This window comes from Apodemus sylvaticus, chromosome 7 (assembly GCF_947179515.1).
Source record: "Apodemus sylvaticus chromosome 7, mApoSyl1.1, whole genome shotgun sequence".
NCBI lineage: Eukaryota > Metazoa > Chordata > Mammalia > Rodentia > Muridae > Apodemus > Apodemus sylvaticus.
In genome coordinates, this window is record NC_067478.1 from 17,063,801 (window position 1) to 17,124,748 (window position 60,948).

Here is a 60,948-nt window from a genome sequence, read left to right on the forward strand (position 1 = left end):
GATTGTATTGGAGTTTCTTTCTCTTTAGGTCTATTGGTGTCTTGCTTTGTAAGTTATAATTATTTCTTTTTGTCTGCTTTATCCTTTTATAATCATATGGCTTCCTTCTTTGTCGTTTTGTAGTTGTTTGTTTGATATAACTACTCCTGCTCACTTTTGGTGTCTATTTGCCTAAAATAATTTTTCCTAACTCTTAACTTTTAGTCTTTACTGGGGGAGTGAGTTGCTTGTAGATACCATTTCTGGATCTTTTTTTTTTTTTTTTGACCATTTGAGTGAGGTATTTTATGTATTTACATTCAATATTATGATAAAGACATGAATGTTTTGCATATTTGTTCCTTTCCATCTTTCCTCCCCCCCCCCCACTCCTTTTTTTTGTGGTTTTGTGCTGTCTTGGTTCACATATCTTTGCTCGCTGAATTCTATTGTTGCCCCTCAGTCACTCTACTAACTGTGACTACTCACCTTTTCTGTCGAGTCCCCTAATATTCTAATCCTTATTTTTGAGAGTTGGATACCTGCTCTTTATTAATTAATATTTTGCTTAATCAACTCCCCCACCTTTGTGATCAACTATCCATCACTGTTGCTGGCCAGCCTACCCCCACACTGTGTGTGATAAAACTTTTCCTGGGAGATACAGCATACACATCTACTCGTCTCAAATAAGAAGCCCATGACAAATCAAACGACAGATACCACCAAAGTCCAACTTGATGAACCATGAGTTTTACTGGGGTTAATTAAAGAAATATGGGCAAGGGGTTACTTACAGGAACAGAGGTGACCCAACCATAGCTGCCTCACCAAAGCCCACCCCAGCATGTGTGACCGCTCACAAAGCTGGAAACCTGGAACACACTGCACAGCCTGCAGGAAGCTCAACAAGTCGGAGAGTTCCCTTTCCATGTGCCTCAGTTGGTCTAATCCTTTTTCTGGACAGCTCAACAGCTAAGTTTGTTTCTGCTTCTTCCAGGCAGTTGTTCTGGTCTTAAGAGTCTTTGCCACTCAGCTTCATTTCCTTTGAGACCAACTCTCAGCTTTTATTTGCCTTCTGTTCTGAGCAAATGTCAGGTGACCCTGGAAGTTCACAAGGAAGAAGATACTAAAGTAGAACATAAACAGCATATAATTATTACAAATTATTATGGAATGTTCCATCCAATCATCTCAGTTGCTTCCTCTGCAGATCAAGTTTGGGTAGAAAGCATGAATGGGTAAAAGGCACTAACTTCATTGGTTTTCTACAATCCTCAGCCTTTCTCACTGAGACATTATATTTATACACCCCAGAGCTCTTCTGTGTGGTAAAGTCTGAACCTACTTCAGTGTTAGAAAATCCACCAATCCCTTTTGAAACCCCACCAATCCCGGAGCTTGAAATCCCACCAATCCCTGGAAATCCCATCAATCCCTGCCCTGGAACTCTCCATCCTGAAAAACTCAGCCCACAAGAAACCCTATATAAGCCTGTCTCCTGCTCAGTTTTCTGCTGCTTCTTCCCAAGCAGAGGCACCCACCCTCTTGTGTCTTTCCTAATAAATCTCTTATTCGAGGTTTGTTGTATGGTATGATTTTGTGTTATTAATTGGCTCCCAACTGCCATGATACCTTTCCCTTCAAAGCTGCAATACTTCCACTGGGGAAACTTGTTGGGAAATCCTACTACTTAAGGTTGAAGTCTACCACATCTAGATACCTCCTCTGAGCTTGGCTCAAAGTGGAGGACTCCCTTTTTCCAGCAGGGCTTTCCATTCTCTGGCTTTGTCTAGGGAGCCGGACCCCATCCTGAGAAAGGTCTCATAGCTTTTGGTAAACCTACAAGTTCAACTTCCTCTTTCCCCAATAAGAACTTTCCCAGCAAGTACCTGAGATTCCTGGAATGCCTCTTTATACTAATGAGGTATTCACCATAAGTTAAGTTCCAACCTGTGATTTTATATTCCCCCTGAAAACTCCTTCCCACTCTCCAAGATTCACGCATAGCCTCTGTTCACCCCAAATAAAGTATATGCACACCAGTTGTTTCACTGAAGATCTTTTTTTATTGAATATATTCATTTACATTTCAAATGTCATATCCTTTCCCTGTTTCCCCCTTCTCAGAAAACCCCCAACCCATCCTCCCTCCCCCTGCCTCCATGAAGAAGCTCCTTCACCCAACCCACTCCCACCTACCCCCCCTCAATTTCCCCACGCTGGGGCATCTATTGAGCCTTCATAGGACCAAGGACCTCTTCTTCCCCTACCCCATGCCCAACAAGGCACGAATGCGACTGGAATCATGTGTACCCCTTGGTCGATGGCTTAGTCCCTGGGAGCCCTGGGGAGTCTGGTTGACTGACATCATTGTTCTTCCCATAAGTCTGCAAACCCCTTCAGCTCCTCCAGTCCCTCCAACTCCTCTGTTTGGGACCCTGCACTCAGTCCAATGGCTGGCTGCTAGCATCTGCCTCTGTAACTGTAAGGCTCTGGCAGGGCCCCTCTAGAAACAGCCATATCAGGCTCCTTTCGGCAAGCACTTCTTAGCATCCACAATAGTGTTGGGGTTTGGTGACTGTTTATAGGATGAATCCCCAGGTTGAACAGTCTCCAGATGGCCTTTCCTTCAGTCTTTGCCCCACACTTTGTCTCCATAATTGCTCCTTTGAGTATTTTGTTCCCTTTCTCAGAAAAACTGAAGCACCTACACTTTGGTCTCCCTCCTTCTTGAGCTTCATGTGGTCTGTGAATTGTATCTTGCTTATTCTGAGTTTTTAAGCTAATATCCACTTATCAGTGAGTGCATACCATGTGTGTTCTTTTGTGATTTGGTTAACTCACTCAGGATGACACTTTCTATCTCCATCCATTTGCCTAAGAATTTCATGAATTCATTGTTTTTAATAGCTTAGAAGTATTCCATTGTGTAAACATACCACATTTTCTGTATCCATTCCTCTGTTGAAGGACATCTGGGTTCTTTCCAGCTTCTGGCTATTATAAATAAGACTGCTATGAACATAGTGGAGCATGTGTCCTTATTACATGTTGGAGCATTTTCTAAGTATATGCCCAGGAGTGGTATAGCTGGATCCTTAGGTAGTACTATGTCTAATTTTCCGAGGAACTGCCAAACTGATTTCCAGAGTGTTTGTACCAGCTTGCAATCCCACCAGCAGTGGAGGAGTACAGAGCTAAACAGAAAATTCTCAACTGAGGAAACTCGAATGACTGAGAAGCACCTAAACAAATGTTCAACATCCTCAATCATCAGGAAAATGCAAATCAAAACAACCGTGAGATTCTATCTCACACCAGTCAGAGGGCTAAGATCAAAACCTCAGGGGACAGCAGATGCTGGTAAGGATGTGGAGAAAAACTAATACTGAAGATCTTCTAAGAGCTGTTTCATTGAGTATCTTCTAAAAGAGCTGTAACACTGAACTCCTCAGAGACAGCCTCCTGTCCCCAAGGCCCCCAGTCTCAGTTGGACCAGAATCTGGCTTAACGTACAGCAGTGCCTGGACATCCTGAAGGAATAAAAGGAACCACAGCTGGTCCCTTAAACACACACCACAGAAACCTTTTTCCTCAACGCTGCAACACTTGCATTGGGGAAACCTTTCCCCTCCAGTCTGTAACACTTACATTGTCAACTGAGTCTCCTTACATTTCTCCACAACTGATAGACTCAGTGAGCATAACTTAATCTGTTCGGATCTTTCCCCCGGGACCAAAGGAGAACATGGATTATTTTTCTCCTCTACTGCACCTGTGGGCTCCCTAGGTGAGAGTGGTCAGTGGATGCAGTTGTACATGTTGTCTCCCATTCGTTCACCATACCTGCCAGTTGGAGGAGTTCCCAACTGGGCAAACCAGCTCCACCTAGGATAATTTTCTGCTAGGAGGAAATATACTCTCCTCAGTCTAGGGATGCAATTGCCCAGCTCTGGGGCAAGCTTGATCATCTTCCCCTGTAGTGTTCTATCATGAATGTCTTCTGTGTACAGCTTCTCAGGCTTTAAAGCCCTCTGGAAGCTCCTTAGCATAAAATTTGGCTATCTATCAGTTCTTTCCTCAGGAACTCCTACTCGACACAAATCCTGCCATATTTGTCTTCTGTAGAAGAAAATTCTCAGAACTGAGTAAAATCTGCTTCATTATTTTTTTCCCACAGACCACAAGAAATGTTTTAAGTGCTGTTGACATTATGTTGACACAATCTTAGACATATCTGTGAAGAGGGAGTCTTAACTGAAATAATGCCTTCGTAAGAGTAGCCTGTAGGCAAGTCTGTGAAGTACTGGATTTGTTGATGATTGCTATGAGAGGCCCAGCCCACCCTGTGCAGGCGGCCCTGGGCTGTATCAGGAAGAAAGGAGAGCAAGCCATGAAGAATAAGCAACTAAGCGGCAGTCCGCCATGGCTCCTGCTTTAGTTTCCCCCTCCAGGTTCCTGCTCTGACTTTCCTCAGTGGTAAAGTGTGATATGAGGGACATACGATGAAATAAACCTTTTCCTCTCTAAGTCGCTTTTGGTCATGGTGTTTTGTCATGGTAAAAGAAGCCCAAGCTAAGACAGAAATTGGTACCAGGAGTGGGATGTTACTGCAAGAGACCCAACCGTGATGTCTTTTGAGGAAAGTGGAAGACTTTGAAACTTCGGCCTAGAAAAGTGTTTGAACTTGCTCTACGCAGAGGCTCATGGGATATCCAAATAGAAGTTTAGAAAACAGTGCTGAGAGCAATGTGGACAGTGGAGGGCCAGCTCGAGAGGTTTCGGGAGGAGTGATATTAACAGAAGACTGTTCCTGTGATAACTGGCTGATTTCTGTTCCAGTCCTAGGGACTTACTTGATTTCATTGGTAAAGATTTCAAGACCACCTAATATTGACTATGTTGTGTAGTTATTGGTATCCATGCTTAGGTAGGTCTACAATGAAAAAGAGCAAGTGAGAAAAAAATACAAAATGTACCTTTTGAAGAAAGAGCACAAGCACAACACTTAATGTTGCAGCCAAGGTTGGTGCTCAAAGAGATGAAGTTAAGCAGAGGCCTGATCTGTATTGCAGTGAAGAGTGTCTCAGAGCAAGACCCCTTCTAGCTAAGCTGCCAACTCCTGAAAGGGCCTAAGGAATTTTCTGCTCCTAGAAAGAAACAACAAACAAAAGTTGCTGCAAATGTAATTCAAGGACCCAGGCTCCATCCCAAATTGGCTGCCAAACTTGGCAATGCTGCCCATGTGACAAGGAGTCAAGGACAAAGGGGTCATCGAATCTAATGCAGTTTCAGAGCACAACCAACAACAGACAATGTGTGATAGGGTAGTCTCTTCATGAGGTCCCTGAAATGGCAAGAGAGCTTGAGGGGTCACTATATGAGGCTGTGAAGGTAAAGCCTGCATTGCATTGGAGACCCCAAGACATTAGACATGCCACGGGCATGAGGTAACTGCCAAAGAGAACTGCACAAAGGAGAGTCAGGCTAAAGAGACAGAACAAAAAATGTATATTGCAGGCAGCAAAGTTAGAAGTGTGGGGCTCTCTAAGCCCACTGACATCAGACACAGAGCTATAATTTGGCCTGTGCCCTGCTGTGATTTGGTCTTGCTTTTGTGTTAGTCTCAAACACAGGACTAAGAGCCAACAGAGGTGCCTATTAACTTATCAAAGTGGACTTTAGCCACTAAGTTCTCCCAACGTCCTTCAGTCACTACTTCTTACAGGGTCCTCCTGCCTGGCATAACTCGCTCCTTACACTGAACTCTATAATCCAGGGGAGGGGCTGCCATTCCCCATATAATCCAGCTAAATTGGTTACATCTGTCCTCTTTACCTCTTGGTCTCTTAGGTGCCTTTCTTGGGCTTTGGGCCCTTCCCACACCTATCTCCTGTCTCCTCACAGAGCCTGGCTCGGTTTGCTGGCCCTGTCCACTCTACTCTTCCATATGCCTCTGCCCCAGACTCTAGCTGGATTCTTCTTCATATCTATACTACAACCTCAACCCCCTGCAAGCAATCATGACTTCCTTTTATTTTTCTATCTTACTTCTTTGGTCCAGTATTTCCTCTCTTGCTCCATTCTTTTGGAATAGAGATGCATATTCTGTGCCATTATATGTTGAAGGCATGCAATTAGCTTTTGGTGGTTTTGCAGGAACCTGCCATCAAGAGATTGCCTTGACTCTCTGTTCCTCTAAACTGTGCTGAGACTATGAAGGATTATAGAGACTTTTGCAGTTAGACTAAATGCATTTTGCATTATGGAGGCTCAGACCTTTGTATGCCTGGTCCCTAGTTGGTGGCACTGTTTGGGAGGTTTAGCGGGTGTGGCTTGCGTATATCACTGCAAGTGGGATTCCTCTGCTTCCTACTTGAGGTTTAGGTTGGAGATATGAACTCTCAGATGAGTCATATCTTCCTGCTGTCACTCTTCCAACCATGATGGTGATGGGTCCTATCCCTCTGGAAGTGTTGGGGTCCAGGGATTGCCACAAAAACTACTCAGACATAGATCTCAGTCAAACAAGGGTGGTTTATTGAATGACACACCCCAAAACTGATCGACCCATCAGGACTCCAGACTTTCCAGACTCGAGAGCTGACTGTGACATTGAGTCAAGATCCTATAGGGCCTTTTGAGCCTGAGATCTACAAACATCTTTGCCAAGTTATTCCACCAATCAGGATTTAGGGATAGGGGACTTCCTTAGGAATATGTCTTTGTTCTACACTTATCCTGCTCCTGTTGGTCAGGGTATTCAACTGTGACAGAGGACTTGCTTTATCTAACTTTCATGTCTTAACTTGCCAACCAAGATGTCAATTACCCATGTACATGTCTTTTTCTGCCAAGTAGGATGTCAGTTCCCAGTGAGGTCTTGAGAACTTAAACTTTACTCCACCCCTACTCAAAATGGAAGTCTTATTCCAAATAGTTTCTTATATTGGTGCAGGTCTCTCTCTTATTTTGGGGTCTATCCCAGGGGAAGCTTACAAAAGAGAACACCATAAAAGCTCATACAAAGGCACAGGAAGTGCTGCCGGGTAGTTGTTTCAGGTCCAAGTTTATTATGGGTAACTATACAAAGCAGTTCTACTCACTTCTATTGCCACGGACCACCCCAGTCGGGTAAGGGGAATCCCTGGGATGAGGGTCCTCCAAGTCCAGGTGAGTGAGGATTCAGTGGTGACAAACAGACATAGAGGCAGTTTGAATCTGAGTATATTTTGCAACTTTCAAGCAGGGGATTTTATACATTAAAAAAAAAAAAAAAAAAACCCAAGCACTGCAAGTCTTAGAAACTGTATCCAGTGAAGCAATCACAAATACCAACAAAATTATTTGGCACAGTAAAGCACAAAAATCATCCGAGCATTACAACTCTGAAACTATGTATTCAGTGAATCACAAACAGAACAGGTAGCATCATTATTAATATAAATCATTCAACTATAACAATTCTAAAAGGATGTATTCAGTTGGGCAGTTGTCCAAGGCTAGTGGCACATTTCTAAGAGCAGGTTAATAAATCTTGATGGTCAGTGCTCCTAACCGCTGAGCTAACTTTCTAGTCCCATATAGTCAGTTATTGTTTAACATCTAATGCCTGATTTTTTTTATAAATCTTCAATACATAAATTTAAACTATTTAATCCTTTCTAACTAAGGCTTTCTTTACCATATACCCACATTTCTTTACATATACCCACCTCTGATGACACATGTGTAGTCATATGGAGTTTTATTGTTGGGAAAGTTTATATCTATTGTAATAATTTTGTAAAAGATTTAAAAAGTAAAGCATTGGTTTCCCCGGAGATAAGGTCATGTTAGTGACCCCATCTCAAGGAATGATTTCTTTTCCATTATTCTTGCTTAAGATCATGGTCTAGGCTACCAGGAACATGTAAATAAGAAAATGAAAGAGAGCAAAACATAAAAATTGCCATTAGAACTATGACTCAATATGTTTGGTCTAGCCAAGAGTTCCACAACCAGCTCCAGGAGACCTCCTTCTTTTGAAGTCTAATGCCTCAGTCTGTGGAACTTGTCACACAGATTCTATTGGGGTTGGTGTGACATTTTATCATGATTTTTTTCCCTAGGTCACAGAACACAGCAGAAAATGTAGTCAACTTGGGCATGAGAAAGTTTCCTTGTAGAAGCAGAAACACATATAAGAAAGTTTTCTTACAATATTAGTAAAATGTAATAGCACAAATTGGAAGGCTAAACAGGTAACAGTTACCGAGGCCTTAACATTCCATCTAGGCCTTAATGCTTTCCCTAGGCCTTAACAGGAACCGTACACCTACATAACTGCTTCATCCTGTTAATGGCCTTGGCCATGTCATTTTGCCACAGCAATAAGAACGTAACAAATATAGTCACTCTCTCCAGGTAGATGTGTCTGGCTTGGGGAGGCTTGGAAAAGCCTGGTGCCAAGTGACAACTTGACTCAGGAATGCCCCTGCCCAGGAGACCATATATTCCCGACAGCTCACTCCACAGAAATGGGAGAGAACCCGGGGCTCAGTATCGATCTCATGTATGCCCCTCTGTAAGGAAGCACTGCAGAGAAGATTTCCTGACATTGATGAGAGAGTCTGAGACAGATTCTTTAGGAAAACCAGCATAAGCCAGCCAGCCAGCCAGCCAGCCAGCTGAGGCCCTTTGACTAAAAACAGATGGAGCCAGACATATTATGAGATGCTGTAATTGTGAAGAAGAAATAAAGCCAATAGTTACCTCCAGGAGAGTAAGTCAGACTCTCAGCAGCAACAGCAGAGGAAAGAAGTAAGGACCAACATCCCAACTTCCGGGAGAAATCTCTTCTGAAGCATAGAATCATAAATGTGCCCCAAATGTTAACCATTGTGAAGGGAAAATGAAGGATCATGCTTGATGTGCAAAGACCCAGCAAATTTCCAGTATGGCCCCCAAGTAATCACTGGGCAACAGGCTCTAGAATGATGACAGGCCTCAGGGAAAAGTGACACAAGAAGCAGCTGTGTATATCCCCATTTGTGCTGCTATAGAAAAATCATACAAAGGGTCTTTTATGAAGACTATGTGCTTGAGATCTCTTGAGCTCTGTAGGTAAAGTGCTTGCCTTGTGTGACCAAAGACATGAGTTCTATTCCTAGAACCTACATTAAAAAGTTGAGCACACACATAAGAAAAGAACACCAAGTTGAAAGAGGAGGGAGGTGGGGGTGAATCTTAGAGGAGTTAGAAGAATGAGGGGTGGTCGAAGGATTTCCCCAATTATATTAGTGCAGAGGAGACCTGTGATTAGATAGGGAAAAGGGAGGCAGGGCTAAGAGTTGCAGAGGCGGAGGGAGTGTGTGTGTGTGTGTATGTGTGTGTGTGTGTGTGTGTGTGTGTGTGTGTGTGTGTGAGAGAGAGAGAGAGAGAGACAGAGACAGAGACAGAGACAGGGAGACAGAGAGACAGAGGAGAGAGAGAGAGAGAGAGAGAGAGGCAGACATGAACCAGTCCAGCACGGCTTGAACCAGCCACAGGTAGTTATGATATCATAAGGTTAGAATAATTGGGATAAAGCTTTTATCATTACCAATTGGTTCTGAAATGATTGTATTGGCATCTTGTAAATTGTGATTTTATTGACACATAAATCTGATTGGTTAACTGTAAGTTTTAAGAGTTTTTATTTTTACCAGGTTACTGGATATTGGGATATCTAACAGCGATGTTGGTGGTTCAGTTTGGTTACTGGAATGTGGGACAGAGCAGGCAGGACCCTTCTGGGGCATAGTGTTGTGGCCCGCCGGTGCCAGCACTAGAGCTGAACATGCCAGCTCATTTTTTAATATTTCCCACAAGAAGGACCTGATATCCAATGCTGATAGGGAGTAAACAGGAGGCAGCGTGTGGCCGTGGTAGACGGTAGTCACTAAAGTTCCATAGGAGGGAGCAGAGATGACAGAGTAAAGATGATCAGGGAGGGGAGAGGGCTGGGGGAAGGGTGCCAGCCTGTTTTTTTTAATATTTCCTGCAACAAGGGGTGAAGATGTTCAAAGCATACTACATACAATTATCAAAGAATAATTTATTTTTGAAGTCTGATGGACTGGCATGCACTTGGAATACTGGGGAAATGGAGTCAGGTGGATCCCTGAGGCTCACTAGCCAGGAAGACAACCCTTATCAACAAACTATAGGCCGGGGGTTCTCAACCTCTGGATTGAGGCCCTTTTGGCAAACCTTCTTGAATGGAGAGAGAGAGAGAGAGAGAGAGAGAGAGAGAGAGAGAGAGAGAGAGAGAGAAGAAAGGAAATAAGGAAGGAAGGAAGAAGAAAGAAGAAAGAAAGAAAGAAAGAAAGAAAGAAAGAAAGAAAGAAAGAAAGAAAGAAAGAAAGAAAGAAAGAAAGAAAGAAAGAAAGAAAGAAAGAAAGAAAGAAAGAAAGAAAGAAAGAAAGAAAGAAAGGAAGGAAGGAAAGAAAGAAAGAAAGAAAGAAAGAAAGAAAGGAAAGAAAGGAAGGAAGAAAGAAAGGAAGAAAGGAAGGAAGGAAGAAAGGAAGAAAGGAAGGAAGAAAGGAAGAAAGGAAGAAAGAAAGAGAAAAGGAAAAAAGAGAAAAGGAAAAAAGAGAGAGGAGAGGGAGAGAGAGGGGGAGAAGAGAGAAAGGAAGGAAGAGGAGAGGAGGCTGGAGAGATAACTATGTGGTTAAGAGCACTGGCCCCTCTCACCGAGGATCTCAGTCCCCACACGGCAGCTCACAACTGTCAGTAAGTTCAGTTCCATGGGATCCAACACCCTTACACGGACACAACAATTCATAGAAAAATAAGAATAAATAAATCATTAAAGAATGAAGAAGGAAAAGGCCTTCCTTCTAGAAAGATAGCTCAGTGAATAAAGGCCCCCCCCTCCCCAGCAAACCTGGTGACATGAGAGCCAGTCCCTGGGATCCACATGGTAAGACAGAACTGGCTCCTGCAAGTCGACCTCTGACCACAGCACACATGTGCACACTCACATACATACACACTTACCACACACATACACATAAACATAAAAATATTCAATGCACAGGTTGATTAAGTGTCCAATTCTACCAGACCTTCAAAGAATAAACACCAGCCTTGGGTGACCTCAAGAGTCCTCCATTGTTTTTGAGACAGGGTTTTACTATGTAAGCTGGCCCGGAACTCACTGCCTCTACCTCCTGAATGAGAGAATTAAAAGCCTGTGCCACCCTGCTCTGCTGTAGCCCTCCCCCTTTATAGTGACTTATGACACATGCACATGAGACAGGTATATTGTCCTTTAATTTGGCTTGTTTGACTGGCGCTCTTCCGCGACAGTGCAGAGACAAGCTCTCTTTGCAGCACCATGAAGCATTGACGAGTCATCAAACTCCTGACCAACACGGTCATACAGCCTGCACTGGGCTTCCTTGTGCTATTGGCAGACATTCCCATTATATCCTTATTCTGACTGTGGTTTGATTCCTGCTACCCGTGGGTTAGATCTATCATTTTCTACACAAGAAGTCATTTGGAAGGTAATCTTTTACATTGGGTTCATTTAGCACACCGTATTGCTGCATGCCTGCTCAGTGCCACTGCTAGCGATTGTTTGATTATATGAGTGTAATTGTGTAGTCATCTAGACTGGCAGACAGTTGCATTGCTTCCTCTTTTGAGTTGATCAAAATAAAACTGTCGTGGACATCTGTGTGCATGCTTTTTTTCTCATTGTGGGTTGGGGGGTGGCACACTGTGGTGCATGTGCAGATGTCCCAGGGACTCATTTCTCCCCTTCCACCTTGTCATGGGATCTGGGGATTGAACCTGAGTCCTTGGATGTGTATGGCAAGCACCTGGCACACTGAGACATCTTGCCAACCATCCGTGTATGTGTGTGTGTGTGTGTAATTTTACGATAGTGTCTGCTATACCCAAGGTAGCCTTAAACTTGGTATATGTTGCTGAGACTGAGTAGCCTTGAACTTATCCTTTCTCTACCTCCTGAGTGCTGACATCACAGGTACGTAATCCACATCCAGTTTATATAATGCTGGGCACTGACCCAGGGCTGCCTGCCTGCTAGGCAGGCACCGTATGACCTACACTACAGCCTGTGCATGCACGTTGTGAAGATACATTTTCATTTTCATCCATGCCCAGGAGTGGGACTTTGAGTTTTAGGATGAATACATATTTGGCATAATTGGAAACTGCCAAACATCTTGCACAGTAGTTGGGGTCACATTTCTGCCAACAGAATCATGGAAGAGCTGCTATTACTTCCTGTCTCCACCCCATTCACAGCCATCCATGTTTCTTCCCTCATTTCTCTAGGACAGACATATTTTCAGAAGCCATTCATGCAGCTCCTGCCAAGCATCTGCTGTGTGTTTTGCCAAAAGATCATTACTAGACCTGCTGTGTGACTGAGCCCAGATCCGTAGATGGAAATCCCTGTTGATAGGTCAAGCTGCTAATTTTAATCATTTCCACTGAATCAAAATACTAACATTTTCTATCTTTATTCAAATGAGCCAATGCTGCTTGTACTTTGATCTTATAGCCCAACTTCGGAAATTTCCGTTGTCATGAATGGGCTCCCACTCAACTCTTAGAAGCCATGCTGATTCCTGCATCACAGATGGCCTTATGACATCATCACTGGCTCCCTTCCCACACTCTTCTTGCCAACCTCGTAGCTGGAGGAGTATAGACCTGAGATGACGACCCCATCATAACCCCAGCCATGGGGGAATTTAAAGGATTGCAGACCTGGGAGATTTGAACCATCTGTCTCCAGACATGGGCTGTCTGTGTTGTGTAAGACGTAGGCTATAGAAGGTGGATTTCCAGTTGACAGAGATAAGTCTGGTGTCTAGGGATACTGGGCCACTGAGGAGACTGGGCATGAGCTAAAACGGGTATGCCATTGTTCAAAGAATAACACAACTTACAGATCTCTCCTTTAACTCTGGTTATAGAAGAGGAAGGTTCGCTTTATCACAGATGATGAAATCTATGACACAAAGGAAACAGAGGAAACAAAGGAAACAGAGAAACAACAGCATGAGGAAAAGAAAATAAAAAAGCCCAGACCTTCATCCTCTTCAAGGGTGGATCGCACATGGCTCTCGAGGCTAGAGGTAACCCCTGATCTGCCATATCTCAGACCTATGTCACCCAGAGTTACCATAGTCTTCTCCATGTCCCACAACATAGAACGGTCATGGAACACGTTCTCCAAACAGACTTGTGCGAGCAAGAGGTGGGGTTGCTGTCACTCAGCACAACCATCAAAGCCTAACAGTTCTAGGATTGTGTACAGGTGTAGATATGTGCACACAAGCACGTGTGTTTGTGTGTGATTGTGTGAACTAAGGTTTAAGGTTTGGGAAGTGGGGAATAGATGAGGTCAGGACCCTAAGTTATGTGAGGAAAGAAATTTAATATTAGGACCTAATGGGGGTCAGGGGGCGGCACGTAGCAGGTGGCAGACTGAGGTGGTGAAGGAGAGGGCAGAGTGAAGAATGCCAGTTTCCTGGAAGTTCCTGATAAGAAGCCTTGGTCTCAGTATGTGGCCCTTTGCCCAAAATGATCCTATAAACTACCAGGTTCTTACTCTAAATTGGCCAGCCAGGTTCATAGACACCTAAGTGAGGGGCTAGGGAGAAGGCTTAGTGGTTAAGAACACTGGCTGCTCTTCCAGAGGGCCTGGGTTCAGTTTCCAGCAGACCCATGGCGGCTCACAACTGTAATTCTACTTCCAGGGGATTTGATGCCCTTTTTCTGACCTCTGAGGACACTAGGCAAATACATACATGGTTCAAACATACGTGCAGGCACAACACCCAGACAGATAATAAATGTTTTTAAAAACCCTCACAAGAGTGAATGTACCACATTCTATAAGTGGGGACATAGGAACTCGGAGGTCATGGTGATGTGTGTTCACTGACTGATACAGAACACAAAGGAGAACAGAGGTAGCGTCTCTTCCCACTTTGGCGGCTCATCTTGCTGCCCTTCTCAGTGAACCTGAACTTGAGAAGAAGCCATGGTTAGTGACATAGGATCAGGGCATCTTCTGGGAATATATCTTCATTCTTTTTTCATGCAAATATATATATACACACACACGCATATATGCACATATATATAAATTTCTGCTCTTTCTCCTCTCTCTCTCTCTCTCTCTCTCTCTCTCTCTCTCTCTCTCTCTCTCTCTCTGTGTGTGTGTGTGTGTGTGACTGCATGAAGAGGGGATTGTTCACACAATTAAACACAATCATGGCTGTACCCCTGAAAACTAAAACAATTTCTTCACCTTACACCCCACTACAGCCATTCCCACAGCGCCTATCAAAAAAAGCACTGAACGCCAGAAAGATACAGGCCTGGTGGCGGGGCACCCTGGTGAGACGCACGCTGCTGAGGGCCGCCCTCAGTGCATGGATCATTCAGTGCTGGTGGAGGAAGATACTGGCCACGATACAGGAAAGGAACCGACTGGTGGTCCTGCGCTGCATGGCACAAGAAACAAGGGCCTGCGTCCTTATTCAGTCATGGGTCCGGATGCTGAAAATCCGCCAGCATTATTGCAGGTTGTGCTGTGCCACCCGTGTCATCCAGGCAGCGTGGCGCTGGTATAACTGCCACAGTCGTGGCTTTTTCCAGGGCTACTATGAACTCCAAGGAAACAAACTACGTCTACAGCTTGATATCTTTCTGGCATCACAGGTTTGCCGAATATCAGACTGCATATCCTTGCCAATAAAGAACTGATCAGGTCTTCTAACATACGAATCCCGGTCTTGGTCTGTCCAGCAGCAAGTTCCTGCGATGACTGCAGACACGCGGCACCACACAAGCTTGCTCTGGTGACAGCAGTAGCATGTGTCTGAACTCCCAGGGGCAGAGCATGTGAGAGCCCTGGACCACACAGCGCCTGCATGGCTGGAGAGTTGGGGATAAGAGTCATCAGGAACACTACCAGATGCCACTCTGCTTAGCTGTTTAGTATGCTGTTCTCTTCGTCCTAAGGTCTCTCCACCTTAGAACAAGTTTGACAGTCCTCCCTCACCATGGCCCACCACCCTACACAGTCCAGCCACACTCCCAGTGTCCTCTGGGACACTCTGCCAGCCATCAAGCATCTCAAGCAAAACTTGCTAACCTTGTTCCCATTCAGAATTTGAATCTTGTCTTCTGTTTCCCCAGGGCTCTCCCCTGAGAGCTCTCCTCCTTCAGCTTTGTCTCTGCACAAGCACACCCTCGAGGGGGGCCTCCTCTGTCTTCCTAGTTTGTGTTGCTCTCTTGCCCGAAGTCGTATGGCTCTAGCTAGTGACTGATATCCTGGATGCAGAATCCTCGTCGGGACCTGGATGGTATAATCCCATTGTCTACAGACCTCCTGTTAAACAGCCAGCTGCAAGGGGACAGGGTTCTGCACCCAGATTTTTCAAAGAGTATCACTAGGTGCCTTTTTGTTGCTGCAGGGACTGATCACACACACACACACACACACACACACACACACACACAGGCAGAAAATGAAAACCACTCATTTCAGAGTTTAAGGCAATGCCATCTAGTGTGTTCACATTAAGTTGCCACCACCTACATCAAGTTCTAACATATTTTTAGGACACTATATAATACCTTAAGTTTTTAGTGTCCATCTCCCCTAACTGCTCCTCCAGTCTCTGGTGCCTTTCAAAATGTATCCTGTCCCTATAGGATTTGTCTGGTCTACTTCATGAAAACAGTCACGGATGTACATGCATGTGTGGCCTCTTTCAGTACACTGTGCTCATTTGCACCATCGTGTACATCAGTCCTTATTACTGCATAATAGCCCAGCGTAAGAATCTATCACATGCCTTTGCATGCATTTGGGTTCTTCTGACTGAAGTCACTATGAATGGTTAGCAGTTTGCAGTACCATCAGCCGTGGCAAAGAGTTGGGCAGGTTAGATTGGTACTGCTGAGCCAGGTCATAATCATTGTCAAGAGGACTGTCAAACATTATTAAAATAACTACTAATGCTTGGGTCTTGGATGAAAACCCACAACACTTTACTAACCAGAATAATTGCTAACCACATTCTGCAACTCCTCCTTACAGCCACAGATAAATGTTGCTCTCATTCCTCATCAAAGATGTTTCTGTTTGCAGCAGACAGTGGCCATTACAGAAAGCCACAAATGTCATTCTTTCAAATTATTGCCCTTCTATTGGCCTGGAATGGTGCTTCCTTGTGGGCTTTGATTTGCATTTGCTAGTGGCTAACAATTTTAAGCATCCTTTTATGAATACCGATCATTCGTAAAATATCTATTTGGGCAAATGTTTATTCAAGCACCTGAAAATTATTCTAATTAATTGTACTTTTAAAAAATGTTTATGATCAGTCCTGCTCTCCTCCCTGTCCTCTCATCCACCCTTCACCCTTGCAGCCTCTCCCCAAAATAAACACACAAAAGAAACAAAAGGCATCAAAAGCATCTCATTGTGGACGCTGGAGTCTATCACAGCGTGGCCCACGATCCCCTCTCCATTCATCCTCCCTTGCAAATGTTCATTGCTGAGTCATTGGTCTGGTTTGAGATCGCTGGCTTCTGTGACACCACCATTATCAGCTCCTCCCTGGGACTCCTCCCGATTATTCTTTTGTTACCCTGTGTCCTGGAGATCCTGCAGCTTTGAATCAACAAGACTGGCCCTTTCCTATGTCACAACCATTCGCAGATGATATAGATTTTGGGGTGGTCTAACTCGGAGCCCTGGATTTGGGCTGAGTGGCAGCTAAGCTGCTATGCACTCTGATTCTCCCGTATCCACACCACCAGCTCCAGCTCTCCAGCACTGCTCCAGCTACCGCCATTGGCAGGAGGCAGAGTCAGCTCTCCTTCTCTCATGCTCTCAGGGTCGGCATCCACACCTCCAGAGCCAGCTCTACTGTGTTACCTAGTCAAAGTGTAGGGCCCATCTCCCGAGTGCTGCAGCCTGTGAGGGGCTAGGCCAGCCCTCCCACTCTCACACCCTTAGGACTGTCATGCCTGCGCCTTTACTATCAGGGCCAACCTCCACTATGTCCAGGTGAAGTACAGGGCCCCTTTTCCAGGATTCTACAGCCAGTGAGGGGGCAGGGCTAGCTCTCCCTCTCTTATGACCCTGGAACAGGCTCTCCCGGCTACTGTAGGTGGCAAGGGGGCGAGGAGGAATGGCATCACCCCCAAACCCACACCACCTCATGGTAGAGGAATTAGCAGGACCACACCCATGACCCCCCTCAACCAGGGCCAGCACTGCGGTGTTGCCTAAGTGAGGAACTGGGCCTGCTCTCCCAAGTGCTGCAGCTGCAGAGGGGTGGGCGGAGCTAGCTCTCCCAAGTTCATGACCCTGTGGGCAGCTTTCCTGACTGACTGCCAAGGTGGTGAGGGGCAGGGGTATCACCTCTGAGCTTCTGCCTTCCCACAGCAGAGGAGTGGCAGGGTCAGCTGTCCCACACTCACACCCTCAGGCCAGCTCACCCACACCCCAGGTACCAGGGCCAGCTCCACTGTGCTGCTGGGACCATACCGTGGCCTCGGGTAGCGGGACTGGCCACTCGCCACGGGCTACTCCTCTCCACCCTTGAGTCTCCAGTTGCATCTCTCTTCATATGTTCAAGCTTCTCTTTCTCTGTCTACCACGCAGTCGCACATTGTGCTGGCTCCCTCTAGAGGCTGGGCATGAAGCTGGCAGGCTCCTGGATGACTCCTTCCACCTGAGGTTGCAATCTGATGCCTAAGGGCCTCCTGTGCCCTTCACAGAGGGCAGGTCTGTGGCTGGCATGGTGCCCTTCACAGAGGGCAGGTCTTTGGTGCCATGGTAGTCTCTTCCTCCTGCCTTGCTGCACTGCCTGGATTTGATTTAATTAATCAATTTGACTTGATTTGATTTTTATGAGTCCTAGGCATAAAACAGTGTTGGCCATCAAAGCCCAGCATCAGGCTAAGGTAAACAGAGGACTGCCATCTTCTCTGCCCCTGACTGGTAGAAGAACATCACCAACAAGGTGTCTCCTGGCCCACTGCCAGGGAAGGCACTTTTGTAGTCTTGGTATTTCTTTAATGAATGAATACATGATTCAAGGTTTTCCCCAGGACTTTGGATTTGTGGGTCCATTATGGATCAAAGTCCTACTCCCTAGGAGTAATTCCCTCCCACATCAACACACCTGAAAATTCACCCAATCAACCCAGTAAACACGGTTGACTCTGAATTAATTCATCTATCTATTTCTTTCCGTTCCTTCCTTCAGTAGTCTTCTCCTTTCTCCTTCCTCTTCTTGATCTTCCTTGCTAAAACAGAGAAATTCACTCAAGACACACTCCTTTTATGAAGTCAGTATTACTCTAACAATAAAACCAGATAAAGACACAGCAAGGGGAGGGGGTGGCGACAAAATTATAGGCCAAGCTCCCTGATGGATGTAGATGAAAATTTTCTCAATAAAATACTTGCAAACCAAAGTCAAAAGCACAGCAAAGAAAGTAATTTACTGTGATCAAATTTACTTCATTCTTTAAAAAAATATAGGGATAGTTCTACATGCACATATCAGTAAATGTAATCTCAGGTAAATGGATCCAAGGTAAACAAAAAAAGTCAAATGATCATCTCAATAGATGCAGAAAAGCACTTTAATAAAAATCCACCGTTTCTTTACTATTAGAAGTTGTCCTGAAGAGACCAGGAGCAGTGAGACTGTGTCTCAACACAAAAAATATTTCTACTACCCCTATTCTTTCTTCTTTTGGTGTTTTTAGACAGGGTTTTGATATACAGCCTTGGTTTGCCTGGAACAGGGACCCACCTGCCTCTGCCTCTGCCTCTGCCTCTGCCTCTGCCTCTGCCTCTGCCTCTGCCTCTGCCTCTGCCTCTGCGCCTCTCTGCCCCTCTGCCCCTCTGCCCCTCTGCCCCTCTGCCCCTCTGCCCCTCTGCCCCTCTGCCTCTGCCTCTGCCTCTGCCTCTGCCTCTGCCTCTCTGCCTCTGCCTCTGCCTCTGCCTCTGCCTCTGCCTCTCTGCCTCTCTGCCTCTCTGCCTCTGCCTTCCTGTGTTGGGATTAAAAGTGTGCACCGCCACACCCAGCTGTGGCTGCCTGCTCTTAACCTCTCAAGCAGCTGTGTTAACTGCACAAGACCATCAACATCATCAAGGATCAAGAAATGGCTTCTTAGCCCTCACCCCTCAGAGCTGTGGCCTCTGATAAGTTGCCTGTTGTCTGGAAAATGCCTATGTGCCTGTGAGTAACCCTAATTAACAATCTCCCCACCCCCAAAAAAACAAAAAAACAAAAACCAGACAAATATGTAAGTAGAAGAAGGACAAGTTGGAAATAGAAAGACAGAAGTGTGAGTAGGAGGGGACACCAGGAGGACATTCTAAAGAGTCCCCCAGAAAACACATTTCCAGTCAAGTCCCAAGAGGGGGAAATCAGCATATAGGCCCAGAGAGGTGGCTCAGTGGGTAGGGCTTCTTGCCATTGTCTGATGGCCTTCATTTCATTCCCAGAACCCACATGGCCATAGAGAAGAGACTCCCACAAGCTGTCCTGACTGTCACATGCTGTGTGTAGCAAATACACACACACACACACACACACACACACACACACATGCACACACATGCACACACACACACACATGCACAAATGCACACACATGATAAGGAACACACACACACACATACACACAACATAGAGGCTGTTTGGAAGGAGAGGGGCGGGCAGGAGGGGGAAGGGAGGGCCGGAGTGTGATGAAGGTAAATATAACCAGAGTGCAAAGGTATGTGGGTATGAAAATATCATTTTATGCACAGCCAAAGCACATTAACTTAAAAGACTTCTGATGAAAATGTTTTAAAATACATATACTAAAACTCCAGAAAGTAGGAAAAAGACAAAGAAACAAACTGTCAAACAGACAAAAGCTAAACCTAGAAAATCGAGGAAATACGTTTTTCATGTAATAAAGGCTTTCCAAAAATAGAAAAGTAGAAAAATTCAAGATGGGAACTATCAAAACTTCAATACTTCTCAGGGCTAAATAAAATGAACTTCAAGCTGGGCACGGTAGCACACACCTGTAGGCTCAGCCTTCAGGAGGCAGAGGCAGCCAGATCTCTGTGAGTTCCAGGCCAGCCTGGTCTACAGAGCGAGTTCCAGGACAGCCCGGGCTACACAGAGAAACCCTGTCTCAAGAAATCAAAAACCTTTTAAAAATGAAACCAAATGGCTAACCAAATACACAACACACTAAGTGTACAAAAAGTGGAATCCAGTATCTGTCTGTTTCATCATGCACTTTCAGAATATCGGGGATACAGGGAAGTTTAACTATTTCCAGAGGAGAAAATTAGGTCATATCTCACAGACGTAACAGACAAGATGTGAAGAATAAACTAGAACAAAGTCTTTGAATCCAGAAGGGAAATTAATCTAAAGTTTGATCATCTGCAAGGCGTGGTGGCACACATATTTAATCTCAGTACTCAGGAAGCAGAGGCAGGCAGATCTGTGTGCTCCAGGCCAGCCTGGTCTATGTAATATGTTCCAGGCCAGTCAGAGTTAGAAAGTGAAGACTGTGTTTCATATTTTAAATTTTTTAATTAAAAAAATAACCAAGACAGGGTCTCACTATGTGGCACTAGCTGTCCTGAAACTCAGTATGGAGACCAGACTGGCCTTGAACTCACAGATATCTACCTGCCTCTGCCTCCCTAATGCTGGGGTGAAAGGCATGCACTATAAAAGTTATGAGTCAGAATTGTAGGTATAGTGGGGATACAGATCCCAGGAACCATCATAGGATGTGCTCTCTAAGGGCTGCGTCCGAGAAGGGGAGGCTTGCTCTGCAGCACAACCTTCCTGTCACTCTGTGGAGACCTCCGTGCAAAAGCTATACCAGAATCTTACAGAAAGTAAATGAGAAAACACGTGTTTAAAACCACATGCTTGGGCTGGAGAGATTGCTCTTCCAGAGGCCCTGATTTCAACTCCCAGCAACCACATGATGGCTCAGAACCATCTTTAATGGGATCTGATGCTCTCTTCCGGTGTGTCTGAAGACAGCTATAGTGTACTCATACATAAAATAAATAAATCTTTGAAAAGGATAAATAAAAATAAAACCACATGGGTCTGGAGAGATGGCTCAGCATGGAAAACCTTTAGTTGCTCTTTCGGATGACCTCAGCTCAAGTCCCAGCACCCACATCTGGTGGCTCATGAGCACTGTAAATCCAGCTCCAGAACTGATGAAAACCTGCCACACTAGGAGCCGGTCCACAGGGAAGTCCACCTGGAGAGAGCAGGAAGCAATGGCGAGGACGCTGGCAGCTCGCCGAGAGCAGCTGATGGACATGAGAGAGAAGGGGAGGGAGAAAGGGAAGGGAGAGAAAAACATCTTCAACTTACCCCCATTTGGGAAGAGTCTGAGGACGAATTAAGAAAGGCAAGGCAATTGCTAGCTCCAAGCAAGCAAAAGGAAAGTTCTGGAAAGGCTGTGCGCTGGTGAGGCCCTGTTCCGGGGTAGAGAGCGGTGTGCAGTCACAACGATGTAATACTGATCAATTACACTAGAAGCATACTGGCGGCAGGGTAGACTAAGTCTTTATCCACACAGAAGGAACCCAACAGAGAGCGCTGAAAATGGAATCTATGATTTTCAATACAGTGTGTGAGTGAGGTTTTATGGGGCTGAAAAGAAAAGCGGCCGGGATGGTGCAGGACACTCGGGGGAGGCTTAGGTAGGAGGCTCTGGCTGTTCTCATTGTTTGTTCACACTTACCGAGGAAATGTGAACAGCTGTGTTCATGATGCTAACGCAGAGGCTGAAATTAAATGTCAACAAACCTCAGCATGAAATCAATGCTGCCTGTGGACTAACAACCGTGGAAAGGCGCAAAGGCAGATGACAGCAGGGGAGGGGCTTAGCAAAACTTCTCCAACAGAGAGTCGGGATTCAAGCAGTACTTCTTGTGAACAGGCCTGGCCTGGAGACTAAACAACTGTCATCCGGTTTTGTTGTTCTTACAGCAGACACGTGTGATGTCCCGTTGAAAGGAAGATTTATTTTGGCTCATGGTTTGGGTGGTTTCGGGAATCTAGATCATTGTCGTAGGACTCATAGTTTCTAGGCATTTCGTGGTAGGTATGGGGAACTGGAAATGCCTGCCTCGAAGCACCAGGAAACAAAAGTAGGTACAGAGGAAGTGCCCAGAACCAAAAATACCCCCCAGAACGTGCCCACTGCCCTATTTGTCTGAGGTAGGCCCCACCAGCCAAAGTTCTAGCATCTCCCACTGTAGGCTCTCACCTGAGAACCTAGCCTTCAAAACAGGGGCCTTCCAGAGACATTCCATACTCAAAGCATAACACAGACCAAGGCCAGCTTGAGGAGGAGTAATGTGAGAGAGGTTTGAAACGGGGCAAGAGAGGGATTGGAGGAAGGAAAGGGAAGGAAAAACTGTAATTTAAATTTTTATATTTTTAACTTAAAAATTGTTCAAATTTAAAAGTCCTTTAAACTTTCCAATGCTTATTTTTCCTGTAAATAAGCTATGTCATTGGATGGCAGGGGCGATCTGACTTCCTAGTTGACAGCAGTTTAACTCGTCACTAATGCCCTGGCTACCTTAAAGAACACTCAGTCAGGCAGCCACCTGAACGACCCTTAAGCCCACTTGTTGGCCCTTTTCCATCGACCCTTTGTGGAAGCTGCAAAGCAACCAAAGCTGCTTGCTATCAAAGCACAGCTCCAGGTCCCAAAGGTGAACAAACGGTTCAGTCTGCTCTGCAGTGGGGTGTCACCACAACACCTGCAGCTTTCCCACCCAAAGGGAGCACTTTCTATTGTAACCTCGCAGTGACTGCTCTGATTGGTGCAAAGGAACAGACAAGTTGATTTGTGTATTTGCATGAAGCTCTGCCATAATTGGCTATATAGGCAGTTTCTTTTGGATTGCTATTGCTTTATGAGCTGGGCTGAGACACAACTTCCTCCACACACACAGACACATGCATGCGCGCGCACACACACACACATACACGTGCACACTCACACTCACGTGCACACACATGTATGCACACACTTGCACACACACACAGATGCACACGCATGCACGCACACAACCCAAATCAAAAACTAACAACAAAATAGTGTGCGGTAACATTGGGCACGCACACACTTGCACACACACACACACACAGATGCACACGCATGCACGCACACAACCCAAATCAAAAACTAACAACAAAATAGTGTGCGGTAACATTGGGCCCAGTGAAAAGCTGTTCTCAAGTGACATTTTTCTTGCCTAGTTCTGACCCCATCACTAATAGAGTGGGCTGAGCTGCTGCCCTGCAGCAGGGATGACAGGAAGAGCTCTACCATGGCAATAGCAGAGTCACAGGAGTGGCCAAGAGCCAGGACAGCGCTAACAGTGCAGCCAAGAGAGTGCCCAGCAGCCTTGGCTGTTGCAGTGGTGGAGCTGGAGCAGCAGGGGCAGCAGCAGGCTGCCGTGGATGTAGTAGCATCAGTGACAGCAGCCGTGGGGCCATGTAAGAGTCACAGTAATGAAGAGGGAGCAGAGCTGGAGCAATCTGATAGCAGCGGCAACCGCTATGACAGGTGCCACACCAAAGTGACAGCAGAGACATCAGAAGGGCCACAGCACTACACGACAGTGGCCAGTAGCATCAACAACAGCAAAACCGCCTCTTCTGTGACAGCAGCCGTGACGGTGACTGCAGGCAGCACCAAGCTGCACCTGAACAGTTCTAGAGAGCTGCTCAGGAGGGAAGCAGAGCAAAGAGGAAGTTGAAAGAAGATGAAAGAAGGCAGAGTTGAGGCTGAAGGGCCCTGGAAGGCTGGAAAATGAAGTGAAGAGTGACTGCTGGTCCTGGTCAGCAGAAAACATCTATCTGGCACCAGAGGGCTGCCGGACAGTACTGAAAGACAGACACCTCGGAAGACAGGCAGAGAGGATAGGGAAACCCAATCAGAAGGATAAGAAGGCCTTCATCCCTTCCTGTAACAACATCAAGTATTCCCAATGGCGAGTGACAGAATGGGCCCTAGGGTGAGTCAGAGCAGCAGTCGCCACTGGGGTGGTAAAAACTCACACATCCCGACATCCCTGATCCATCCCTGGCAGGAGAATAATGGTCAAATGTTTTCTCTCCACCCAGCATCTTTGAGCTAGTAGAAGACAACGCCGGCCGTGAGTGAGTCACAGGTATCTTTGTGACATCATAGCCAGCTCCTCCTCTACCACCTGCCCTGCCCCCACTGAAGCTAAAGGACCAACACCTAGAGAGGAATGAACATCTAAGCTGGGGCCCTCCCACCATGGTCAGTCAGGGTTGCGTAAGACTTTTGCCAGCCTCTCCTGCCCTGGGGTAAAGATTTATCCTTGACAGGACAAAGCCCTAGATGACTCCATAGCACTCAGAAACAGAACATGAAGCTTGGGCATTAGATGAAACCCAGAGAAACTAGTCTTACCTTTGACCCAACTGTCATTGTCACTATTCTATTGCTGCAAAGAGACGCCATGACCACAGCTACTCTCATGACAGAAAGCATGTGACTGAGGCTTGTTTACAGTTTCTGGGGTTTAGCCTGTTTTGGTGACACAGGCAGACATGGCACTGGGGAAGCAGCTCAGAGGTCTACGTATGGAGCAACAGACAGCAGAGAGAGAGAGACTCAGGGTTTAGAATGGGCTTTTTGTAACCTCAAAGCCCACCTCTAGTGACACGCTTCCTCCAACAAGGCCACAGCTCCTAATCTTTTCAAATAGTGCCACTCCCTGGGCACCAAGCCTTCAAATCTGTGAGCCTGTGGGGTGGGGGGGGGGGGGGATGGAGTGTGGGGCTGTTCATTCAAACCACCACAGTTACCAACCCAATTCTGATCGCAGGAACTTGATCAAGATAAGCAAAAGGAAACACCAGAAGAAACAGAAAATGTAACTAACAAGACACAAGTGGAGGTAGGCGAGAAATGGGAAATGACAAATCCTATGATCTCACAGTCCCTAGGCTTAGGGGAGCCAGCTCTCACCCCATTGATCTGTCTCCCCTCCTGGCAAACTGTGCAAAGCACACGGAATGTAAAACCCAGAGTGGTGGGAAATGGGGAGGTGAATGGGTGGGGATGAGCCCCAAAGGTTATGGAGTGATTTGAAAGGTAGAAGTGGACATTAATAGTCCAGAGGTGAGGGAGACCCTGAGTGTTGCGTTTTATAAAAAGAATGAAGAGGAAGGGATATGTTTGGTGGAGGCAAGGTATGGTTCAGGGAGGGGGGAAGGGAGTGCCTCTGTGGACCCATTCTGAAGCATCCTTCCCTCTTGAGGTACCAGCTACATGGCTACAGTATAGAATAGAGTTTATTTAGGGCATGGTGGGGGGCTGGGGTAGTAGAGAAGGCAGTGGAGGCAAGGAGAGCAGAGGCCATGAGCACATGGTGGAGGGAGGGGCTGGGGAGAGAAGGAACAGAGGGGGGAAGAGAGGAAGAACGAGAGAGGAGGGGGCAAGCAACTCCTTTTATAGTGAGTCAGGCAAACCTGGCTATTGCCAGGTAACTGTGGGGCGGAGCCTAGAAGAAATGCTAACACTATGTGTCTAGGACGCTGCGTAGACTGTTAATAGACTTGAGGTGTGGGAGACCCTGGATGTCTAGGACACTGTGTGAGCAGCTTCCTGGGCGCAGGACAGAGTCACAAGTCATAGATTCAAAGTTTCTTCCTTGTAAGGGTCCTGTGCTTCCGATACACAGAAGGAGACATCTCCCCAAAGTTCCCCAGGAAAGTCTGTGTGGCAGGTATAACCCCACTTGATAGACAAGAACGGTATAGGTCAGAGGCTGAGCCAGTGTGGCCCAGAGCTCCAAGCAAGACAGAAAGGTACAGGTAGAACCCTCTCCCCTCCCCTGTGTCCACAGAAGCACCAAAAAAAGGAGTGACTGTTAGAGCCCCACATGTCTGACGTGACAAATACACTGGGAATCCTTATTGCTTCTTACAAAAATAAAATGCAGACTAGTGAAGATCTCACTTTTTGACACTATCCCCACCCTTCAGTGCTTGATTTTCCATGGTGTATATAGTCCCCTCCTACCTAAGCACAGCGACATTCTTAAATACTCCAAAATCAGCTGACAAGGCTCACAACACCCATCCCCCACCCCCAGCTTCTCATCACCGGGGACTCCAACCTTCATCCCACTTGTCACCCTGGGTTTGCAGTGTAGACCAGTTTCACAACATGTACAATTCTTTAAAACAGGCACTCCTTCCAGCCTCTCTCCCATGTAACAATAAACTCGAATTTTGAGAAATTAAGCATTGAAAGGGCAGACACCTTGGTCATCGATAACTACCCATAGTGATTTCGACGTGGTCACTCCCTCTCACCTCTCATGACCACCTGCCCCACTGCCACAGCTCTCCAATCCTTGTGGCCTCACCCCCTCACCGCTGAAGCTCTGACACCCCGAATCGGGTGCCCCTTTCCATGGATACCTGCCCTGCTCCACTTTGCCTGCACTGCCGTCTTCCACACTGATGGTAATCTCCTCCACTCGGGTCCCAGCACCTGCCAGGCAACTTCTTCACCTGAGCACAGTCTCAGTGGGATGAGGACTTCACATCCTCAGTGGCTTTGTTAAAGCCTGACTCTTCTGTGCCCAGATGTGTTTACTGTGCAGCCTGCCCATGTTCAGTTCAAGGGAGAAAGGGAATTAAAATGAGAGAGATGAAGAGAAATACACTTTTAGAAATTTTTAAAAAGATTATTTATTTACTTACTTATATGAGTACATTGTAGCTGTTTTCAGACACACTGGAAGAAGGTATCAGATCCCATTATAGATGGTTGTGAGCCACCATGTGGTTCCTGGGAACTGAACTCAGAACCTCTGAAAGAGCAGTCAGTACTCTTAACCACTGAGCCTTCCCTCCAGCCCTAGGGTTTTTTTTTTTAAATAAACAAGATGCAAGCTATCTGCACAAGAATATTTCCAATCACTGTCTAAAACGTGCTTCAGGGTCTCTTATCAAAGGAAACACAAACATCCAGAAACAACAACGAAACTAGAATGCCCAACAGACACTTTATCCAAATGCTAAGCCTACGCCCTGACCTCCTCACCCTCTTACACACACATAGGAGTATCAGAAAATAATGGTATCGTTTCAAAAATGGCTATTACACCTTTAAAAAGAATGTGAGAGGGAGCACTCCATAGTCAACAATGATGTGGGATCCCTAAAACATGAAAGGTAAATGTGACAAGACAAAGAAAATAGGTCCAAGCTATAAACTGATAGATAGATAGATAGATAGATAGATAGATAGATAGATAGATAGATGGATGAAATAGATGGGTGGATGGATAATGGATAGATAGATAGATAGATAGATAGATAGATAGATACATAGATACATAGATAGATACATAGATACATAGATAGATACATAGATACATAGATACATAGATACATACATAGATACATAGATACATACATAGATACATAGATAGATACATATATATACATACATAGATACATGCATACATACATACATAGATACATACATGCATACATACATACATAAACACATAGATACATATATAGATACATAGATACATAAATACATACATAGATACATACATAGATAGATACATACATACATACATACATACATAGACACATAAATACATAGATAGATACATACATACATACATACATAGACACATAAATACATAGATAGATACATAGATGAGACAGATAAGTGGATGGATGATGGATGGATAGATAGATAGATAGATAGATAGATAGATAGATAGATAGATAGATAGACAGATATTACAAAAGTGAAGAGAGTCCACAAAGGTCATCCAAGCTCAGAACAGCTGGTCTGGGGGCTGCTTGGGATTGGCTACTGAGGGGCTGGTTGGATCCTTCCAAGAGGAGCCATTGACTTTGTGTGTGGCTGACAAAAGACAGTCGTCAGTCCCCAAGAGAACTGAGGCTGGCTAACTAAAGGAGGTCTAGCAGGGTCTGGTGTCACACCCTTACCAGGACACTGGTAACACCATGACACAGATAACTGGTGACACCACAGCCTACCCATCCCATAGAACAGAAGATCCAGAGGTTCCAAAGTTAGGTAAGAATGCGCTCCTGAGACAGGAAGCAAAGAGCACAGAGAGGGGGTTAGGTCGGGGTGAGGACACCACAGTGTTCGGGCGGGTTCCCACTGTTGACAAAGGGGTTTGCCAGACGCACTTTAGAAAAATCAGATTGAAGTCAGCCAATGGGCAAACAAGTTGTATGCAGGGGAAGGTTGGTTTCCCTTAGTGGCCAGAATACAAGGCCTGTGTTAATTAGGCTTGCTATCTGGACAAAGCACTGTGTGCATATTAGAATCCTCACAGACATGGACACAGAACAATCTAATTACTTTGCCCTTTGACTCTGATCATAGAAGCAAATCCAAGGTGAAGAAACTGTAACTGAAGAGGTATATGGACCTGTACTTAAGAGGAGTGACTCGGTAAAAACAGAACTTGCCTCCCAGGCAGAGGTAGGTGGTGTTGGGGTGGACTTCTGATCTATACATGTCATGATCCGTGCTGCCCAGGCTGATGGCTTTTCTGTGGCCCATGCAATAGGATACTCAGGGAATTTATGCTCCAAGCATGACACATGTGTGAGTGGAAGGGCTGACAAAGCATCACCCTGATCAACCATCAGCAACCAAGACTGCCCGAGCTTGCCGGGGCAAAGTCATCCTCTCCAATGCCGCATGAATAGGGCTTGCTTATTCTTGACTGACTTACCCACTTGACTGTTAGCCTCAGAGAGGCAGGTGACTGAGCTACAAAGATTGGGGGGACGTGGGGGTCCCAGAGAGTGTTTTACTGCTGCGAACAGAGACACCATGACCAAGGCAACTCATGCAAGGACAACATTTAATTGGGACTGACTTAAAGGTTCAGAGATTCAGTCCATTATCATCAAGGTGCGAGCATGGCAGCCTCTAGGCAGGCATGGTGCAGAAGGAGCTGAAAAATTCTACATCTTGTTCTGAAGGCAAACAGAAGACTGGCTTCCAGGGTGCTAGGCTGAAGGTCTTAAAGCCCACACACACAATGACACACTTCCTCCAACAAGGCTATACACATCCTAATAGTGCCACTCCCTGAATCAAGCATATACAAACCAGCCCAGTCTACTCCCTGGCCCTCAGAGACTTGTTCAAACACATGAGTCCATGGGGTCCATACCTAACCATCACATAATAAAAAATATATTTAGTCCAACTTCAAAAGTCCCCATAGTCTATAGCAGTCTCAACAATGTTAAAAGTCCAAAGTTTAAAGTCTTTTCTGAGATTCATTCAATCACTTAACTATAAAGTTTCCCCAAAGCAAAACAGGGAACCAGCTGGGAAAACTCCAAACTCCACATCTCCATGTCTGATGGCAAAGCAGTCTTCAGATCTTCAACTCCTTTTTCATCTTTGTTGACTGCAACAAACTTTTTTTTTCTGTGCTGGTTCCACTTCCTGTTAGCAACTTTCCTCAGCAGATAGCCCACGGCTCTGGCATCTGGAACATCTTGGGGTCTCCAAGGCAACTTCAGTGTTACAACTTCTTGTTCCAATGTCTGGGATCCACACATGATCCTCTGAGCTCCTCCAAAGGGCTTGGGTCACTTCTCTAGCTCTGCCCTCTGTAGCACTCTAGGCTCTGGTCGACTCTACTCCACTGCTACTGCTCTTCTTGGTGATCCTCCCATGGTACTGGCATCTCCAATACACTGGGGTCTCCTACTGCAAGGAGGCTTCATCAATAGCCTCTCATAGGCTCTCTTCATGGTGCCAAGCCTCAACTTCTTTGCATGACCCCTGCAATCCTGGGCCATCAACTGCAAATGAGGCTACATCTTTACCAATGGCCTTCCCTGATCTCTCACAGTGCCAAGTCTCAGCTGCTCTCCATGACCCCTTCACACCTTCAAAACTAGTAGCACTTGGGTGATTCTTAAACATTACAAAAACCCAACTGCAAACGAGGGGACTGTCTTTGGAATACAGCTTCTTTGTGCTCTCAGAAAACACTTCCCAGACTTCACCTCAGTGATGCTGGTTTCTTCTTAACCACCACTAATTTCTTAGCTCCAGCTAACAAGCAAGCATCAACAGTCCCGGGAATCCCTTCTGTTCTGGACTCTAAAGCCAGGGCCCCAAGGCCAAAGCTGCTGAGTTCTGTCTGCTGCTTGCTGGGGCTGGAACACAACCCACTTCCCTTATTTTATTACCAGTTTTTTGTTTCCAACTCCCTCAATGCCTAGACTTAGCTGTCCCGGAGTTTGCTCTGTAGATTGACCTTGAACTCAGAGATCTGCTTGGCTTTGTGTCGTGGGATTGATTAAAGGTGTGTACCACCACATCTGGACAGCTCCGCTCTACTTCCTACTGCTCTTTTAATACTTAAACCATATATTTTGTATTTTTCCTTTCTCTGCTTGCTCCTTTTCATTAAAATGCTCTTCATAAGAGTAAACTTTAGTCACCACACAACAGAATTTATACCCGGTTGTTTTGAGACTTCCTTTTGCAAAGAAACTAATCTAAATCTCTTCACCTTGGCCTCAGGCAGACTCTTCAGATCATGGCAAAAGCATCCATGTTCTTCACCAAAGACCTCAAAAACAGTCTCTACTCCACATACTGAAATTCTTCTCCACTGGAAATTCTTGGTCCCAGTCTGCATAGCTCAACTCTCAGCAACAAAGTCTTCCAAATTCCTATAAGGATATCCCATTAAGCTCCACTTATACCACTACTTTCCAAATCTAATGTCCCCAAATCCAAATTCTTCCAAACAAATGCATGGTTAGGCCTATCACAGCAGTACCCCAGTCCCTAGTACCAACTTCTGTCTTAGGATTTTATTGCTATGAACAGACACCATGACCAAGGCAACTCTTATAAGGATAACATTTAATTGGGGTTGGTTTACAGGTTCAGAGATTCAGTCCATTATCATCAAGGTGGGAGCATGGCAGCCTCTAGGCAGGCATGGTGCAGGTGGAGCTGAAAATTCTACATCCTGTTCCAAGGGCAAACAGAAGACTAGCTCCCAGGGTGTTAGGATGAGGGTCTCAAAGCCCACACCCATAATGGCACACTTCCTCCAACAAAGCCCACACCCATAATGACACACTTCCTCCAACAAAGCCCACACCCATAATGACACACTTCCTCCAACAAAGCCATACCTCCTAATGGTGCCTCTCCACGGGCCAAGCATATACAAACCATCATACTCAAGGAGGTCTATCAGGTCTGGTGCCACACCCTTACCAGGACACTGATAACTGGTGACACCACAGCCTACCCGTCCCACAGAACAGAAGATCCAGAGGTTCCAAAGTTAGGTAAGTGTGCGCTCCCGAGACAAGAAGCAAAGAACACAGAGAGGGGGTTGGGTTGGGGTGAGGACACCACAGTGTTCAGGCGGGTTCCCACTGTTGACAAAGGGGTTTGCCAGATGCACTTTAGAAAAATCAGATTGAAGTCAGCCAATGGGCAAACAGGTTGTATGCAAGGGAAGGTGGTTTTCCACTAGTGGTCAGGATACAAGGCCTGTGTTAGTTAGGCTTGCTGGCCGGACAAAGCACTGTGTGCATATTAGAATCCTCACAGACATGGACACAGAACAATCTAATTACTTTGCCCTTTGACTCTGATCATAGAAGCAAATCCAAGGTGAAGAAACTGAAACTGAAGAGGCAGATAGAGCCATCCTTGAGAGGAGTGACTCGATAAAAACAGAACTTACCTCCCAGGCAGAGGTAGGTGGTGTTGGGGTGGACTTCTGATCTATACATGTCATGATCCATGTTGCCCAGGCTGATGGCTTTTCTGTGGCCCACGCAATAGGATACTCAGGGAATTTATGCTCCAAGCATGACACATGTGTGAGTGGAAGGGCTGACAAAGCATCACCCTGATCAACCATCAGCAACCAAGACTGCCCGAGCTTGCCGGGGCAAAGTCACCCTCTCCAATGCTGCTATGAATAGGGCTTGCTTAGTCTTGACTGTTAGCCTCAGAGAGCTACACTGAGCTACAAAGATTGGGGGTAGGGCTTCCAGAGAGTGGAGATAGGACTGTGTATCCTGTAGGGTGGGGTGTGTTTAGGGAATACATGGCCAAACAGGGCCGTGTGCATATTTAGTAACTGCACAGACTTGGACACAGAACAGTCTAATTCCTTTGCCCTTTGACTCTGATTATAGAGTCAAACCCAAGAAGAGGAAACTGAAGCTGAAGAGGAAGATGAAACTGTACCTGAGGGAACTGAGTTGGTGAAACGCCCCGCCCAGCTAGATGTAAGCGGGGTAGGACCTCAGTGTTGGGGTGGATCTCTGATCTACATGTGTCTTGAGCCGTGACACCCAGGCTGATGGCTTCTTCTGTGGCCTGTACCGTAGGATATTCAGGGAATTCATGCTCCAAACATATCTAATTACTTTGCCTTTTGACTCTGATTATGGAAGGATGCACGCCCAAAATTATGCAGAAGTGTGGAGTGTGTGTGTGTGTAAATTACAAGAGAAAGACCACAGACTGTAGGGAAAGGAAACATTAGGGCCTGACAGAGTGAGGGGGCAGGTTGTAGATTAAAGCTAAAAGGAGGGAGGGGCCCTGGTGGTTGTCAGATCCAAGAAGGTTCTATAGAACCTAGGACTATTGTCCTAAACTGTCCAACCCAGCTCTATGGAAAGCCAAGAGAGTGGGAATGCCAAATGCCTTCCCTGATCTGTGAGAGCCTTGTCAGTTTCCCAGAGCATTCTGAGGCTGGGGTGTCTGAGGACCAAGGGACTTTTCTTTTTCCACACCACTTTTCTTCAAATTTGTAGCTGCCTGCTCACGTCCTGCTGGCAGGCATAAAAATCCAGGCCTGGTGGCGAGGCACACTGGTGCGCCGAACCTTGCTGCTGGCTGCCCTCAGTGCTTGGACCATTCAGTGCTGGTGGAGGGAGACAAAGGCCAGGCTGCAGGGGAGGAAGTTACACGAGGTGATGCGCTGCAGACTCAGGTGAGTTTATGCCACCGAGAAGCTGCCGTGCAAGCGTGGATCATCCGTAAGTGTTACCTCCATTTTGCACAACGCTGACCACAAACTGCAACAGTCCAGGGATCATAACTACATTTGCAAAATTCCTAACACACTCCAGGGCTTCTGTGAGGTCGCAGGAAACAAGCTAAAGCTTCGGGTTGGTATCTTTTTCGAATCACAAATTTGTAGGCTATCAGACTGCATACCTTTCCCAAGACGATGAAGAACTGACCAGGGTTGCTCCTAACAGGTGTCTCTTGGGTCTCTGTAAGACAAACTGCTGGATGTCTGAGTTTCAACAATGGGTCGGGAAAACGTCTGTTGACTCAAAGCCCAAGTTTGCTCAGGAGATTCAGGAGAAAATGTTTATACTCCCTGGGGACAGAGAACGTGAGGGCCTCAAGTTTAGATGATCAGGAGCTATGACTGATTAGCAATGTTGGTTGGAATATTGGTATTGCAGGGTTCGGGTATCATGTGACCAACTCCAGAGACCCTGACTCACTGATGTCCATTTAAATAAGCTGTGCAATACAGAGGAGATCATCCTCTAGCACCTCTGGATTTAACTCTTTCCCCATAATCCATTTGGCCTTGTTTGGTCTGGTCCTGTCTTTGCACCTTCTCAGTATCATTGGACAGGAGAGAACTTTGATTTCAGCATATAAATGTGATAGCAAAAGTTTTATAGGTTGGAGAGGGTAGGTTCAGCTAGAGCTAAAGGAAGCTAGTACAGACAAGATACCAGCTTCCCTTTGCATGAAAGACACAGGACTTTCAGTGAGTTGCTGATGGACTAGGACCTAGAAATGTCCCATAGATCATGGGTATGGTGGTTTATTTGTTTTTTTTTTATTTCTGTTTTTGTTTTAATTTTTGAATCAGCTACTGTATTAATCAGACTTCTCTAGAGGAATAGAACCAACAGAATGAACCTATGTATATACAAAGGAGATTTATTAGAGTGGCTTGTGGATGGACCATCTGATAATCCAGGAGTTGAGTCCACCAGGCTGGATTTCTCAGCTGGTCTTCAGTGTCTGTTGGAATCCTGGAGAAGTAGGCTATAAGGCCAGATATCACGAACAAGGGCAGGCATGAGTTCCAGCACCAACATTGGACTTCACAGACAGCTGTAACTCCAGTTCTAGAGGATCCAATGCCTTCTGACCCCCATAGGGACCAGGCATGCAAGGGGTTCACAAACACACTCAGGCAAAGCACTCACATACATAAAATACATCATTGAGAATTTTTGAAAAAGAAATCTTTTCTTCTCCCTTAAAATTCTCCAGGTATTCTGCCACAGCAATAAAGAGATGAATAAGATACTCTTCTCACACGTTGTGCATCCATTTAAAGGACTTTCCCCATCCCACGGGAAAGACAGAGAGTGGGATGTAAGAGGCACATGTACCTTTTTGTCATGTGAGCTACTGCCCTCAAAGGCCAATGACAGAATGTACCTGGTATAACCAAACCATAATTCATCCTTACAGCCAGAAAACTCACACCCTAAGGACTCTAGTCCATCCCTGGCTAGAAACAGAAAGGTTTTTCCTTCATCCAGTGCCTGTGATACTGGAGAAAGCCATCTAGTCCCTGGGTCACAGTTGGCCTTATGACATCATGGGCATCTCCTCCATCAGCCGTCCTGGGCCTGCTGGAGTTGGATGAGCAGCAACCAAAGGGGAATGATCACCTGAGCTCCTGCTCTTTGCCATGGGCGCTCTGTTTATTGTAAGACTATCAGATTCACTGACCTCAGGTTGCGGGGGGGGGGGGGGGATACTACTTGGCAGAGGGAAATCCCAAGCTACTGTAGGGGGCCCTGGAGAAGACCCGGGAGCTGAGATACAGGAATGTTTTCGTGGATGTTGGTTTTTACTTATGACCCCCCCCCCTGTTTTAATTGCAGAAGCCTAAACCTAAAGTCCATCAACAAGAGAAAACAACCCAACCAAAGGTAGGTACAACCCAGAACCATAACTGACCCAGAAGGCCCTGATCCTTGACCTCAGTGTTTGTAGAAGTAGAGGTGGTGTCTTTATTCCCATTCAGCAGATTCAGTATTACTCTCTTGCGCCTTAAATCCCATCCCTATCCAGAATTAACTGTGCACAGGACACAGGAAGGTAAGTCACGACCTTAAGAAGGTAGACAAGGGTTGCCGAGGGTCTGCATCGATGAGAGGTAGAGATATGAAGTGAAGGAGGATACTTAGGGAACCATGACACCTAGCGGAATTGCGGGCTGGTTCAGGACCGAGACTCAGGCTGTAATGGTTCTTCCTTATGAGGGCCTCATGAGATCTTCAGGGTCAGAAAGTCTTTTCCCTGAATCCCCTGTGAACGCCACAATACAAGCATGCCTTGCTTTATAGAGGAGACCACTGTGGCTCAGAAGGTGAGCAGCTCTAGCCATAGCCATGGACCAGACAGAGGTACAGACAACAAAACTCTACCGGTCTCTCTTCATCCACTGAGAGCTCTGTCCTTTGCTTGGTTAGCTCCTTCCTTTAAGACAACCCAAGGACTCAAGGATAAAAAAGACCCGAGCAGCCAGGAAGATCCAGGCCTTGTGGCGCGGATTCCTGGTGAGGCAAACTCTGCTGGCTGCTGCCCTCAATGTCTGGGTGATTCAGTGCTGGTGGAGGAACATTCTCCACAGGCAGGTACTTAAACGGCGGCTGGCCCTGCTGAGGATATACGTCATCGAGGAAGAGGCGGCCGTCAGGCTCCAGGCCTGGGTCCGCATGTGGAATTGCCGTCGATACTTCAACCAAATATGCAACACACTCTGTGTGGTCCAGTCCGTCGAAAACAGCCTTACCTTCAAGAACGATGACATTTTGCAAGTTCAATATGAAGTTGTTTCCAGGCAACCAGAGTTCCACATTGAAATCCTATCCATCTAAAGGCCCGCAGCACAAAGAGTTGGCTCCAATGCCTAAATAAACACCTGACCTAATATTGTGAGTCTCAGTGATTGTCACGCCACAGAGACACCCCAACCCCAGGGGTTCAGACCCTACACCTCTTCCTCTCCTTAGGGGAAGACTTTCTCCATCCCCACAGGGCCTGTCACCTCCAAACCAAGAAATGAGGCCCAAGATGTCTATGTCTATGCAGAGCCAGGCATCCAATGATCCAACCCTGGGATCATTTGAGGGTTTTTGAAGTTGGAATTAAAACAGACTGAGCTTCATATTTCTAAAGCAGTATATGAGATATGCAGTTTCTCTGAGTATTACCAAGCACTTGGTGTAATCACTAATGAGCACCTTCTCATAGCACGGAAATAATACAGCCTCCAATTCACTGTTTTCTCGTCTTCTCTCTTCTAAGAGAGAGGTCAGAATATTGCAGCCTGTATAGCAAGGCTGTCACAAATAGACTGAACATTAAGCCCAATATACTATCTGGCCCTTACGATTCTCATGTGCTAAGAGATATTTTCTAAAGACTAATTAGAACGCCTCAGAGGCAGACCTAACCAATGTTTCCCTCTCAGCTGCGGCGTTCATGTTCCTGCCCCTTGGTAGTCCAAGATTTTATCTTAATGACCCCTTCCCTCCACATTTGAACGAGCCTAGCTCTCCATTCCTGCTTCATTGCTGCACCAGAGGAGCTAAAAGAAAAGTCTTTTGAATGGGAGGAAAGAGTTTGTTGATTCCTTGAAAAACTGGTGGTGCGGTAGTGTGTCTATAATGCCAGAATTGGCGAGGATGAGTCAGGGAGGGCAAACTGCTACATGGTGAAACCTTGTCCAGAAAACGTCACAGGTGGAGAGTGAGCTGGGCATGGGGTTCAGTGGGTAAAGACACTTGCCCCCAAGCCTGATGACCTAAGTTCAATTCCCAGAATCCACACGTTGGAAGAAAACTGACTCCCACAGATTGTTCTCTGGGAGGCATACTGGGGGAAGAGGGAGAGGGAAGAGGACAGGTGGGAGAGCTAACATTAAAGACATTTTGAAAAGTCATATGGAGAAGCTTTCTAAAATATACACATCCATCATATACATTACACACACACACACACACACACACACACACACACACAAAGTTTAAATAGAATTACCCCATTACAGGACCCTATTGCTAAAGATGCCGCATGCCTTGGATGATAGAACAGAGCAAACTCTCTAGAAATAGAAAGGAAAAGAAACTATCAGCCTTGCCATGCTGTGCACCCTGTGACCTACAACAAGGACTGGCCTGTCAAGAGATGCCTGCTAGTGCATAAATATCATGTGGCTGGCCAATCACTTATTGAATTTTAAGGCTCACGTCACAAGTTGAAATCCATACCTGGCACTCTTACTGGGGCCATGATTATATGGCTAGACAACTCAGAGGCTGGACAGGAGAATCTACCACTAATAACTCTACTAAATGGACATACTGTTAAACTGACTCCTAATGGCTTGTTAAACACCCTAGAAAAGTGCATCTCTCAACCCTCATCAGAGGCTTCCTTTTGCAGTAGATGGACATTAGCACGGAGAAACACATCTGGTCAAGGTGCAAAGAATAACAAACTGAAAAAGGCTTAGTCCTAAGTAAGACACCTATTTCGTAGCCCCTCCTCCCAAGGCTCAAAAGTCACTGAAGTATAAGGAGCAGAATGATAAGACCTGGAGGTGATAGGTGACTTGCCTGATGACTTTCTGGGCACAGCAGAGCAGCTGCGCACATGAAGTCACAGCAGTGAAGACAGTATGTACAAAACCTGCATCAGACAAGATTCCAGCATACAGAGGGGAGGTGGGCACGAAGTCCCACCTCAAACTAAAGAGCTACTGGTGATTGTTAGCTGCAGGGAGGGAGGGAGGAAGAGAGACAGACACACACAGACACGGAGACAGAAACAAAGAGAAAGCCAGAGACACAGACATAGAGACAGAGTGTTTAAGGTGCAGCCAGGTGAAGTGACTACCCTCCAGTGGAGGTCACACATCCAAGGGTACACTGGCAGCACAAATTGTACTTGATGCTAGGAAGAAAGACACAGTTGAGTTAGTTGGAAAGGGGGGGATGGATCTGGGAGAAGTGATGAATTATGGTCAAAAAACACTGCACAAAATTCTTAGAAAACTTAAAAAGAGAAGAAAAGTTGTCACTGACCTCCATATACACCCTGTGGTACGTGTGGCCCATGCATACACAGTCACACAGAGGAGAGAATAAATGTGAGAAACAGAAGTTCTGTGGCATAAGTTAACTTTGAAAACATGTTATGTGAAAGACCAAAAAAACCATATTGCAGAGTTATATAAAATTTATATAAAATGCCCAAGAGAGGCAAATTATAGAGCTATAAATAAACTAGTAGCTGCTGGCATCAGCAGGAAAGAAGTGACTGTTACAGGGTTTTTGTTGGTGGTGACTTCTTTGTTTTGAATGGTGAAAATGTCATGGAATCAAATCCCCAGGATGGACGCTGTAGCAGTGACATTTCTGTTATGATAGAACACAAAGACCCAAAGTCAGCCATGGAAGAAAGAGTTTATTTGAGCTTAGAGTTCCAGAGGGGAAAGAATTTATCATGGCACAAAGGAAACATGGCAGCAAGTGACAGGAGCCAGAAGCTGAAAAAATCTCATCTTCCCCCACAAACAGGAAGCAGGAACAGCATGCTGGCAGTGAGGCCAGGGTGTGAACTCTCAAACTTAGTTTAGAGGTCTGAGTGAGACTGGTTCCCACAGCCTCATGTTTGAATGCCTGGTTCCCAGCTGGTGGAACTGTTTGAGAAGGATAAGGAGGTGTGGCTTTGTTGGAGGAGGTGTGTCACTGGGGGTGGGCTTTGAGGTTTCAAGTTCCCCTCTTCTCTTTCTCTGCCTCATGCTTGTGAATCAGGGGTAAGCTCCAGGACCACGCCTGCCTGTCTGCCACCATGTTGCCCATCATGATAACCATGGACTCGAACCCTCTGCAACAGTGAGCCCTCAAATTAAATGCTTTCTCTTCTAAGTTTCTTGATCATGGTGTTTTGCCATGGCAATGTAAAAGTACCTAAGATCCTCACTTCCAGGTGAAGGAAGCAAAGATAAAAACTCTCCATGATATAGACAAATGGAGGCGGCAAGAGAGAATCTGGAGTACAAGCCTTGGGAGGCAGAAGATTCCCAGGTACTGAGAAAAAACAAAACTGCACAGAGCTGGCCGCTGCCTGTCGTGTTAAACATACTTCAGAACAATGAAGGTCCAAGAGGTCACCTCTCCTGATGGCCAGTTTTAAGTCTTGCCAAATTTATACCTTGTCCATATGAAGACTTTTGGGAAATGATTAGTAGTTCTTCATGCTTTCAGTGGCTTCGGTTGACCTAGAGCTATGGGAATCTTCCCTGAGTCCAGGCTATACCGCTTTTCATACTCTTTCTGACCAAGCTGATATTCTAATTATTGATCCAATAGAGAGCTCTTTATACCTCAATATGGGGCCAGGGAGATGGTCTACTGGGTTGCTGCCAAGCCTGACATCCCACGTTTAATCCCAAGATTTCTGCAAATTATCCTCTAATCTACACACAGAAAGATATACACAAAAACTCAAAAGAAAAGAATACCATAATGCACCAGAATAGAATCCATTACTTTGTATCATTACTTTAAAAGTTAGTTTTTAAGCAAGAAAATATTATTTTTTTTTTGTCCTTTGGAAGTTTCTTTCTTAATATAGCCTCTAAAAAACTTCGTGTACATACTAAGTCATAGGTCTTGTTTATTGTTTTGTGTGTGTGTGTGTGTGTGTGTGTGTTAATGTGTATGTAGCACTGGCTGTCCTGGAACACTCTCTGTAGACCAGACTGGCCTTGAACTCAGAGATTTGCACCCCTCTCAATTGTTGGAATTAAGGGGGTGCACTGATACAGCCACCACCAGCAAGTCACAGTTTTGTTTTAAAGTCGTCAGGACCCGGGGAAGCAGTTCAGAGACAGAGTGCATTCTCAGCACTAGAAGGCCTGGGTTCTGTTCTCAGCATTACATGCCAATGACGTTCTCATTAACACATACCAGCTTTATTTAAATTACAACAGGAGGTACTGCAGAGATGGCTCTGTTTTTATGACTGCAGAAGGTGCCCAATGCCCATGTCCTTCACCGCCCAGAACCTTCTGTGTCCCAGTTCTAAGGGATCTGCACTGTCTTCTGGCATCTGCTGGAGCTGCATTCACATTACACATGATTTAAAATGAAACAAACCTTTAAAACTGTTTTAAAACTTGAAACATAGCTGGGCAGTGATGGTGCCTATCTCTGATCCCAGCACTCAGAAAGCAGAAGCAGGAGGATCTCTGAGTTGGAGGACAGTCTGGTCTACAGGGTGAGTTCTAGGACAGCCAAGACTATACAAAGAAACCAGGTCTTGAAAAACAAAACAAGAGAGGATGTGGAGAAAGAGGAACACTCCTCCATTGCTGGTGGAATTGCAAGCTGGTAAAACCACTCTGGAAATCAGTTTGGCGGTTCCTCAGAAAATTGGACATAGCACTACCTGAGAACCCAGATATACCCAGCAGATGTTCCAACATGTAATAAGGACACATGCTCCACTATGTTCATAGCAGCCTTATTTATAATAGCCAGAAGCTGGAAAGAAACCAGATGTCCCTCAACAAATGAATGGATACAGAAAATGCGTTACATTTACACAATTGAGTACTACTCAGCTATTAAAAACAATGAGTTCAGCCGGGCGGTGGTGGCACACACCTGTAATCCCAGCACTCTGGGAGGCAGAGGCAGGCGGATTTCTGAGTTTGAGGCCAGCCTGGTCTACAGAGTGAGTTCCAGGACAGCCAGGGCTATACAGAGAAACCCTGACTCGAAAAAAACCCAAAAATCCAAAAACAAACAAACAAACAAACAAAACAAACAAACAAAAAAAAAAACAATGAGTTCATGAAATTCCTAGGCAAGTGGATGGAGCTAGAAAATATAATCCTGAGGGAGGTAACCCAATCACAAAAGAACACACACAGTATGCACTCACTGATAAGTGGATATTAGCCCAAAAGCTCGGAACACCGAAGATACAACTCACAGACCACATGAAGCTCAAGAAGAAGGAAAACCAAAGTGTACATACTTTGATACTTATTGGAAAGTGGATCAAAATACCCATGGCTCACAGCCAACCAATAAAATGAACATAGGGTACCCAATGGAGCAGCTAGAGAAAGGACCCAAGGAGCTGAGGAGGTTTGCAGCCCTGCAGGAGGAATAATAATATCTACCAACCATTACCCCCAGAGCTCCCAGGGACTAAACCACCAACCAAAGAGTACACATGGAGGGACCCATGGCTCCAGCTACATATGAAATAGAAGATGACCATTTCAGACATCAATGAGAGGAGAGACCATTGGTGCTGTGAAGGCTTGATTCCCTAGAACAGGGGAATGCAAGTCATGAAATTGGGGGCAGGGGAATGAGTAGGGGGGTGGGCTAGGGGTAATGTGGAAAAGGGATACCATTTGAAATGTAAATAAAGCAAATATCTAATTTAAAAAAAAAACAGATTCTACAAGTACTCTGCTCTCCCTTTTAAAAAAAAGGTAGAGCATTCACAGAAAATTCAGGGCTGAGAATGATTTTTACCATTTAGCTACTCTATAATAATACTCTTTAAGGCTGTATAAATGTTATTTTTATTGCAACACAGAAACACTCTGACTTCAGTTATAGTCATGTTATGAAAACTTCAGAAAAGGAAAGGTCGAAGTTCAAACCAGACTCATGTTCACAGCTCCTGCTGGATGATAATGACAAACCTCAGGAAGCAACCTCACGATTCCCTTTTGTAAAGGAACTGGTGCGCTCATTCATGTGCTTGCACTTTCGTTTGTGTGTGTGCAGGCAGAGGGAACCTCATCACTCCACCTAATATTTCTGAGATAGGGTCTCTCAAACTCGAGGCTTGGGAATTGGCTAAACAGGCTGGCCAGTGAACTCCAGGGCCCCGCCTATCTCTGTTGTTCCAGCACCAGGGTCACAGATACACCCCCTATGTGTGTGTGTGTGTGTGTGTGTGTGTGTGTGTGTGTGTATGTGTCTGTCTGTGTGTGTGTCTGTGTCGTGTCTGTGTGTCTGTGTGTGCACGTCTGTTTCTGTGTTTGTACGGATGAGTTCACACATGATCTCTGCGTCCCGTTCTGTGATCGCTGGAATTTCAGGCACACACCACCACACACCACAGCTGGCTTTTATTTGTGAGAGTCCAGGCCCTCAATCTTGTGAGGAAAATGTTTACTGAGTTGTCTCCCAAGCCCCAAGAATGAGTCGTCTATGTTATAGCTGCTTTCAAAGAAAACTCAGATGTGATACGAGTACCTTTGGCATTGTGTGGCACAGCCTGGAGACTGGTGGAGAAAATCTGATCCAGGCAGGAAAGTCCAAGTCCAACACCTTACCTTTCTGTTTCATGCACAAAGCATACGTACCCAGAAAGGGACATTTTTTTTCCTATAGGTAAAATATATATTGTTGTAGGTATAATTATAAAGCTGTATTACCATATTCTAGAAATGACCGATGGCATACGCTCTAAGTTATAAATATTTTGTTCTGCTAATAGTTTGTTAAAATATTTTTCTACTCCCTAAAAAGTATTCAAATTAAATAAAGAGCTGGGTGCAGTCCTGCACACCTCTAATCCCAGCAATTGGAAGGCAGAGGCAAGGAAGATCTCTGTGACTCTGAGGCCAGCCTGGTCTACATAGTGAGTTCTAGGACAGCCAGAGCTACATAAAAGTATTCTGGCACAAAATAATGATGATGGTGATGACAAAGTAAATAAATAAATATTGAGCCAGATATGGTGACACTTGCCTGTAATCTTAGCATATGGGAGGGCAAAGCAAGACGATCGGGAGTTCGAGACCAGCCCCAGCTGCATGACAGTCTATCTCAAAATACAAAACAAAATAAAAATGTTGGCACTGTATCAGTTAAATAACTGTGGTTTATTTCCTTAGCATTGCTAACACTCATTGACCTTTGTGTCCAAATTCAAAGACAGTAGCGTTGATCTAATACAGCTACGTAGCTTTCTAGCGGTGACAAATTAGACCATCAAATAGACAAAGCTGAATGCTGGGCTGGCTACTCTAGCCGTGTCCCAGACTCAACAGTTGCTTCTCGGTACACATATTATATAATATTGCACTAATTGGACATACAGCTTAGCAGGTTACTATTTATTTTTTTCCAGAAAGCTTAAAAAAAATGGTCAGGCACGTGTTGCATACCTGTAATCCTAAAACTATAGGGGTCAAGGCAGGAGAAATTATAAGTTCAAGACCAGTCTGGCTACATAGAGAGATCCTATTTTAGGATTTATTTTTAGGTTTTACCATTTTAATACATCATGACAGGAAAGGCATGGCAGAGCAGTTCAGTTCCTGGTAGGGGACTGTGTGGTAGAAGCTGCCAACACCGTCGGTCCAATCAAAAAGCAAAAGGAAACAGGAATCAGGAGCCAGGCTGCGACCTTTAAAGGCTGACCCCGACTTCCGCCAGCTAAGACCCACCCCCCTATAGACCTACTTCCGCCAGCTAAGACCCACCCCCATGGACCTACTTCCGTCAGCTAAGACCTACTCACTAAAGACGCCATAGACTTTGAAAAGAGCTCTGCCTGCTCTGGAACAAGCCTTCAAAGCACGATCCTGTGGCAGACATTGCAAATGGACCCCGATGTTCACCTTTCATATTTCAGTCAGGCTGCAGGCTACACACAAGAGCTTGTTAGCCTAATTATGATCCTAGCAAACCCTCCATAGATACTCAAAAACTTTTGTCTGTAACAGTACCAAGAAAGTCAATTGCTCCATATTAAATAACATCTTTTTTTTTAACTCAAAGGAGATCATTTTAGCTGCTTTGTGAGCCTTTTTATTGCATCTCTATTTTTTTAAAGCTTTATCCAATATTAGAATTCTTTCTCAAGTTCCTGAAGTAGCATTTCGCCCTTAATACAATATTTCTAAAAATGAGAAGTTTTTCTTTAAAAAAAATTCAACATTTCAAAATATAATGGGAATGTTCTAAGTATTTTTAAAAAAAGATCCCAACTAAAACGCATACAGCAGCACAAGAGACTCTGGGCAGGGTAAAGCAGCTGTGAATGAAGAAGTCTTAAAAATCTGGGGATAGGGAGAAAGAAGATTAAAAGTGGGCAAAAGACCTAAAAAGACATTGTTTTCCAAAGAAAGCATATAGCTGGCCAACAGGTACATGGAAAGGTAGTTAACATCACCAGCCATCTGGGAACTGGAGACCAAAATCTCAGCAAGCCATCACGTGACATCTGCTCAGATGGTGATCATCTTAAAAGAAGGGACAGAAAGTGTGGGTACGGGTGTCAAGAAAAATTGGGACGGCCATATGGGAAACAATATGGAAGAGTCTTTAAAAAAATAATAAAAATAGAACTACCATGTGACCCAGAACCGTGTTTCAGAGGACATACCCAAAGGACACAAGTATCTTGAAGGCAGGGCGTCACTCTATGCACACGCGCGGGAGCCTCCAGGCCCTGCCTCGCCCGGCACCGGGAGTACAGGTGTGTGCCACCTTATTGGGTTTTTTTTTTTTTCATGTAGGTGGCAGAGATCCAAACTCAGTGTGTCACACACTGTCAGACAGTGTACCCACAGAAGGAAAGGAAATGTTTCACAATTCCTAGATCTGATCGAGAACTTAGGTCGTCTACTATGTAACAACTCAAAAACAAAAACAAAAACAAAAACAAACAAAAAAAAAACCCTCTGAGGGTCCTGGCCGGAGCCCCTGGGTGAAAGCGAAGGAAGCAGCTTGGCCCTGGCAGCAGTGAGGCGGGGCCTGTACCCTCCCTGCCAGGCCCGCTAGACAAACTCCAGCCCTGAACGCTAGCTGTGGCTCTCCTCGAGGGCCTTGAGCAGGGCTGCTGCGAATGAATGCATCCCCGCACCGTTCTGCAGAGGCTGCCAGGCAAGGTGACCTTTAGCGCATTAATGCACAAATGCTTCGGAGAACCCAAATTACGAAAGAAGACGATGCTGGTTTGAATAAGAATGGCCTCCGTGGGCTCAAGCTTTTGAAAGCTTAGGAAATGGCCCTACTTGAAAGGATTAGGGGTGTGGCCTTGTTGGGGTAGGTGTGACCTTGTCAGAGGAAGCGTGTTACTCGGGGGCTTTGAAGTTTCAAAAGTCTGCGCCAGGTCCAATGTCTCTCTCTTTCCTGCTACCTGAAAATCCAAATGTAGAACTTTCCATTTCGCCAGCACCGTGTCTGCCTGGGTGCCGCCATGCTCCCCTCCATGGTGATAATAGACTAAACTGAAACTGTAAGCAAGCCTCCAATTAAATGCTTTCCTTTGTAAGAGTTATGGTGGCCATGGCATCTCTTCAGGGCAAGAGAGCAGTGACCAAGACGGCGACCATAGAGGATGAATTTTTAGACACTTCCAAACAAACCATAAGAATGCCGTTCATCCACTTGGCAAACGCAGACCTCACCAAAGAGGGTCCTGGCTCACTGGGCACCTCAGCGACTTTCTTGTGAGTACCATGGTGTGCATGCTGTGCGTCTGTGTGGAAGTGTCCTGGATGACTGCCACAGGCTAGCCCCTGATGGGATGGAGGAGTCTGATGTCTGGGAGGATTGCCACAGGCTAGCCCCTGATGGGATGGAGGAGCCTGATGTCTGGGAGGATTGCCACAGGCTAGCCCCTGATGGGATGGAGGAGTCTGATGTCTGGGAGGATTGCCACAGGCTAGCCCGGAGTCTGATGTCCTGGAGGACCTTCATAGACTAAACCCCTCAAGCCTGTGGATGTGTCAACTTTGCAGATGACACCTTCCCACACTGAGAATGACAGGAGCCCAGCTTTGCAGCAGAACTAACTCATTTCTTCCTCTCTGTCCCTCCTTTTCTTCCTCAACTTTTCTCCGCTGCCTCTTTCTGCTCTCCCCTGCCTCCAGACTACTGTGACTTTAAGGAAAATTTCACAAGGCCCACGCCCAGATCAACAGCTACAGGCAGTTAATGACAGTGGGTGGGGAAAAAAATCAGTCTTCCTCAGGGATAAACTCCTTAATTGGTTATCCGGTGCTAAGTGCTTAGCCAAAAATAAAAGCATACGTACAAGGAAGACACATACATGTGTGTGTGTGTGTGTGTGTGTGTTTGTAAAACAAAGAAGAAACCATGAATGGAGCTGGGCAGGGAGAACACAGGAAGGATTGGAGGAAAAAGAGAGAGGAGAGGATGTACTGTAGTACATATCTAATTTTTTTTTTTTTTTTTTTGGATTTTTTGGTTTTTTCGAGACAGGGTTTCTCTGTGTAGCTCTGGCTGTCCTGGAACTCACTCTGTAGACCAGGCCGGCCTCAAACTCAGAAATCCACCTGTCTCTGCCTCCCAGAGTGCTGGGATTACAGGCGTGAGCCACCACTGCCCAGCAGCCACTTAAATTTTTTTAATTTAATTTTTAAAAAGGGACAAAGAAAAAATGATGGAAGGGCCTGTGAGCTACTAGGGATCCCTAACTCAGTTGCTCTACAAAGGGACTCAACATGCAAGCAAACAATCATATTTGCTTTAATCCTGGCACTTGGGATGCAGAGGCAAGATAGATCTCTGTGAATTCAAGGCCAGCCTGATCTACACAGTGAGTAGATGTAGAGAACTATGTAGAGAGACCCTTTCTGTAAATAAATAAATAAATAAATAAGCAAGCTTTATTTGTCATTGAGAATAAAATAGTGTGCATTGTATTAATTAGTATATTAGTATAACATAAAATACATACTTCCTGCACATGACCCTCTTCCATGCTTCATGACCCTCCGTGTATATAAATACACACATGCATACAGATGCACACACACACATTTTAAATCTAGCCTCTGCATACATATAAGAGAAAATGGGATATTTAAATTTTTATGTTTTAGTTTTGTTCTACGTGCATCAGTGTTTGCCTGTATGTATGTCTGAGAGGGTGCCAGATCTCGGTGTTACAGACAGTTGTAAGCTATCATGTAGGTGCTGGGAATTGAGTCAGGTTCCCTGGAAGAGCAGTCAGTGGTTACTGAGCCATCGCTCCGGCCCCTGAGGTATTTATTTTTTTTAATTAAAAATCGGGGTGTTGTGGAGCTCTCTGTCTGACCCCGCAACATCGTGGAAGAAAACAGAGCATGCTCAGTAAACACAAGACCCACCTGGGGTTAACAATAACTCAGTGACCTCTGTGAAATAGGAATGCTTTCTGTTGTTATTGTATTTTTAAACAGACTTTCTCTATACAGTTCTGGGTATCCTGAATTCTCTGTTGTAGACCAGGCTGGCCTTGAAACTCACACATCTGCCTGCCTCTGTTTCCCTAGTGCTGGGATTAAAGACTACTGACCCAACATCTGACTAAGACAACTCTCTTATTCAAAATAGCTTTGTAGTTCTTGTTCTAAAGCCTGTTTTCTAGGTGCTGATAATACTGCTATTTTTTTAATGTTATTCATTTCCTACAAAGTATCTACAGGACTATTGGACAGAGTAGATTCTTAAGACTTCTATATAGCCATTTGTCTTTTATGTTGTATTTTAAGTTGCAATTTAAGTTCATTTATTATTATTTCAGGTGTGCACGAGGCCATGTTGTGTGTGTGTGTGTGTGTGTGTGTGTGTGTGTGTGTGTGTGTGTGTGTGTGTGTGAGGTGGCCACAGACAGCCTGCCTCCTTGTGGGCAGAGGACAGGCTCCAGAGCTGGAAAATCAGCTCTCTCCTGCCACCTTGTGGATAGAGGGATGAAGTGCAGATCATTAACCCTTGTATGCAAGTGCCTCTACCCACTTATCCGGCTCTCTAGCCTTACGTTATTGTATTTTTAAGTTTTTTAAATCCCCTCCCACCAAAATCTAGTGAATAAATTAAAATACACAAAAGACATAAAATGCACAGTTCTCCGAAGACACAAATAGCCAATAAGCACACACAATATACTTAACAGTATTAATCGCCAAAAAGTTAAAAATATCAGATGTGGTTGTATGTGCCTTTAATCATCACCCGGGGGGCAGAGGCAGGTGGCTCTCTTCTGAGTTGGAGGCAAGTCTGGTCTACACAGGTATTTCCAGGACAGCCAGCACTATATAATGAGAACTTGTCTCAAAAAATAATAATAATAACTATGTCTTCTCTTATATGCATACAGAACCTAGGTTTAAAAATACATGAACCTTGCTGCAGGTGAGACCTGTGTTAATGCCTGTGGCCAGGTTGATGCCAAGGGTCATGATAATGTCAGTGGTCTGTGCTGCTGCCCAGGACCATGACCATGGTCCATGTTACCACTGAAGGCCATGGGATTGTTCATGGTCTGTGTGGCCACCTGTGGCCACCTGAATCCATGTCGATGTCTGGGGTCCATGCTGCAGCCAGAGGCTGTGTGGATGTCTGTGGTCTGTGTCTCTGCTGTCCATGGTCTGTGCTGCCCTCCCCCCCCCCAGGGCCATGCTGATGTCTGTGGTTCATGATGAGCCTGGGGGTGGTACTGATGTCCAGTGCTCATGTAACCACCGAAGGCCATGGGGATGCCTGTGGACTGTGTGGCCACCTAAATCCATGGTGCATGCTATAGCCAGAAACCAGGAGGAAGCCCATGATTCGTGTTACCGCTGACTAAAAGGCAAGAAAGCTTCTTCTGCAGTGACATTGATGACTGCAGACTCACAGTTGAGAATGAAGGACACAGAAGGCTTCTGATACAACCTTTCTCCCCATACTCCCCAAAAGAAACAGTGTAGACAGGAAGCCACTGGAGAGAACTCTTAAAAATTGTGACAGGGATGCTGAAGGGTAGTTCTTCACAGTGGATGGGGTCTTGTGGGGGTGTGGTGGAGAAAGGACTCAGTCATCTTCAAGGGCTGGTCACTGGAAGTTTGAGCGTGCTCTGGTGATTATAGACGCAACACAAATTGAACTTGGGTATTTTTTATTATTATTACTATTATTATCATCATCATCATCGTCGTCGTCATCATTATTGATATATTATTTTAGAGGAGGTCACAATGGTGGGGACTGGACATGAGAAAACCAGGAAGTGAATGTGATTGGAATACATTATATGAAATTCCCAAATAATAAATAAGAACATTTAAGTTAAAAATAAATGTGCCTTTATCTATACCTACATGTGTATTTATATGGAGGAGTCATGGAACAAGAAAAAGAATTATGAAAGGGAAAGAAGGAATGCTTTTGGTTTTTTGGGTTTTTTTTGTTTCTTTGTTTTTCGAGACAGGGTTTCTCTGTGTAGCCCTAGCTGTCCTGGAACTCACTCTGTAGACCAGGCTGGCCTCAAACTCAGAAATCCACCTGCCTCTGCCTCCCAAGTGCTGGGATTACAGGTGTGCACCCAGCTTCGAAGGAATGTTTTTAAATATAATATTTTTATTAATTCTTTGAGAATTTTATACATTGATTTTCAGTTGTATTTACTCCCCCTCCTTTCCCTAACTACTCCTAGATCCATTCCTCCCCCTCCAGATAGTCTTAAAAAAATTATACTAAAAAGAAAAACTAAACACTTCAAGATGATACCCCTACACATCCAGTAGGATAATTAATCAAAACATCAGATGGTAACAAATGCTAATAAAAATATGAAAGAATAAGAACTTACAAACACATTAGCAGGAAATTTAAATGGTTGATCCCTATGGGGGGGGGGGGGGAAACGTGCCCCTGCTCCTCGGCGACCAAACACAGAGTCAACCATGAGCCAAATGTTCAGTTCCTATACGGAGAAATGAAAGGTGTTCAAAGAAAACTTGTACATGGGTATTTATAGCTGCATTATCTGTAATAACCCAAAGATGAAATCAAATACCACAAATGGCAGGCACACGAACAGAATGTGCTATGTCCATGCAGGGGACTATTGCTTAGCAATACAAAATCATCATCAGCACTGATGCATACTGCAACAGGGATAAACTGTGAAGACATTCAGTAAGTGAAAGAATCCAGACACAGCGGAACACACGCAAAGAAATACTAACGTGCTGGGCTTACAGATGTCTGCAGCCAAGCCCAACTGTCCTCGTGAAATTCTTCCTTTTTAACTCTTTACTGATTCGGTGTGAACGTCACATCATGCACCCCAACCCCACTCATCTCCCCATCTGTATCCAACCTCCGCCCTGCAACCTCCCCCACAAACAGAGTTTTAAAAACACACATGTACATCTCAGAATGGAAGCAGCAGTGTGCAGTGTGTCCCACAGTATAGCCTTTGGTCCACACCTCTTCACTTACAAATGGTCGTTGCAGTGAGTTATTGGTTATTGTTTAGAGGCCTCTGGCTTCTGCTACATGATCAATACTGGATACACTTGGGGACTCCTCTCAGATATCCTGCTGCTGCCCTGTGTGTCATGGACATGCTGAAGCTCTGGATCTGCAAGACTGGACCCGTTACTCCGGCAGATTACAGATGGGGTAGATATCAGGGTGGGCCAACTCGAAACCTTGGATCTGGGCCTGGGAGGTAGTTGAGTTGGCCAGCCTGCCAACGTTCCTGTGCCTGCATCACCAGAGCGAGCTGTTCGCTGCCTAGCTCACCCAATGCCACAGCTGGCAAGGGACAAGGACGGCTCTCCTGCTCTCACACCCTCAGGCCAGCTCACCCTTGCCTTCGCCACCAGGGCTACCTTTATTCTCCTGCCCAGGTGAGATGCAGGGTCCACTCTTCCAAGTGCTGCAGTAGGTGATGGGCAGGGCCAGCTCTCCTGCTTTCATGACCTCAGGGTCAGCTCTCCCACCTGTCACAGGCAGTGATGTACAAAGGGAAGGCATCTTTCCCTTGACCAAGCCAGCCCACAGTAGACCAGTAGCAGAAACAGCTTTCCTTTACTCATGCCTTCAGGGCTGGCTCAACCAGTTCCTGAGGTAACATGGGCCTGGGATATCAGCATAAACCCTACGTGCCGTAAGACTACAGACCCAGACATGGCCTCTGGCAGCAGCACAGGCCCTGATGTCCCCATAGCCTCAGGTGGCAGCAGCACAGGCCCTGATGGCATGCCTTAATTAGCAGCAGAGGCCACTCAGATCAGCATGGCCCCCTGTGGTAGCACAACCTTCAGATACCCACATAGTCTCTGTAGCAGCCCAGACCACGGATATCCTTTGGCCTTTGGGGGTAACTTGGACTGCAGACACTGACACAGACCCAGCCGCAACAAGACCACTGATCCAGGCCTGGCCCTTGGTAGCAGCCTGGGCCAGGACCTCCCCATAGCCTCCCCATATCTGCCTGTTCTTCACCACCACCGAGTCTCCAGTCCCACAGTGTATGACCACCTGGGCTCCTCTTTCTCTTCCATCTCTCCACCACGTATGCTGTCTCTCTCATCTCCCCATCATGTATTCATCCATCAAAGTGGCCTCCACGGCGGGTGCTTAGATGTCTTTCTTCCAGGCCCACATAAAATTCTTGATGGAAATTCCTATATTTGGAGATGATTTTTAATAAGTAAGATCTGAATTTCTAAGTTTTAAAAGATTCAAATTGGATCTATCAGATCTTGGTGCCTATTTATGGTAGGTCTTTAATGGCCTTCTCAGTGGGTTCTGGGTCTATGTATTAATCTCCATCTACCGTAAAAAGAAGGGGGTTTTTTTTGTTGTTTGTTTGTTTGTTTTTTGTTTTGGTTTTGGTTTTTTGGGTTTTTGGATTTGGTTTTTTCGAGACAGGGTTTCTCTGTGTAGCCCTGGCTGTCCTGGAACTCACTCTGTAGACCAGGCTGGCCTTGAACTCAGAAATCTGCCTGCCTCTGCCTCCCAAAGTGCTGGGATTACAGGCGTGTGCCACCACCCCCTGGCAAAAAGAAGCTTTTTTGATAAGAGTTGAGAGGTGCACTAATGTATGGGTATAAAAATAAGAGCTTGGGGATGTTTGTTACCATGATCACCTAGCAGAATAATATTACTAGGTTCTTCCCTAGGAGAGACATGGGTTCCAGCTTGAAGGATACACTTAAAATCCAATCTGAAAGTTTGGATTTCAGATTTTTTTTGTGCCATTATTGCACCTCTGTATATATCTGGTCAGATCACTTGTTCTTATAGCTTGCAGGGTTTACAGCTTTATAAGACTGTTAAATACCTTTCTCCCCTGGTGGTATGCATAACAACCTTTGAGCATTATGAAAGACAGACAGTTGAACTGAAGCTTCTAGTTCTGACTATAGAAATACTTGTACATCCATGTTCATCAATACTTATTCACAAAGGAACCAGTCAGCCTAGATGCCTACCAATTGATGATGGATAATGAAAATGTGATATACAAACAGAACTGAATTTGATTCAAGTGTAAAAAAAAAACAAAACAAAATATAAGACCTCTGGGTAAATGGATGGGACTAGAAAGTATTCTACTGAGTGATGTAACCCAGGCTCAGAAAGACAAATGTGGGGGCTGGAGAGATGGCTCAGCGGTTAAGAGCACCAACTGCTCTTCCAGAAATCCTGAGTTCAAATCCCAGCAACGACATAGTGGCTCACAACCATCTGTAACAAGAGCTGACACCCTCTTCTCGAGTGTCCGAAGACAGTTACAGTGTACTTACATACACTAAATAAATAAATCTTTTTAAAACGGGAAAGAAAAGAAAGACAAATGCAGGCTGTCTCATGTTCAAAGAACCTAGTTTTGAATGTTTAGATTTGTGTGTTTTTTCCATTAGAATGCCTGTAGAGGTAAGGAAGCTATAAAGAGGCCACTTGGAGACAGAACTTAAGAGAAGAGGGTCAGTAGAACATGTGTTATATAAAAGTAGAAGGGCTGGAGAGATGGCTCAGTGGTTAAGAGCAGTGACTGCTCTTCCAGAGGTCCTGAGTTCAATTCCCAGCAACCACATGGTGACTCACAACCATCTGTAATGGGATCTGATGCCCTCTTGTGTGTCTGAAGACAGTGACAGTGTGCTCACATACATAAAATAAATAAATCTTTTTTTTTAAGTAGAGAGAGAAGAGTCTCAGACAGATATCTTAATCCTACATCACAAAGCCATTGTAAATTAAGTTTCCCCTCTCTCATACCAGACCTTGGGGAGCAAAAAAAGCTACAGGTTGGTTATGATGCTTAAATTTTGTATAAGAGACATAACCAGATCTAGCTGGTGGTTCGAGTAGGGGTGTGGGTGGGTATCATCCTGGTCTAGGGAAAAGAGGGGATACTAAAGCAATGGATGGTTTTGTACAGTTCCATAGAAAGAATCGTTTTACTAATGTATGGATTTCTCATTTGATTTTGGTAACAGTCCAAGACCAGTTTAGTTAGCGAAGATGAAGATGAAGATGAAATTATTCAAAGGAAGCGTACTGTAAAGGTAAGAGAATAGATACCTGCAGCCTATAGCTGTGGTAGTGGATAGAATTAGCACAGAGTGAAGAGAACTGCAAGCAGTTTGTATCCATGCATGTCCTGGGGGTGTGGGTTGTAGAAAATATTTAATCTCAATCCAAGGCTTCTACCATGCACTTGGTCATTCAGTCCCCAGAAAAAGACACACAACTTTTATTGTTTACAATAAACCTTAATCAACACTAGAGCTGGGCAGATATCTACCCTCTATGCTATTAGAATCTACTTTCCTATCAATAACTCAGAGTTATTACTCACTATGCCTCATCTAGGCTGCTCTTATCCAAGTGTCCATCTTCAGGCCATGCTTTCTTGACTCCTAATCCATGGTGGCTTTCTCCTCTCTCCACCTTCTCTTGCTTCTGTTGGTCTCCTCTGACCCCAAAGCTGGGAACACCAAGCTGTAGGCATCTTTATTCACCAATCAGAAATAACTTGGGGGCAAGGTCACATAGTGTCACTTGGGTCTACTTGCAGATTCTCTTGTCTCTGGGGCAACTTGATCTTGGGGCCCTACGCTTAGTATTACAATGCATAGCAACAGACCAAACCTCAACATAATAAATAAAATAAAATAAAGAAAAGAAAAGAAAAGAAAAGAAAAGGCCTATTTTCTCTCAGATATAAATTGAACACAATCATAACAATTATGAAAATTATAAGATATGATATACACTTAAAATGTCCAGTCCATTATATTTTGCAATTTAGATAAAGGATTTTATCATCTATCCTATCTTGGTGAGTTAGAGATTTATATCTAAATTATTTTTATCTTAACTTGTATTATCATCCTAAAAACATCTTCTTAAATCCTAAAACGTTTAATTGTGAGTCTATGACTATCTAGTCTTCAACCCCATCAGAAATCTGAGAAAGAATCTTTGAGTATATAGGTAGCACAGGGATGCAGCTTCTAAAAATCATAGAAATGACAGAGATAGCTTACTGCCTGGACAGTCCCCAATATTCCTTATAATGTTGGAGCATCTCTATCTTCTGGCCCAGAACATCTGACAAACTTGAGTAAAGCAGGAATTATGAAGGACTAGCTAACTCTGTCATGGCAGAGCTTCATAGTCAACTATCCTGCATCTGTTTGTCCTTTTGGACAGCATTCTGTCTGCAGATAAAGTTAGGGCTTTCCCCTGCCACCAGCCCCAGTGGCTGGCTGGCCATAATTGAAGCAATGCCATATGGAGGCCATCGATGGCCATCATCTTCTTTATAGTGGAATGGAGGTACTGTCAGGAGCAAATCTGTCTCATAGTCAAAAGATCTTTTAATAATGAAATTATTTTAAATGTCATATTCTGTGGATCTCTGACAGGTTTGAATAACATCTATCTAGCATAGATGAATTGTTAAACATTGTTTATTTTTAGCTATTTAGTATTTGAATAACTTTGAAAACATTTTATTTTAAATACTTAAATTAGTATCTAATATGACCTTGAGTTTGATGATATGACTACTAACTTGCATTACTTAATTATTCTAAACAGTTTATAATAGCAGCTATTAAAAGGTCTGGGACTAAGCCTTGTATTCTTAAACGAGTTGTGTAGGTATAACACCTATATGAGTTGAAAAATACATATATCATGTTATAACAAATTAATATTAAATTTTTTATTAATGTACAAAGATTTGAATCAATGTAAAAAAACTATAATTTCACCAGGCAGTGGTGGTACACAACTTTAATTCCAGCACTTGGGAGGCAGAGGCAGGTGGATTTCTGAGTTCAAGGCTAACCTGGTCTACAGAGTGAGTTCCAGGACAGCCAGGGCTACACAGAGAAACCCTGTCTCAACCCCCCCCATATATATATATAATTTCAATTATGCATCAAAATACAAAGATTTGTATCAATGTAAGATTATGACTATAAATGCTTTTCAGAATGAATGGATTCAATAATCTACCTCTATTTGTCCAATTTCTTATAATATTCCTATATCTCCCTTTTTTCTTTTCTAAGAGGAAAGGAAAGATATAAATCCATAAGTCTAAGTTCCTTGTTTTCTCCCTGTCCAAAACTATAATTATTTAAATGACAACATATCTATAATTCAGAAAAATAACCATCCATCCCAACTTAAGGTATTGGGAAAACAGTCTTCTTATAATTGCTTCTTGTAGAATTGGGGTGAAAGATTTCTGTTTAGAAACTCAAAAGGAAATTGGAAAAATGGTTAAATCAAAAGAAAGCGAGCTGGCATTATTTGTTGTCCAGTCTCTATGTGCTGAGAAAGTCCAGGGCTTAACTGAAGTCCTGACTGGAACAGTCAGAAAGGCTAGACGAACCAAGGTCATTTGGGATCAGCAGTGCTCTTGGAAGTTGTTCTAGAAGCAAGTCTCTGGAAACAGCATCAGTTTGAGGCAGGATTGATTCGAGAGCTGGAACACCTACCTCCCCACTCAGCCTCCTCCAGGGTGAATCCTGTCAGTACTACCCTCTTGGTGTCTCATTCTGTAATATGTAAATCTCACAAGCAATACACATAATTCTATAAAGACATCTGTATGGAATGTGCAAGGTGCACAGATCAATTAAGGACGGTTTCCTGCTCTTAGGTTGTGCAGCTGAAAGACAACTGTCTGTCTCTAGAGTTAGTCTGCTCATGTAATCAAACTGTAATCTAAGTTTCCACTCACACCATGTGAAAGGATGGTGTAATGGATCTTGAGTAGTCTGTAGCCAACAAGATCCATTGACTGAAGTTCTGGCTAGAGGACGTTTTATGTCTCAGCCAGTTTAGAGCTGTTCACACCTTGAGGGGTCAGTAAATGTTAACCTGTGCTGTTTGGTCTTCTTGATTTCCTTCTTCTCGTCTGCAGCCAAGATCTTCAGGGGGTCTTCTTCTATCAAATATGATCCTTATTACTTTGGAAGAAGTCTAAAACCTCTCTTTTTTTTTCCTTTCCTATTAACACAAATACAGAGCCTTTCTCCCAACATAGCATGACCTTGGTCCAGCAACCCAAAAACCTTCAGTTTAGCAGTTGCTTTTTAAATTAGGTCTGCTCTACTTTGAGCTCTTTCATAGAGGATTTATAATACCATTATAACCACTGAAAATTAGAACCATCTGAATTTTGATAATTAAAACAATTTAAAAGTAATTGTTATTATTTATTGAGACAGTTTCTCTATGTAGCCAGGGCTGACTTGAGATTTGCTCTGTAGATTAGGCTGGCCACAAGCTCACAAGAAGTCTACCTGTGCTTCCTTTTGTCTTCCAAGCATTGAAATCAAAGACCTGAATTTATTTATCTAGGCATCCTTAAAAACATTTATATCGCCGGGCGGTGGTGGTGCACGCCTGTCATCCCAGCACCCTGGGAGGCAGAGGCAGGTGGATTTCTGAGTTCAAGGCCAGCCTGGTCTACAGAGTGAATTCCAGGACAGCCAGGGCTACACAGAGAAACCCTGTCTCAAAAAAACCAAAGCCAAAAAACAACAACAACAACAACAAAAATTTATATCAATTCTCACTTCTTTCTCTCTTTATCAGAGACTAATATCTCTGTGGATCAATACACTTAGATCCCCTTTCTCTTTATATAAATTAATTTAATATCGTTCTCTATATTTAAGCTTATTTAAATTTCATTTTATTTACTGTATAAGCACATTCTCAAGCTACCATGTGTGTGTTCTGTGCTAGGCCAAGCAGTCCCAGTATTCCAGTAGAGGCAAAGTTGAAGGAAAACTGTTGCTTAAGGTAGTGGTGACATCTTAATTCATGTTATTCTTTGATTTTTTGATTGAGGGAAGCATTCAGCCTTGTTTCCTGCTCTCTGAGTAGCAGGCCTTTGCCTGCTTCGTTGCAGAGCAGGGACTTTTAGCATCTGCATGATTAAGCTGCATTTCCAAGGCAGCATAACACAGCACTTGGGAAGACCCTGGGCTGGAGTTTGAGCCTGCCACTTGGCATGTTTGGTTTGGTTGAGGGGGGGGGGGGTGCGCAGCTGTGTCTTAGCTCACACTATAAACCCCAGAATCAGGTGTGTGTATTTTCACCCTAGTCCTGAACCCCATGCATCTTGGGGGTGGGGGGGACTGTGGCTTGGAGATAAACTAAAGAACCAATTCTCCCCACCTCTATACTCTTAAAGTGTTCTTTATTCTGGAATCTGAAATTATTTTTTTCAGTGAGTTTTTGCCCCATGTTAGGTGCCAATATGTTGTAGAAAATATTTAATCTCAATCCAGGGCTTCTACCCTGCCTTTGGTCATTCTGGAAAAAGACATACAACTTTTATTAGTTGCAATAAGCCTTAGTCAGCGCTAGAGCTGGGCAGATATCTACCCTCTCTGCTATTAGAACCTACTTTCCCATCAATAACCCAGAGTTACAGCATTTCATCTGGGCTGCTCTTTCTTATTTTAAGAGTTATTTATTTATTTTATGTATATGAGTACACTGTAGCTGTACAGATGGTTGTGAGCCATCATGTGGTTGCTGGGACTTGAACTCAGAACCTCTGATTGCTCCAGCCCTGCTTGCTCTAGCTCAAAGACTTATTTATTATTATATGTAAGTACAATGTAGCTGTCTTCAGACACACCGAAGAGGGCATCAGATCTCATTATGGATGGTTGTGAGCCACCATGTGATTGCTGGGGTTTGAACTCAGCATTTTCAGAAGAGCAGTCAGTGCTCTTAACCGCTGAGCCATCTCTCCAGCCTTATCTGGGCTGCTCTTAACTCTGAATGGCCAGCTCTCGTGGCCAAGCTTTCTTGACTCCTAACCCATGGTGGCTTCTTTCTCCTCTCTCCACTTTCTCTTTCTCCTAGTGGTCTCCTCTGACCCCAAGACTGGGAACACCAATCTCTCTATTCTGCCAAGCTATAGGCTGTAGGTGTCTTTATTCACCAGTCAGAAATAACTTGGGAGCAAGGTGTCTACTTACAGACTCTACTGTCTACTTACAGACTCTCTTGTCTCTGGGGCAACCAGGTCTTGAGGCCCACACTTAGCATTACAATGCATAGCAACAGACCAAAGCTCAGCAGGTGTGGGATTCTGCATATAGACATCTCAGTCTAAAATAACCAAGAGTCAAGATAACATTCATTTGCTCATTCCCCTACGTCTCCTCAGCCTAGACTCTTGGATCTGAGTCTGACTCTGACATAGATGCTGGAAAGGGGGAAACTGGTCAGAAACTGCTTGGGGCTAGAAGTCAAGAACTTGACTACTCTGAATTAAGCAGAATGTTCTAACTACAGGAGGGATGGTTGCAGAATATGCAGGAAGTGCTGCAAACCCTATCACAAAATCAAAATACATTGTTGTTATTGAGAACGATCAGACGGTGTGTTCTGACACATGGGTCATCAGGGAAAGCCAGGCAAGAGTGTTGGAAGAGCAAATGTTCCCAAACCAGTGAGTCCTAAAGACCTGGTGTGACTCACAATGCTGTGCTGCTCTCCTCTCCACCCTTGATCTAGGCAGCAGTGAGGTAAGCAAGAGAGGAATGCTATAAGCCAAGGGTGGAGATATATCCCTCTAATACTAGCTGTGGGAGATAGAGGCAAGATGAACAGAAACTTAAGGAGATCAGTGCCAGCCTAGAATACATGGGATGAGAAAGAGGGACTTTGCCCATGAAAGGGAGCTAATGTGACCACAACGGCAGAGAAGCCAGTGTGCTAGATCCCCAAACTCTCTAAGGAAGATTCAATGTTAAGAGACAGCCCAGAGCCCTTCCAGGAAGATCCTGGGAGTTTGTAGCAAGGAGGTCTCTAAGCACGCTCTCTTATCTCTGTCTAGAAAAAGATCTTGGAAAAAAGAAAAAGAGCAGCCATTCAGGTGCAGGCCTGGTGGCGTGGGACCCTGGTGCGCAGGGCACTCCTACACGCAGCCCTTGGAGCCTGGGTCATTCAGTGCTGGTGGAGGCTGACGCTCAGAAGGATTCTGGAGAAGAAACGGAGGAAAGTGCTGATCGACTTCTCAAACACAGAGAGAGCGGTGGTGACGCTCCAGTCTCTGGTTCGGATGTGGCGGATCCACTGGCGGTACTGCCAGGTCCTCAGTGCTATCTACGCCATCCAGGGCCACTGGAAATACCACAACTGCGAGTCATGCGCACTCCTGCGGGGTCACTGTGTGATCACCACCACTCACCTGCAGTTCCATATTGAGATCATTGACCACTGAGGGCTGATGGGAAGAGATGCTGTGTCTCTCTGGTCCTCAGTAAAGGTCTCAGTGGTTGGTATGCGTTTGTGTTCCCAGCTAATTGAAGCCTTGAGAGTTGAGCCTCATTACTCCTGTTGTCCCTCACAAAGATCAAAAGTGGGGTGATACTGTAAGCTATTAATGGTACTCAAATAGTCTGGTGGCAGCAATGCAAGTTCCTCACTACCCACCCCAATGTTCTGGATTCCCAAATGAAAGACACACACACACACACACACACACACACACATCTTATATTTAATATGCTATGTGCTTTAATCAGCTCAATTAATCAGCTGAGACTCTTCAATTTTACCAACTTTACCAATCAAAGCCAACTTGGAAACAGGGACCCTTGGCGTCTTACATGCAGAAATTCAGATTCCCCGTATACTTTTGGGAACCCAATTAACATAATACAAGCGTTAAACCAATCCACAACAGTGAGGGTTTCCTGTGTCTGTATATTGGAATGATAATGGTCATGTGCCACTCAGTCTTCAAAGCGGCAGTTAGATCCCAACCTGACCCGACCTTTGACGCAGACAGAAGTCCAAGTCCCATTCCTACACTCATTCTTTCTCCCCACCACTGATCTGAAGATGTCTGAGCTACATCTCATGAAAACTCTTGACACCTCTGCACACACAGTCTCTGGGGGCTGGAATCAGGGTTGGTTGGGATCTAGAGTGCCTCAGTTTCCTCTTTGGGAAACATCTAAAAAAAATCAGTGTCTAAATAGGGCATTATGAAGTGGCCCCGAGTGGAATGGGAGTTCAGCTTCAGTTCTTTCTTCACAATCTCTCATCCAAACAGGGTTCTCTCTGACATCACTTCCTCCCCGTCCCTCCTCTCAGACCATCCTCCCAAGCTTTTTAATTATTTTCCCATGGTCATGCTAAAATAGCCCTATTTTGTAAAACTTTCTTTACTTACACTGTGTGGTATAAAGAATCCCTAGAAATATAACCTAGTGCAACTGAGGAAACGGGTGCTTATCCTTTTTATAAACTTAAGTTTATTTATATCTTTTATTTATAAACATACACTGTCGCTCTCTTCAGACACACCAGAAGATGGCATCAGATCCCATTACAGGTGGTTGTGAGCCCCCATGTGGTTGCTGGGAACTGAACTCAGGACCTCTGGAAGAGAGGT

General features: G+C 44.9%; 4 protein-coding genes across 4 annotated transcripts; all 4 read left to right on the plus strand.

Annotated features, from left to right (window-relative positions):
• Positions 1-7,134: 7,134 nt before the first annotated feature.
• On the plus strand, positions 7,135-14,781 carry LOC127689528 (IQ domain-containing protein F5-like). Its single transcript, XM_052189225.1, has 3 exons — positions 7,135-7,155; positions 12,963-13,124; positions 14,323-14,781. Exons 1-3 carry the CDS (start codon positions 7,135-7,137, stop codon positions 14,761-14,763), a joined length of 624 nt encoding a protein of 207 aa, XP_052045185.1. The 3' UTR covers positions 14,764-14,781.
• Positions 14,782-24,378: 9,597 nt separating this feature from the next.
• On the plus strand, positions 24,379-35,770 carry LOC127688603 (IQ domain-containing protein F3-like). Its single transcript, XM_052187429.1, is given in 9 exon segments — positions 24,379-24,405; positions 24,408-24,428; positions 24,953-25,024; positions 28,522-28,620; positions 31,800-31,898; positions 32,346-32,438; positions 32,970-33,148; positions 35,088-35,135; positions 35,553-35,770. Coding segments are annotated over 9 exon segments (675 nt in total). The 3' UTR covers positions 35,590-35,770.
• On the plus strand, positions 35,598-36,086 carry LOC127689529 (IQ domain-containing protein F3-like). The gene is made up of 2 exons (XM_052189226.1): positions 35,598-35,612; positions 35,679-36,086. The coding sequence occupies exons 1-2, from the start codon at positions 35,598-35,600 to the stop codon at positions 36,084-36,086; spliced, it is 423 nt and encodes a 140-aa protein (XP_052045186.1).
• A 17,430-nt stretch (positions 36,087-53,516) lies between these two features.
• LOC127689530 (IQ domain-containing protein F2-like) lies at positions 53,517-59,769 on the plus strand. The gene is made up of 2 exons (XM_052189228.1): positions 53,517-53,549; positions 59,383-59,769. Exons 1-2 carry the CDS (start codon positions 53,517-53,519, stop codon positions 59,767-59,769), a joined length of 420 nt encoding a protein of 139 aa, XP_052045188.1.
• Positions 59,770-60,948: the final 1,179 nt, after the last annotated feature.

Coding starts and splice junctions, on each gene's coding strand:
- LOC127689528 (XM_052189225.1), top strand. CDS start 7,135: ATGAGGGTCCTCCAAGTCCAG. Junction 7,156..12,962: donor TGAGGGTCCTCCAAGTCCAG/GTGAGTGAGGAT, acceptor CTCTGGTTATAG/AAGAGGAAGGTTCGCTTTAT. Junction 13,125..14,322: donor CATGGCTCTCGAGGCTAGAG/GTAACCCCTGAT, acceptor ACCCCACTACAG/CCATTCCCACAGCGCCTATC.
- LOC127689530 (XM_052189228.1), top strand. CDS start 53,517: ATGAAGATGAAGATGAAATTATTCAAAGGAAGC. Junction 53,550..59,382: donor TGAAATTATTCAAAGGAAGC/GTACTGTAAAGG, acceptor ATCTCTGTCTAG/AAAAAGATCTTGGAAAAAAG.